Source organism: Eumetopias jubatus, unplaced genomic scaffold (assembly GCF_037043125.1).
Source record: "Eumetopias jubatus isolate StellerSeaLion01/CBP00866 unplaced genomic scaffold, mEumJub1_p1.0 scaffold_4, whole genome shotgun sequence".
Lineage (NCBI taxonomy): Eukaryota > Metazoa > Chordata > Mammalia > Carnivora > Otariidae > Eumetopias > Eumetopias jubatus.
The window spans coordinates 137,052,374-137,124,462 of record NW_028274810.1 but is presented as its reverse complement, the minus strand read 5'-3'; the positions used below and the strand labels follow the sequence as shown (position 1 = coordinate 137,124,462).

At 37.9% G+C, this 72,089-nt stretch overlaps 1 protein-coding gene across 1 annotated transcript; it reads right to left on the bottom strand.

The window, feature by feature from the left end:
* Positions 1-46,868: 46,868 nt before the first annotated feature.
* On the bottom strand, positions 46,869-47,786 carry TMEM74 (transmembrane protein 74). The gene has a single exon (XM_028122509.1). The coding sequence runs from the start codon at positions 47,784-47,786 to the stop codon at positions 46,869-46,871; it is 918 nt and encodes a 305-aa protein (XP_027978310.1).
* Positions 47,787-72,089: the final 24,303 nt, after the last annotated feature.

Sequence of the window (72,089 nt, the reverse complement as noted above, 5' to 3'; positions counted from 1 at the left end):
AGGATCAACGGACCATATAATTGTGGACTTATTTCTGGGTTTTCTGTTCTATTTCATTGATCTATGTGTCTTTTTTCATGCCAGTACCATACTGTTTTAATTATTACTGCTTTGTAATATAACTTGAAATCTGGAATTGTGATAACCCCCAGCTTTGATTTTCTCTTTCAAGATTGCTTTGTCTATTCAGGGTCTTTTGTGGTTCATACAAATTTTAAGATTTCTTGTTCTAGTTCTGTGAAAAATGCTGTTGGTATTTTGATAGGGATTGCATTAAATGTGTAGATTGCTTTGGGTAATATAGATATTTTAACAATATTTGTTCTTCCAACTCATGAGCATGGAATGTCTTTCCATTTCTTTGTGTCATCTTGAATTTCTTTCATCAATGTTTTATAGTTTTCAGAGTACAGGTCTTTTGTCTCTTTTGGTTAGGCTTATTTCTAGATATTTTATTGTTTTGGTGCAGTTGTAAATGAGGCTGTTTTCTTAATTCCACTTCCTGCTGCTTCATTATTAGTCTATAGGATGCAACAGATTTCTGTACATTGATTTTGCGTCCTGAGACCTTGCTAAATTCATTTATCAGTTCTAGCAGTTTTTTTTTTTTTTTGGTGGTATCTTTAGGATTTTTTCATTTGCCCTATTAGAATTCTGTGCCTTATACATTGTATTACCTATTTGAGAAAGCAATTTAAAGCAATAAAATTTATTTCCAATATAAGGTGAGCCATGCCATGATAGCTACCACCATACTAGCTAGCTTCCATTTTTACTGGGTTTTTTCTTTGTGCGAGGCTCAGTTCTAAATGGTGTACATACATTAGATTAATTCTCACATCAAACCTAAGAGGTAAGTAGCACTACTATCAGCTGTATGATTTGGAAGAGTTGCCTTGTTTTTTCTGTAAAACTATTTTTATTCTATCCTATTTATACTATTCTTATTTCTGCTCATTCTGTGATATCACATATGTTAAATGTTGAATGTTTGCTAAGTTAGTAGTATAGCAGAAAGTATTCTGGATTCGAAGTCCTGAGCTCTCTCTCTCTCTTTTTTTTTTTTTTTTGTCCAGCAACTTTCTACCTATGCAAACCTCAGCAAGCCATTTTTCCTCCCTGAGGGAGCCTTAGTTTTTCACTATAGAATGGAAACAAGGTGCCTTCTCATTTTACAGGCTTTCTATGAGGATCAAATGAAGGCATACAAGTGGAGGTAGGTTGGGAATCAGAATGCACCATACTGATATGAGTTACTATGATTATTAATGACATAATGTAACACTTCAGTTCGGAAAGCCGTAAGTCAATAAACATGTAACTGAAAACAATTGGAAGATCATTTCTTTCACTTTCAGCACGTGGCATTTCCTCCTAGCTTGTTGCTTTATATAGTCGATAGTTTTATGCATAGCAACAGCCTTGAAACAGATCAGCAAGTACATAATGAACATACTTCAAGCAGGAAATGTTAAATGATTTATATCTGTTGTTATGGGCTAAGCCTTGATTAATTCAGGAGGTGGTTTTTCTCAGCTGAAAAGAAAGCAAGTGACCTCATGTTGTTTACTGTACATGAATAAATTTAACATTTGGTGATAAAATGGTAAGCTAAGTTAAATTTGTAGCTTTTGTCTTAAGAAAACTCTGGAAATATTATACAGTATTTATTTAGCTTCACTCTCTTTTCTTTTGTATAATTTGAGAGCAACCTCCCCCTCCTCCTTCTTCTTCTTCTTTTCTTTTTTTTTTTTTCTTCTTCTCCTTCTCCAACTTCTCCCTTCTTAGTCTTCTTTTCAGGAACAGAACAACTATGTAAAATACTGCAAAATAACAACAAAAAAATCTACCAAAAATTAAACAAAAAGGTGAAAGAATTTGATTTTATTAAAAAAAATAGCATCTATGGAAATATATGCAGAGTGTCCTAGAGGATTTATCAAACTAAAAATCCTTCAGAATCCATATATATATATATATATATATACATACATATATATATATATATAATAAGAGAACCATTTGAGAAATGAGGGGAAAGGCAAAAATATATAGCTTTGTTATTTTTACAGCTTTATAAAGTTACCTGGCAGACTTGCCTATAGTTTGGTTTATTTTAGTTTTTCTTGGCTCTTATAATAGTTGAAACCCAGAAAAATCTTCTAGAGACCTTTATCTCATTGGTGATAAAAAAAATCATAATGCCAATAGTCTCAGACAGCTCAGTTTATTTTTGCACAGAAATTTTATTTTTTTCTCAATAATGTCCCATCCTCCCTGTCTCCTCCGTAGAGCCTTTCACCTCCCCGCAGTGGCACTCTGCTGAGCAGCTTTCCAAGGGGAGAAGGAATGTTTGAAAATGTGGGGGAAGATGTGAACTGCAACCCACATAAAAATCTTTATTTAGATAGTTTTTATCCAGAGATTAAAAAAATGTCAACCAAGGTACTCAATCCTATTTTCTTAACAGAAGCAAGAGAATAAAGCAAGAAGGTGGGCAATGCTTAGTACACCTGCACCCTGGTTGGAATTCAACATTTTCTCTTATTTAGTGTTTATTATTTTCCTGTTACCTCTGTACAGAGCTTACAGCATCAACAGGCAATAGCTTGCTGGGCAGCAAATTCTGAGTGTGGGTTTCAGAGTCAAGCTGACCTCCCTTCAGATTCCTTGAGTACTTTTAAACCAGATTTTAACCTCCTCAGCAGAAGAAACCAGAAATTTTACCCTAACCAAACAAACAAAACAATACCAGACCCAATTTCAAACAATCATCATAGCAACAATTACAGCAAAATGGCCAAAATGTATGTTTACTTTAATGGAAAGAGATCCATTGGAAGTCAGGAAATCTGCATATAATTGTCTAGAACAAGTACTCACAAGCGATCTGATCTTAAGCTCTTCAGCCTTTTCTTCATCTGTTCCAAAGGAATGACCACTGGCCTAACTCCTTTATAGTTTGTGTGAAGATCGAACAATGGAGTATCTCAGAGGATCAGTAAGTTTTTTCCAGTATGGGCTGGAGAGTAACTATTTTAGGTTCTGTGGGTCATTATGGTTTCTACTGCAACAACTCAACTCCAGTGTTGTAGGGCAAAAGCAGCCATAGACGATGCATACACTAATGAGTATGTCTGTGTAAAAACACAGCAACAACAAACCTTTATGTATGAACACCAAAATCTGCATTTTATATAGATTTCATATTTCAAAGAATTCTATTCTTCTTTTGATTTTTTTTCTCCAAACATTTAAAAATGTTAAAAATCACTCTTAGCTCCTGGACACACAAGTGCTGGGCTGGATTTGGCCCACAGGCTGTAATTTGCTAACCCTGGTGTATATTAAAGCACTTAATAAGCTTACATATGTGTAAATAGTTATTAAGATGTGTGTGTAAGATCACTGCGTAAGAATATCTGAGATACATTTTAATTCCAGATTGATTTCCCTCTGTCATCTCAAACTTGGTAAGATTCCTCCTTGCCATTTTGCAATATTTCAGTTTTATCTCAAGAAAAATCATTTAATTGGAGAGGTTCTTTTGACTGAAAAAGTTCCAGGATGCATTTCCCATCCAGAGAGAAATGGTTGTAGAGTTACTTAGCATTTGAAATTAGATGAACTCCTGAGTCATCTCTGAGTGAAGCATCCTAGATTTCCCTAGATGATATAGACACTCATTTTACACCTTGTGCATGCCCCAATATAGAACCACACACACACAATGTGTTATAATTATCTGCTTAGATGTTGGTCTCCCGATGAATTAGGAGCTTTGTAAGGGTAGGAACTGGGCCCCATTGCCTCCTAAAATGTGTGGCAATGTTATTCATTTATTTATGCCCCTGTGAAGGTAATAAGGAATCTAAAGAGCTTGCAAAAATACTTACAGGAAAAAAACCAAAAAACAAAAAACAGGTAAAATCAATGGGGGCATCAGGATAAAGGAGAAACATGGGAGTTAGATTTATAAAGGCAAGGTAAGAGTATCACAGGGAAGTATGTTCCACTTGATCCTGTACAGTTGCTACATGTGGCCAACTCACTGCTGGGATTTCCAGCAGCAGAAGCAATTGACCTCATTGACCTCATCTGTAGAGAGACTTAGAGTTCCATTATTGGTATCCAAATGTTACTAAGGGAGAAGGTGGTCACAGCATTTGGGAGCTGGTGCCAGATTCATAACCGCATATCTATATTCTCTGGTCATCAAGATTATGTTATGGATTCAGAAGTGAGAATTGAGCAAAATTTGAAGAGCAGGCAAAGTTTATCTTTAGAGCCTCCCTGTTTCTCCTTCCATTACGTCCTCTTTTGTGCAGGTTGCCACCCTCTGCCACAACCCACAGACCTTTGATCTTTGCTGTTAGCTTATTACTGTTGATAACTGTTGACTCATGATCCCTTTCAGCAACACACTCAAAGTTGTAAAATGTTCTGAGGAAAATGAAAAGGCTCCGTGAAAAATTAAGTTTGAAAACTTTAAAAATCTAGCTCCTGCTCTGAGAATTGCAATAGATACCTGCACATTTATAAATCCTTTGAGAATTCCACAATAAATTGACAGTGTGTAAACATTGTTTTACCTGATGTTGCTCAAGTGGATTTGATTATGGACATTTTTTCAGATAATCCCAATAACATCTTATGGATTAGTTTTCTATGTATTTCAGTTCATTTCAATTGAACAAATACATTTGGAGAACATATTTGGTGCACTGAAGTCTACTTAAGTGAGAGCAGTGATTCTTCCCTTCATGAAGTTTATAGCTGAGCAAGGAATGACCCACCTTGAAGAAAGATGCCTTACAATATTATTTCTTGTAGTATGTGAACTTCAACAAGATTGTTTTTGAGGGGGGGTGCCTGGGTGGCTCAGTTGGTTAAGCGACTGCCTTCAGCTCAGGTCATGATCCTGGAGTCCCGGGATCGAGTCCCACATCGGGCTCCCTGCTCAGCGGGGAGTCTGCTTCTCCCTCTGACCTTCTTCCCTCTCATGCTTCCTATCTCTCATTCTCTCTCTCTCTCAAATAAATAAATAAAATCTTTAAAAAAAAAAAAAGATTGTTTTTGAGGGTTAAACTTCTTTCAAGGCCCATAGGAGTGATTATTTAGGGTTGAAACATTTTAGCACCCATGACAAGCAATAAGGAAAAGAAGATATTTTTAAAGATGGGCCCAGGTTCCCTGTCTCTTAGACCATACCAGGCAATAAGCAGCCTATTCCATATACTCATAAATGCAATTTGCAGCATGATAAAAATGGCATTGAACTTGGAATCAGGAGATGTAAATTTGAATCCCAGCTCTGTCACACATTCTTTTTTGTCCTGGAGTAAAACAATGGCATGGTTATATATTTAGTATACTTAAAACTACTAGAAACCTAAAAGAACTCAGCATTGGTTACAAAACTTATATGTAAAAATCAATAGTTCTGCTATATATTGACAATAACTGGTTAGAAAATTTAATAGGAGAAAAAGTTCTCCTTTATTATAGCATCAAAAAACATAAAATAGGGGGTGCCTGGGTGGCTCAGTTGGTTAAGCATTTGCCTTTGGCTCAGGTCATGATCCCTGGATCCTGGGATCAAGCTCAGCCCTCAGGCTCCCTGCTTGGCGGGAAGTCTGTTTCTCCCTTCTCTCTGCCCTGCTCCTGTGCTTTCTTTCTCGCTCACTCTCTCGCTCTCAAATAAATAAATAAAATCTTTTAAAAAAAACATAAAATAGGGCTAAATGTAACAAGAAATGTTCAGAAACAAAATTCTTCTGTTGGAGAATAGATTTCAACTGAAAATTTCTTGTTCCAGAAATAGCTTGAACAAATTTGCTTCTGACGTCCAGTTATTGTGGTGTTAAATTAGAGTTCATTTATATCTTTGTTCTGCTTCATATAATGTGAGTCTCCCCCGCCCCCCGCAGCTGATTTTAAGAATATCTCCTTATCTTTGCTTTTCAAGAATTTGACCACGATATTTCAAGGGGTTTATATTTTTCACCAGGTTTAGGAAATTTTTCTCCATCCTTGTTTGAAATATTTTTCTTCCATTTCACTGTCTCCTCTCTTACTGGACATGTATGTTAGGCCACTGTGAGGCTCCTGTTCCACAAATCTTTAAGTTTTTCATAATTTTTTTCCAGTCTTTTTTTTTCCGTCTCCTATATTCTGTTTGGATAATGGTGGTTGATCTTCCCTAACCTTTCATCATGAACCTTTCTTCTTTAGAGTCACATCAACTATTAAGTCCATCCAGTGATTTCTTTTTCATTTAAAATGATATACTTTGTTTGTAATTTCCATTTGGTTCTTTTTTATACTTCAATTTTTCTGCTGAGGTTTCCTATCTATTTTCTCACTATAACTTTTTTTTTAGTTTAAATCTGCATTTAAATAAATAGATTTGTATTCTTTTTAAGCCGTTGGCTGCTAATTCCAGAATCTGGGCTAATTCCATAGCTGTTTCTATTGATTGTTCTCTAAATTATAGATCATGTTTTTCTGCTTCACCACATGTCCAGTAATTTTGGAGCATATGCCAGTCATAGTCAATGATATCTGGAAGGGGGTGCAGATTACGTTCTCCTACTTCAGAAGGGATGAAATTTTGTCGGGCTATGTAGCTAAATTAAATGGATCCTTTTGTTCACGTTAGGATTGTTTTATGCTTTGTCAGGTTAGAAATATTTCAGTTTTGTCCAATCTTACGACTCCTAAATTCTGGTGTTTCAAGGGTTTCAACCAAATGCCTAAAGTCCTCAGTGTAATCTCTCCACTTTGGGATTAAACCCCACTTTCTCCTAGCAGTTTGAAATCTCTAATTATATCCTCATCTAGCTGCATCTATCTCTCAGATCCACAACAACTGTCCTATTACTCTTCATAGAGTCTTACTCTGCATGTACTTATACCTCAGCTTTCAGCCAAGGTATCAAGGGGATCCCCGTGTAGAATTCTGGTGACCCTTTCTACATCTTTCTCTCCACTCTGCTAGCCTCAAATTTAAACCACCTCACCATCCCTGAACTCCAATTTCTGCCATTTCAGATCAGTGAGACTGATGCTTTGCTTACATTCCATCTTGTGTTGAAGTCAGGAAAGTATCCCCAGGCCAACTGCTGGGCAAATGTGAGTCTAACCTTGTGTATTTGCCTTCTACCAAAGATCACATTTCTGCTGTATCTATTATTCAGGGTCTGAAAAATAGTTACCTCATATTTGTTTCTGTTTATAATTGTAAAGAGAGATGGTAAGTCCTATGCCAGTTACTCCATCATGGCCAGAAGTAGAATCAGCACTTTTAAATATTTTTAAGTCTACTTTATCTTAATGTGTGCCAGCTTTGGTCATGAAACATTCAAATTGCCTGCAGTTATTTTAAAGGTACTGTAAGACTTTCATAACTGTAGCTTTGTGAGATGAGGAGTAAGCATTATTATAAAACAATTGTTTAATAGAGTGTAAGAAAATAGGGTTGAAGTCCCACTTAAAACTGTAATGTCTTTTGAACTTTAAGTCTAAAGAGGACATTTTATGCTGTAATAAAATGGTTATTTGGCATAATTGATTTTATTTCTCAAAAAGGCACAAGCTTAACTAAGATGTTTATATTAAACTAAACAATCCAAAAACAACCTAACTTTTAAGTTCAGAACCTTCATGGATTGCTTTTTTACTGAAGTTTAAGAAAAGAAGTCATTGTGAATTCTGCTAATGATTGGCTTAATTAGCAAATAAATGCCAATTTTCCCTTAAAATAGGAGACTCACAAAAACAATAAGTACTATATATTTATAAAAGTCATATTAGAAGATTAGATTGGAATTTCAATATTAATAACAACATACATTTATTACCAAATTATTACCAAAGATTTAGATGAGAGCGTGTGGGCAAACAAAAAGAGAAAAAAGGAAAAAAAGCATATTGAAAATTGGAGAATACAGTAATGAGAGGAGTATTTTTTTTCCTCTTTTTTTGGTATTTGTCACTCATTCAATACTTAAACGGGGTCCTGGATCAAGAGATTATAGTCTGATCCTTTGTTGAAAGCAACAACAAATACTGTGTAATAAGAAAGTAAAGTATAATTGAAAATTAGAGAGTTTGGAATGAATTTGTTTCTAAACTTTTGAAGTTATTGTTTTATTCTGTCATTAAATTTTCAAAATACTTGGTTTTCATCTACCTCCAACTAAATGGAAGGCAGCATTCCAGAATTTGTGAGTATAACTCTACCTGATGATACAGAAGTTAGGTTTTACTATGTTCATAAATCCAGGAACTCTTTTAACATATGATACAAAGTGTTTGATTCTACAGAATTCTTGGATTTCCCCTCACCTGTCTGTTTCAGTAAGTAGCACATGGGAAAATCACTTAATCTCTTTGTTTCCCTTTCTAACTTAGAAGTAGATGGAAGGGACTAAAAGTCTGAATGTTGCAGTATATTCTTGATATATTTAACATCAGTTTCTCTGTGGTACTCCTGAATCTTACCTCACCTTAGGCCAAATGAACAAGTTCATTCCCTGTGACCTAAGGTACATATCTATAAGGCACAGACTGAGATCACTGCATGAAATAAAATCAGTTTTCACCCATGAGAATAGACCTGCCATTTCCTAGTAGCTTTGTTCAAAATGTATGTACATGTTGCAGAACTCCAAGCATGATATATTTTTAAATGGGGGAAAGTTTCCTTTCACCTGATGATAGCATAAGTTCTGATCTTACGTTGCCAATACTGTTTATTATTCCCAGCAGACCTCTGCTTTGACCACAGACCTCAGTAATTACATTAATCATTTTGTTTCTTTCAAAGTTAGAAGGCTATACCCAAGGGAGCAATACTAGAAAGGGATAAGGTTATATACCATTCTTTCATTTCCTGATTTGGGGTCTACAGCTCAGCATTTAAGAGGTCAGCTATTTCTTCCCATTGGCAATAAGAGACAGTGATGCCTGGTTAGGAATATGCAGACTAAGTGATTGGAATCATCCTCTATGTCGATAATTTAAATAAGTATGTAGCCTTAATTTGGTGAAATCATTTTAAAAAGAGTATACAACATTCTGTTACTATTACTATATTCTATCAGAATGTATACAATGTATCAATATTTATCTCAGCACAGACTATTTGTAGTAATAAAATAAAATGATCAATTTTCAAATATAATATTCTGAAGATTTATTCTTTTGCCGTCTTTTATAGGATATTCATATGCTTACATATAGGCTGAGTTAATTAAAGCACCTTAACGAAGTTGATTTAAGTGCTTGCTGCCACAAAGAGCTTCTCCCATTTTTTAAAATAATAAATTGCTTTTAATGCCTCCAAGCAGCAGCCATATATGTATCTTTTAAATATATGTAGTTGTTACAGAGAAAATGAGCCTGAATGATACCAGAAAATACCAGAATTAACAAACACATTTACATGCTAAGTTTTCCTACGATTCTTGGTAAAATCTTTTATTTTTCCCTTATCAAATAAGGAGCAATTTCCACCTTAGTAATTGCTTTGCAAACTTCTCTCACCATTACTTGATGAGCACTGAATCATTTATGTACTGAACTTGGCATATTTCATTTTTTTGTTGAATTGTACATTTTTTTTCTCGAGCTGTCAAGAGAGGAGTTCAACTATTCTGTTGGAGCATTTAAAAATGACGTTTTTAAAAGCAGAACATCTTTCAGTTATACAGCTGCTTTCTTTGAGATCTCAGTAACTAGGCTATATTAATTATATACCATTCTATAAGAATTTTTTTAATTCTTAATTCTTTAATTCTTAATAACCTAAAAGTAACTTTAACAGAAAATTTCCAGTTCCTGGAACAGCTTGGACAAATTACCATAAAAATCCCTTTATAAAGCAAACACACACACAGAGGTGCCTGGGTGGCTCAGGCAGTTAAGTTTCTGACTCTTGATTTTGGCTCAGGTCATGATCTTAGGGTCATGAGATTGAGCCCCACTTGGGCTCCACCCTGGGCACGGAACCTGCTTAAGATTATCTTTCTCCCTCTCCCTCTGCCTCTCCCTTCCTCCTCCTCTCTCTCCCTCTCTAAAACAAACAACACACACACACACACACACACACACACACACACACACTGAAAGTAAGAATAGAATATACTTTCAAATGTGGTGTGGAAACAAAGGGAATGCTGAAAACCAGTAAGCGAGCTTGTGAACTGAGACTCCTGCGTATACCCAGGATCCCCAAAATTTATATCCTCCATGAAGGGAGGTATTAGAAAAACCCCACCCACCATGCTTAACTCTCTTGACCTGAGTAGGGGGAGGGACTGACACATGCCAAGAAAATTCACAAAACGGGAAACACAAATGCTCATTAAACATGAAAAGATGCACAATCACCCTAGTAACAGAAGAAAAACAAGTTAAGACATTAGGAAACACAATCCACCTCCATCAGATTAACAAAATTTTAAAGTTGGACAATATTAAGAGCTGTGGAGGTTATCCGCCTTTCTCATGGCTGAAAAATATTCCACTGTGTGTATGTACCACGTCTTTTTTATCCATTGCATTTGCAACAACATGGCTGGACCTTGGGCACATTATGCTAAACAAGATAAGTCAAACAGAAAGACAAGTACTGCAGGATATCACTTATATGTGGATTCCAAAAACGTTAAACCTACAAAAAATAGAGTAAAATGGTGCTTACCTGAGGATGGTAGAGGGGGTAAGAAGGATGGTGTTTAAGGGTACAAAGCTGTAAAAAATAGTAAATAAACCATGGAGATCTAACACACAGCATAATGAATATAGGCAATGCATTGTACTATAATTATGTAGTTTGATAAATATTGCTACATCAGCAGGTTACAGTATATAAATGTATCAAAGTAACATACCATACACCTTAAAATTACACAATCTATTCAATTGAAACAAAAGAGCTGTGGAGGATGTTGAGTAATGAAGATGCTAATACACTACTGGTAGGAGAATAAATGAACTCAAAGTGGTATTATTTAGTAAATCTGAAAATGCTCAACCCTCTAACCTAAAATTCCATACATTTTTACAGAAATTCTCAGACAAAAAGAAAAAAGACACGGACAAGATGTTCATTGCAGTATTGTTTGTAACAACAAAAATATTAGAAATAATACCAATTCCTATTAAGAGTATAATGAAACAATAAATAGTGCTATATATTCATACAATGGGTGCTCAGTACTATATAACAGTAAAAAATATGAAATATATCAAAACCTTATAGAAAACGTGGATATATTGGGGCGCCTGGGTGGCTCAGTTGGTTAAGCATCTGCCTTTGGTTCAGGTCATGATCCTGGGGTCCTGGGATTGAGCCTCTCCTTGACAGCAAGCTCCCTGCTTAGTGGGGAGCTTACTTCTCCCTCTCCCTCTGACCCTCCCCCCCACTCATGCTCTCTCTTTTGCTATCTCTGTCTCTCTCTCTCAAATAAATAAATAAAATCTTAAAAAAATGGATATATCCCAAGAATAAAATGATTTCAAAAAGCCATCTGACAAATGACAATGTTACCATCTTACACCACTTATATAAGCTTGAAAACATGTGCGTAAACAATATATACAGTATTTATAGTAAGTATATAAATATTTGTAACATATTTCAAAACATGCATAAAATCCACGTATGAGAAGTATTTTAAAAAATTGTGGGAATGATAAACACCAAGTTTAAGATAGTTGTTGTCTCAATGGAATAAAATAGGTCTTGGAGAGGTAAAAGGGAGCTGCAATTCTTTTTTTTTTTTTTAAAGATTTTATTTATGTATTTCAGAGAGAGAGATTGCATGCACAAGCGGTGGGGAGGGGGCAGAGGGCAGGGGAGAAGCAGACTTCCCGCTGAGCAGGGAGCTTGCTGGGACCCTGACTTGGGGCTTGATCCCAGGACCCTGAGATCATGACCTGAGCCAAAGGTAGATGCTTAACTGACTGAGCCACCCAGGCGCCCCAGGAGCTACAATTCTAATCTGTAGTATCTTGTTTACTAAAAAAAATTTGTATAAAAGTTGAGAGGGATGGATTAATTATCAGAAAAAGTAAATAGTTTCATACGCTATTGGTGGAAGTTTAAGTTGCAGTGTCTTTGGCGGGCACTTTGACAATATTATCAAAATTGAAAGTGCACATACCTATCATTTAGTAATTATATTTCGAGAGATTTATCCTCTGTATACATTTGACATATGTGAAAATTTGCATATGTAAAGATGTTTATTGCAGTAATGTTTGTAATAGCAAAAATTTTGAAACATCTGAAAGGTAACTGGTTAAATATATTTTTATATATCCATACTTAATATGTATGGATATGCTGTCTGTATGGATATGCTGATTACAGCATATCCATACAATGGAAAATATACAATCCCTGAAAGAGGTTAGCTCTCTAATTGCTGAAATGAAAAGATCCCTCATATAAGTTAAGTAGGAAAAGCAAGGCACAGGAGAGTAGAACCATAGACAGATGTAGGTTTTTTTTTTGTTGCTTTTTTGTTTTTGGGTTTTTTTTTAAGATTTTATTTATTTATTTGAGAGAGAAAGAATGAGACAGAGAGAGCATGAGGGGGGCAGGGTCAGAGGGAGACGCAGACTCCCCGTCAAGCCGGGAATCTGATGTGGGACTCGATCCCAGGACTCCAGGATCATGATCTGAGCTGAAGGCAGTTGCTTAACCAACTGAGCCACCCAGGCACCCTAGGCAGATGTGTTTTAACTGATTTTAAAAAACATATATGCTAAGAAATACTATTATGTAGTATATACATAAAAACAGGCTGAAATTTATATAAATTTTTGAAAACAGATACTTCTTTGAAAGAGAATAGGGAGACTAAGATTAAGTGAGATTTAATTTTCATTGTGCATGCTTTGAATTTTTTAACATGATATGTGTATTAAATGACTTCAACAGCTGGTTATATTTTTTAAGAGATAGGGGCACCTGCATGGCTCAGTGAGTTAAGTGTCCAACTCTTGGTTTCGGCTCAAGTCATGATCTCAGGGTAGCCAGATTGAGCCCCGAGTAGGGCTCCTTGCTCAGCATGGAGTCTGCTTGAGAGTCTCTCCCTTTTCCTCTCCCTCCACCTCGCCCCTCTCCCTTCTCTACGGCCCCCAAATAAATAAATAAAATCTTTAAAAAAAAAAAAAAGAGGGAGAAATCTACTGGTCACAGAAAGTGCTAGATGTTTTGTTTTTTTGTTTGTTTGTTTTTCTTTTAAAAAATCATGGAGACTCTGGACCCTAATGCTATGGAAGTTATTTTGTTTTTGATTTTTTTAATTTAAATTCAATTAGCCAACATATAGTACGTCATTAGTTTCAGATGTAGAGTTCAATAATTCATCAGTTGCATATAACTCCCAGTGCTCATCACAGCACGTGCCCTTCTTAATGCCCATCATCCAATTGCTGTGGAAGTTATTTTGATATTATCAACTATTATAATAAAAAGGCAAGGCAAGGATAATTTTCCCACTCTCATGAACTAAAGGATCAAATAAATAACTAGCGGTTCAAATCACCAGAACTGATTTGTTGTTGGCTCCCTAATCAGTATTATACTTGAGAATTATTAATTTCAGGGTCTTTTTATAATCTGTCAAGAAACATGAGAGGGCGCCTGGGTGGCTCAGTCATTAAGCGTCTGCCTTCGGCTCAGGTCATGGTCTCAGGGTCCTGGGATCGAGTACCACATCGGGCTTCCTGCTCAGTGGGAAGCCTGCCTCTCCCTCTCCCACTACCCCTGCTTGTGTTCCTGCTCTTGCTGTCTCTGTCTCTGTCAAATAAATAAATAAAATCTTTATTAAAAAAAGAAAGAAACATGAGAAAATAATTTGAAATATGCTTCTGAATGCTAATAGAATCTTTTGTTTCATATCTAATCCTTATTTGAATACAATTAAGTTCATATTTTCTACAAAGGTAGTGATGAATTTGCTGGTATTTATATGCTTAGTTTTAACAATTATTGTGAATTATTTTTACCAGTGTAATTTTGCTGATAGGGAAAAACACAACACTCTACTAAGTATCAAATGGAATATAAAGTTAGTCAATAATATTAAGGTTGCTATGGATGTTTGATGTTATATTAAGAAATAATTAAGTAACTTTTCCTCCCACTCCTACCACAAAACACACACATTCTCCAAAAGGGGGGGTGGAATTCAGGACCTAGATGGTAAGAGGTATCTTAAGGTCACACAGATTATTAGTGGCAGATCTAAAGCTGGCACTCACGTTTCCTGACTCCTGGTTTAGTGTTCACTTTATCTACATCTAAATGCCTCAAATGGTAAATCCAAACCATGTATAACAGAAGAAGGAGGGAAACAGAGATCAGACGAGAGCGGGCGTGTTCAAGGTGGGATGGCCGTAGACAGGAGGGAGACAGAGAAAGAGAAGAGGAAAAGAAAGGTAGAAGTGAGGGAGTCAGGAAGGGAGGGGGAGGGAGAAGAAACTCACATTTATTGAAAACCACTATATAGCAGGTACTTTTATACAGTTAAAATTCTTTTTATCCTTGTAAGTACTCTCTAAGGTGCTAGGTAGATTGCTATAGCTATTTTATATTTGTGGAAACCAAGGCTTGGTTGTCGTGCGGGTGGGCAAATGGCATTAAATAAATAGCTAAGGGATGAGCAAATACCCATGCCCATCTTACATTTACTTTGAGCTGTGCACTCAGTGGATAGAACTGTGAACAGACTGACAGATACTATTCCGAATATATACATATATTTATAAAGTCAAAACAAGGTAAGATAAATGTTAAGTTGAACCATTGTGCATTTTGACCTATAACAAGAGCAGTTTTATATGGCGTGAACATCCAAAATGCATGATGCAAAGCGCAGCTTAAACGGACTTACATACAGACCCCATAGTGGATTCCAAGTGGAATCTCCAAGCATCTTAGATAAAGCAGAATAAGAGTCAAGCAAGTCTCTGGGGATTGGCAACCTAGGTTGAAAAGCCAAGTGCGCCAAGGAAACAATACTGGGTCACAGATCCTATCTTAGGAGATGAGTTGCCAATAGAAGAGCTAGAGGATTATTGGCAAGCCCATTCTGAGTGCGGTTTTGACAGAATGCATCCACTGGCAGGAGTGTGAGAGGCAGCAAATGCTTGTGGCTTGTACTTGCTCTAACTGCAACATTAACTTGTCTCAACCTTTACTTGGCTGTGTGCCTGAAGCTACCCTTAGAAGAGATGCAATTATCCTCTTGCCCTTTCTCAAAGTTCTCTCCTTGTCAGCTTGTAGTCTGGCTTCAACAATGTCATACCTGATGACTGGTGTCTGATGTGAGGCTTAGCCAAGGGTGTCATTACCTGGAGAGGGTATATTGATGTAACTCTATACTATGATCTATAGCAAACTATCCTGTAAGTGCTACTACCCCAAAAGCTTCTACTGGCTCAACACTCAAGCCAAGCTGCAGAGCAGAAGGAAAAGGAGGTGGTTTGTTTGCTGAGGGATTGGGTCACAGCAGTCTGGACTATGTTAGTGAAAGGAGGCCCCTCTGGTTGTATTCTCCTCCTTGCAGCTCTGATACAACAGTTCAAGATTCCTGAATTAAAGTGAAAAGCCAGGGCTCGCTCTTCTCTCTCTTTCTCTCTCTCTCTTTCTTCCTCCCTCTGAATACTATGAGACCCTTCTTTGAGAAGAAATCCATCTACTTAGCAGCTTTCCTTAGAAGCTTTTTAACCACTGTTTACTTGTATAGGTCCTTTACGAGTGGCTTTGCTGTATGTGTGTGTTTAAAATTTACCACAACTGAAATCTTTTCCATTTTATTTTTTCCTTTGCAGGAGAATCTCACTGAATTCACTAAATTCTTATACCTTATTTTTGTTTCCATTCATCAACCTACTTCTCTAACAAACAATCCAATAAACATCTTCAGTATAGCTGATACAGTATTAGGCTCAGGATGCAAAGTGTCACTATTTGCAGGTGACATGATACCAAATATAGAAAACCCAAAAGACTCCACCAAACAACTGCTAGAACTGATAGGTGAATTCAGTAAAGTCACAAGATACAAAATCCATGTACAGAAATCTGTGGCGTTTCTATACAACAGTAATGAAAAAGCAGAAAGAGAAATTAAGAAAACAATCCCATTTACAAGTGCACCAAATAATAAGGTACCTGGGAATAAACCTAACCAAAGGGGTGAAAGACCTGTACTCCAAAAACTATAAAACACTGATGAAATAAATTCAAGATGACTCAAAGAAATGGAAAGACATTCCATGCTCATGGATTGGAAAAACAAATATTACTAAAATGTCTATATTACCCAAAGCAATCTGTACATTTAATGCAATCCCTATCAAAACACCATCAGCATTTTTCACAGAACTAGAGTAAACAATCCTAAAACTTGTATGGAACCACAAAAGATCCTGAATAGCCAAAGCCATCTTGAAAGAGAAAATCAAAGCTGGATGCATCACAATCCCGGACTTCAAGTTGTATTATGAAGCTGTAGTCACCAAAACAGTATGGTACTGGCACAAAAAAATAGACATATAGATCAATAGAACAGAATAGAAAATCCAGAAATAAACCCACAATTATATGGTCAATTAATCTTCAACAAGCAGGAAAGAATACCCAATAGGAAAAAGACAGTCTTTTCAACAAATGGTGTTGAAAAAACTGGACAGCAACATGCAAAAGAATAAAACTGGACCACTTTCTTACACTATACACAAAAATAAATTCCAAATGGATTAAAGACCTAATGTGAGACCTGAAACCGTAAAAATCCTAGAAGAGAGCATAGGCAGTAACTTCTTTGACATCAGCCATAGCAACTTTTTCTAGATAGGTCCCCTGAGGCAAGGGAAACAAAAGCAAAAGTAAACTATTGGAACTACATCAGAATAAAAATCTTTTGCACAGTGAAGGAAACAATCAATAAAACTAAAATGCAACCTACAGAATGGGGGAAGATATTTGCAAATGACATATCCAATAAAGGGTTTGTATCCAAAATATATAAAGAACTGATAGAACTCAACACCCAAATGCCAAATAATCCAATTTAAAAACGGGCAGAAGAGATGAATGGACATTTCTCCAAAGAAGACATCCAAATGGCCAACAGACATATGAAAAGATGCTCATCATCACTTACCATCAAGGAAATGCAAATCAAAACTACAATGAGATATTACTTCACACATGTCAGAAGAGCTAAAATCAGTAACACAAGAAACAACAGGTGCTGGTGAGGATGTGGAGAAAGGGGAACACTCTTGCACTGTTGGTGGCAATGCAAACTAGTGCAGCCACTCTAAAAAACAGTACAGAGATTCCTCAAAATGTTAAAAATAGAACTATCCTATAACCCAGTAATTGCGCTACTGGGTATTTACCCAAAGAACACAAAAACACTGATTTACAGGGATACATGCTGTATTGTTGTTTATTGATGTTTATTGCAGCATTATTTATGGCAGCCAAACCATGGAAGCAGCCCAAGTGTCCACTGCATCATATATGATATCACATCTTTATCCATATATATATATATATACACATATGGATTCAGGCATAAAAAAGAATAAAACCTTGCTATTTGCAATGACATGGATGGAACAGGAGAGTATTATGCTAAGGGAAATAAGTCCGTCAGAGAAAGACAAATACCATATGATTTCGCTCATATGTGGAATTTAAGAAACAAAACAAATGAGGAAAAGGAAAAAAAGAGAGAGAAAGAAAGATAAACCAAGAAACAGACTCTTAACTCTAGAGAACAAACCGATGATTACCAGAAGGGAGGTGGGTGGGGAGACGGGTGAAACAGATGATGGGGATTAAGGAGTGCACTTGTCAGGATTAGCACCGGGTGATGTATGGAATTGTTGAATCACTAAATTGTACACCTGAAACTAATATAATACAGTATGTTAACTGGAATTAAAATAAAACTTTAAAAAATAAATAGGTTAAAAGATAATGAGCTATGAAAATTTTTATCTTACGCTTTTATTTCCAGATTTTATTTATTTATTTGACAGAGAGAGAGACAGTGAGAGAGGGAACCCAAGCAGGGGGAGTGGCAGAGGGAGAAGCTGGCTTCCCGCGGAGCAGGGAGCCCGATGCGGGGCTCGATCCCAGGACCCTGAGCAGAAGGCAGACGCTTAGTGACTGAGCCACCCAGGCGCCCCTATCTTATACTTTTAAATGAGAGCCATTGGAATAGTTCTATAGCTGGGCCATGCCTAAAATAAAGATGCCTTTTCCATCTTATTGGAGGATGTTTTAACAGCTTCTAAACTGACCCTCATATTCTTCTCCAGGAAAATCACCTGGACCTGGAAACTGATAGTCTCACATTCAGCAGAAGCCTTTGCTCACAGAAGCCACAGGCAAAAGAACTTTTCCTATTTTCCTGTCTATCCAAATTTTATGCACCCCTAAAGTTCTTCCAGGTGGTATAACTGAGTTGTCTTTTCTGTAGCTAGTCTTTATATGAAGATTTTCATAACATCAACCAAACCTTCCAAAAGTTAGGCAATTCTTTCATGAAATATATTTCAAGGATTAATTCTAAAAACAATACAAACATTTGTTGCTTCCAAAGAAATTAGTCAACCACTACTTTGATCAAATTACAACACAAAATAAACATAGCCCAGAGGGCTTGGTGCCTTTCTGTACAGCTTTCTGGAAGAAAGGCCAATAAAGAATCCTTAGGCAATCCTTCCGGCATTTCTGAATGGATCAAAATTCAGTCCAGTAATGTTTGAAAATGATCTGTCAGTGTTTCATTCTTTTTGCTTTTGACACCAATGATGAAAGTTGATAGAATGGGCATCATCTTCAATAGGGTTTGAGTAAGGACCAGCTGTGCTTCGTGAAGAAAAGCCTCTTTGCACACAAATAAACCTGGCAGAGACTATCATCTTCAGCATCTCTCCAAGCACACCTGACTAAAATTTCAGAGACTCAAAGACTAAAAGTACATAATTTCACCATGACATGATGGGTTCCAGCCTCCATCATGCTGGGTTTCCTCCAACATAAAGGAAAATATCCCAAATTTTTTAATACCTTTTCCTAAGGATGAATAGCCAATTTTCATGAATAGGCTGAAAACCCTTCAAAGCAAATTTAGTAATATGCAAGCTCAGAGCTTAATGTAGGCTCCTCATTTCCCTTTGTTTTACTTATCATCAGTTGTAATTATTATCATATGTGATTGTTTGATTCATAGGAATCTCCTCCAAGAGGTTAAAACTCCTTGAGCATAGATAGCTTCTGGTTTGGTTCTCCTACATTTATATTCTATTTCCTAGCAAAATTTCTGGAATATAGTGGTCAATGAGTAGCAAAATTATAGAATGAATAAAAGAATCCATAATAATAAATTTCCTCCAAATTATTTGATTTTGCCTTACCACAGTCTTTCAGATACTTCCTCATCTTTACCTAATTCTTCACCTGTTTCTCATAGAATGAAACTGTTCCATGCATCTGGTTGAACACTAATTAAAACCTTCCTCTCCTGCCATTGATAAATCTAAGAAACCAAACCTTTCCCCCATTGTAACACTCCCATATGTTATGCCTGAAATCAGCCCAGATAAAGTAGGTGTTATGAGTCAGCCACAACAAAAACAAATCCCAAGCAGTTAAATGCAAAGAGCTGCACTTTAGATAATTCTGAAAAATGTTAACTGTGCTTCTAAAGTACTAAAAATCCTCTCCTGGAATTTAGCTATATAAACATGAATCTAGGCCTGAGTTGGTTTGTATAATATTAGAATGCTTTAAATAAAATAAACTCCAATGTTCATTGTTTTTGGAGATTTTAGAAATAATATAAAAGGAAGAATAAGCCATTGGCATTGGAATTTGGTATCTGTGACTGAGATTACTTGGGGATGACCAGAAAGGTCACCAGAAAGTATTCATTTATAACTTGGGCAAGAATGTCTACACTTAGGGGTTTTGAGAAATAAATGGATATATACCAACACCTTTCATTCAAAGCAGATATGCAAGGCCCTTCTCTGGTAAAAGACCTAATTCTCTGACTAATATCTTTATTTCAATTAATGAAATATGTATCTGAATTCTTGAATTCTTGAATTAGGAAATTATAATGATCTCCAGAATTATCCTACAGGCGGGTATAGGTCTACTGATGATTTGCATAGTCTCAGAATTAAACAATAATTCTTCCACCTGGTAACATTACAGGGTTTCTGATTAATTAAATATTCTTTCATGAACACAGTTTAATATGACAGTATTTAGGAAAAGAAAGTGGAAGAGTTACTGAAAATGTGCTTAAAGGGAAAATAACTGGTAAGACATGATTTTTATCTAATTTTTTCCTTTCCTTTATGCATTACCTCTGGTAAGTTGAAAATGTGAGAATAAGTGACCTTTATTTTTTTTTAAAGATTTTATTTATTTGACAGAGAGAGAAGAGAGCACACACAAGCGGGGGGTGGGGGGGCTGCCAGCAGAGGGAGAGGGAGAAGCAGACTCCCGGCTAAGCAGGGAGCCCGATGTAGGGCTTGATCCCAGGACCTCTGGGATCATGACCTGAGCCAAAGGCAGATGCTTAACCAACTGAGCCACCCAGCCATCCCTAAGTGAGCCTTTAGAAACTGCCATTTCTACACCTAAAGGGAAAACAAGATAGCATTGTATAGGATATCCCATGTCTCTCTTGTCCTCAGACACAACCAAGATAAACAAGATGTCTAAATGGCAAGTCTGAGTGACAACGTCATGGCAAACCTACTGCAATGAGGAGCTGACTGATGAGTGAGAGAATGGAGGTTGAATAAAAAAATGAATTCCTAGATGCTGTGTACATTTTTTTCTGTTCTGAAGTAGGGACTGCTTTGAATTTAAGATGAAGAAAATTCCTTATCTCTTCTGTATGCATGATAAAGTTGTTTAAGACAAAAGGTCATGTGGCTACCTCATCCTGCTGGTGCCATTCAAAGAGAACATTTCTCTATGGGGTGCTTGCTCTTTAGGCTTCGCTGGTGGACATCATGTCTGAGTGGTGACAGAGGGAATATGAGCTTGAACTGCCACCAGAGGGCTAGTGCCTCTTCTTCCAGCTCATCTCACTCTGCTTTGATCTCTGCTTCCATTTTACTGGCTGCTAAAAATGCTTGTAGCTGACCTTTAAGGACATTCTGCACTCTCCTAGGCACCTGTAAGATTAGTCCCAGTTTTGCCAGAGTTAAACTCACTCCCTTATATTTCCAGTTAAAGAAAATCCTTAAGAACATGATCAAGCTGAGTTTATCACTCTTCATCCACCTGCTATAATTTTAGGGCTCCAGTGTTTGGGGCTTTTCATCCTCTTCCTATTCAGTTTTTACCATATCAAGTCAATATGATTACTATTTCCAGATACACAACCTCAACATATTCTTTGATGCTTGATTTGCCTGTGGTCGGGATTAGGTGCAGGAATGGAAGCTTGTGCAGTGTCCATTTGCTTTTCCTACACTAATGTTGGCTTTGACTACTCAGCACCAGGTTTGAACTGGAGATCAGAGCTTGGCTAATCCTGGGAAGAGAGATTCGGTTCTGACAAATCTGCCTTTCTCAGAGTGCTCTTTTCTCTAGCTACCACTGCAATTTTAAATCAGTCTTCTCAAGGGCCTTTATTATGCACGGCTTTAAGAGGTGGTTATGAACTTAATGGTCCCTAGACAACACAACCTAGTTAAGGTCTTAGCAGTTTGGAATTACTTATTCATTTACTGTTTAGCAGACTAAGGCATGAAATATAGAAATCTAGCAGAGGGAACAGAGATGATAAAAGGGAAAGAATGGACCTACCTTTAGAAAGTCAATTTCTTCATATGTGTTTTTATGGGATTCTTTCTTAGTTAGTTTTCCAGTAAAAAATTTTTATATCACGTAGGTGGGCCAGCCAGAAAAATTTCATTTCACATTTACATTCAACTTTTAACCTGATATGGTATAAGAACATATTTCTTAGAAACCTTGTCCAGTTTTGGGTTAAGACCCAACTGGAAGCATTCTATTATTACAGGTATAGAATGCCTCAAGATGTTGCTCTTCAGTTTGACAGCCTTCTGAGCATCACTAGAATCCATCTACAGTACATCTCAAACAGGATTTGAGTACCATGGTTAGCAGTGGCTCTGTTATGGTTCCACTGTGAAACATCATTCATAGAAAACCTGAACTGGAAAATATAGTTTCCATGTAAGCCATTTCTTCATAGAAAATACCTTATCTTGCATCAAAACAGGAAATACCTTTTCAAACTCACTTATTCTTATAAATGATAATCTTTTATCACTAAGAGAAGCACATGATTTATTGAATACTTCATATCCCTAGAGGTAAAGCTTTTAAATATATTGACCTTCTATATTTCTGTCCCAAGTTTTGACATTTGACGTAGAATAATCGGAATGGGGTATCTCTTCTAAAGCTCTCCTAACATTCTGACCAAATTTTCTTTTGGGGGAGGATTTTTCTCTATAGAGTTTATTTTGCAAGAGTTTGTAAGAACTAGCCTGTTTGTTCCATATTGTAACTGAACCCAAATTTGTATGCCCAACACTCAGCAAAGCCAATCATTGAGACATCAAATATGCAGCAAGGAAAAGGTTTAATCGAGAGGCATCCAAACAAGGAGATAGCAGGCAGGCTTACATTTGTCTCACCCAGCTGAGATTAGAACAAATTTTTATAATCATGGGGATTGGGATTACATACATATTGATGAAAAGGGTGGGGAAACATGACTATTCATGAGGAAAGATGGAGCATGTGCACTGAGGAAACATATATGCAACATACATTCCATGTTTTCTTTGGGGTGGAGTCTTAACATTAAAATGAGGCAAAATTCAACCCCTGATGTCAAAAGGTCGTTAATAGGACAAGGAGAGGGTCTATCCACATGATCTGAGAGCCAGTATAAACTGGATGTGGTCTTGGGCTCATTATCTTGGATAAGGAATGTAGGGTTTTGCTTTGTTTGAAGTCTAGAACCGTATCAGTGACCTCCATCTGTGTCAGCCCAGGCCCCTGAGGAGACAGCTGGTGGATGTGTTAGTGGGGTCTGAAGAGAAACAATAGCTAATTAGGGAGAAGCAGGTCTCTGAAAAACAAACTTTAAGTATCCTGTTACTCTTAGCCTTATAGGGCAGTTTCCGTATCAGAACATTAGGAAAAGGAACAAGCACATTGGCGGAGTGTTTTCAGTAGAATTAACATAATCTAATATAATCTCATTAACAATGAAAATATTTGCACTTATTGGCATTCCCTAATATTTAAGTAGGCAACACTAAATGACCTTATCCAGCAGAATTTTATTTTTTTAAAAATTCTTAAAGTTTTTATTTAAATTCCAGTTAGTTAACATACAGTGTAATATTAGTTTCGAGTGTACAATATAATGATTCACTACTTCCATACATCACCCGGGGCTCTGGCACTCCTTAGTCCGCATCACCTATTTCACCCATCCCTCCCCCCACCTCCCCTCTGGTAGCCATCAGTTTGTTCTCTAGAGTTGAGTTTCTTGGTTTGTCTCTCTCTCTCTTTTTTTTCCTTTTCCTCTTTTGTTTTGTTTCTTAAATTCTACATATGAATGAGATCATATGGTATTTGTCTTTCTCTGATTGACTTACTTCACTTGGCATAATGCTCTCTAGCTCCATCCATGTGATTGAACACGACAAAATTTCATCCTTTTTATGGCTGAATAATATTCCATTGTATATAAATACCGCATCTTCTTTATCAATTCATCAATCGATGGACACTTGAGCTGTTTCCATAATTTGACTATTGTAGATAATGCTGCTATAAACATCAGGGTGCATGTATCCCTTTGAATTCATATTTCTGTATTCTTATACAGCAGAATTTAAAAAGAGATAATATTTGAAGGTGCCCAGTTGTTGTTGTTGTTAGTATTATTTATCCAGTTATTTCATGTGGATCTTGTTAGACTCATCAGGATGTTGTCTATATAGGCAATGAAGAGCTTATTTTTTAGCCAAGATAATATATTATCAACATAAATCTTCAAAGTTTTCAAACCAAATTATATTCTCCACCGTTTATGGTATGAAAATTCTCTGATTGGACAAATTCAAAACAATTTTTCCGAGTTAGAGGGACTTTTGCAAGTTCTCTAGTGGCTCCCATTCATGGAGACAGGATAAGAACTTCCATATGGGCCAACATAAAAAGGACCCTCTGAAATTTTCACAACAGAATCTCAACTCCTCCCCAAAAGTCTGACACCTGAAGGATTTGAAATTTACTCTTATACACAAACAGAATCTCAACAATGTGGGCACTCATCAGAGAATTCAAGAACAAAAGACCAGAGATTGAGCAATTTTGTTAAAAGCTTTGCTAGAAAAATCCAATATTTGAAAGCCAGTCAGAGAAGCATGTTAACTATCCAGTCCTCAAGAGAATTCTGGCTCCATTCCTTAATTATCATCAGATGGGAAGCTGGGCTATATCGTCATAGTTTTCTGAAAAAGTATCTTCCCTTAGGACTTAATAATATGTCCTGGCTTTTAATATATTGGGTGTAATATATATATTATTTATATAATTATATATGATATATTAATTACATTTATGTAACATATATTTATATAATATTAATATGACACAATAATATAATATATAATAATATATAACAATATGTGTAATATAATATAGTAATATACTAATATTAATATATTGGAAGCATCCATTTGAAGAACATTTCTGTAACTTCAGTAAAACCATTTTCCATTGTGTTACTCACTGTCCTTTATGTAAAGATCTACATGATATATTCCTCTCAGAATTTTGTGCCAGGGTGTGTTTCCTTCTATAAATTAATACCTAGACTTTCTTTTTATCAAGTACTTCATAATAATGATCCAAAATTCTTCACTCTCTTTTTATTTTGTTTAATAGAAACCTCAAGGTTAACAAACTTATTGTGGATTATTGACTAAATCACATATCTAGTTTATATTCTCTTTTCTTCCTTCTGATTGATTTTGAATTAATCTTTTTATTGTTAAGTTTTGGTTTAGCATCATTAATTGCATCAATCATCTTTGAAATAAATGAGCTACAATTATGCTTAACATGTATCCTAGATTTTCCAGGGACATTTTGATTTGAAGTGCCATTATTCTTTTACCTATAGATGATTAATTAAAATCTAATAATATACTTGCACATTCTTATGTTTGTAAAGTTTTTCATGAAAATAAATTCACTGACGATTAGAAATTGGAAAGACCCTGAGTCCCAATTTTGGGTTGACATAGCTTCATATCGTAAAATAAGCCCAGCCTCATTTCACTACTCCAGACCCATATTTCCACTGATCATTATCCATCTGCACTTGCATGTGCCCCACATACTCCAAACTCAACATACCTTTCCCACCAAACCTAGTACTTCTTCCTATGCTTTCCATACCTTGGTTATTGTCAAATTATCTAAGCAGTTTCTCTCGCTGCCTCCGCCCCATTCAAATTGATCATCAATTTTATCTGTTTGATCTTTGAAATGCCTAAGTTATTCCCTTCTCTCAGTTTCTTCATTTTTCTAGTTTCATCATTTCTCCTTGGCTCCTTCTTATTGCTTCCCACCTGTCCTCTACTCCATCACCTGAGTTTTCTTTCTAAAGCTGAATTCTGATAATGCCATTTTTGACAGAAAATGTCCATAGTTCCTCCATTATCTGTAGAATCTAGTTCAATTACATAACCATGACATTAGTTGTCTTCTACTCCAATTTCCACTATTTATTTCTGTAACACAAGTGTTCACGGCTTTCAGCCTTCATCTACCCCCACTTCCTTCCCCTGCCCACATCACAACTCTTTCCAAGGACCACCTTCTTCGTATATTTGGGAGAAATTATAGGTGAGTCAGTACATAGCCTGTTTTTTTGCTACTCCCAGCAACTACCTGATGCCGTTAGGTCTGGTTCAAACTTTCATTTGCTTTCCCTAAGATCATGGAATTCTGGAACAACCATCTGTCACAGCTACAGGTACCTCCAGTGTATGGGCTGCAGCAGAGGGGTAATGCCAAGGGGACTGCCCTTCTCTTCTGTGCCCCATCCTTAAATTCTACACAGCTCCACAAATATGAAGTTGTTATATATGGCTGTCTTGTATTAAAGGTTTGAAGACCTTGAAAGAGAGGTACAGAATAATTAGGAACAGGGAACATCTTAATATTAAATTTGTAACATCACTGATCTTCAAAATCCTTCAGCCATCTTTGCAATCAGGAATTTGTCAACAGGTAGACTTTTCACCCCTTGGAAGCCTCTGACTTTCTTGGGCCCTCTCCCTCAGGCCTTCTCTTTTCTCCCTAGATGGTTAGGCCCAACTTACAAGCTCCACATTATTTATTATATAGAGTAGTTTTACTTTCCACCCACTCTCCCCTTGGAGGAGGAAGTTCAATCTGTGAGTAAAAAGCTACAAAGTGGGCCCACTGTTATAAAAAGGAAAAATTCCTTTTTTAAAAACCAGTATGGCTTAACATAGTGAGAACATAAATAACTTTTCTACTGAACTGTTTTCTTACTGTAATTGGACAGAAGTCAGTAATAAAACCAACTTCTTGATGTATATTCTGACATAAAACCTAAACTCATAAAAACCTCATAAAAGGAAGGAAAACTGATGAAGTACAGTTCAGCAGAAATAATGCCATCTAGCTACCAAATAAATTATTCATGGTCGCTATTTATATGGTGTAATTCCTATACTTACCTGATAATATGCTGACAAGTTCTTTCTACTACATCTTCGTCAGTCGACTTATTCAAGTCTGAGGAGAAAGATAAGAGAACAATTCGCTCTCTCTCTTCTTCAAAGGTGTGTAGATTATGTTTATTATTCTAAGCTGTAGACAAAAATATTAAATTATTATACTTACAGAAAGGAGAGTCTTGTCTATGTGGCTCCTTTGAGGGATGAGAAAATAAATGTAATTAGGGAACAAACTGGGTCACCCTGGTTAATTATTTCATGAATCACTTCATCACAGGCCTGGCAGGGACCTTGAGAGACACCTACCTCCTCTCAGCAAGATCTTACTGTGCTGGGTGACCAGCAATCCCATTTTTACGGCCCGACGAAGAAGTTCTCACATTTTGTCTTATAAGTCATTCCAATGTAATAATCCTGGATATCAGAATAGTCTTTCTGATGGATAACTGATTTCTTCATGTTGCTTATATTAGCTCAGGGAAGTCAAGGTAATTAATTCATAATTTGTTATTTTCTCCAATTAAAAATTATTTTATTTTGTTTTCTGGTTTCAAAACTTTTTCATAATCATAGGTGCATGGACTCAAATCCTGTTTCCACAACTTACTAACTGTGTGGCCTTGGGGAAATTTTAAACCTCTCTGTGCCTCAACTTCATAATCAATAACTTGGAGGTAACAATGGTACCTACCTTACAGGGTCCTTTTGAGGATTAAATCAAGGGACTCAATAGTTGTAAATCTCTTGAATGAATATTGGCATATAGTAAGTATTATAAAAAAATGCTTGTTAAGAAATAAAAGCACATTTAGAAATAAAAAGGAAAAATTCAGAAAACACAACAAAAGAAACAAATTACTAGAAACCTTACTCGAGAGATAGCTATTTACATTTTAATGTTCCTTCTTGTCTTATGTACATATAAATCACAAATATAGCGCATAATTGGGATGATGCTATATTTGAGAAAAAGCTCTGTATCATGAACTTCTTCACTTAATGTTACTTTTGAGCACTTCTCCATATCCTTAAAAATCTTCCAAAATTATGTCTAGTGGTTTTACAGCAATCCATCTTATGGGCTTACCTCATCTCAGCAATCCATCTATTGTTGAGCTATGAGATTGTTTTCAGTATTTCACTTTTTAGCTAATGCACTATGAATATCTTTGTAAATAAAATTTTTCTTATTTAATTTTTTATTGTTATGTTAATCACCATATATTACATCATTAGTTTTTGATGTAGTGTTCCATGATTCATTGTTTGTGCATAACACCCAGTGCTCCACGCAGAATGTGCCCTCTTTAATACCCATCACCAGGCTAACCCATCCCCCCAGCCCCCTCCCCTCTAGAACCCTCAGTTTGTTTTTCAGAGTCCATCATCTCTCATGGTTCGTCTCCCCCTCCGATTTCCCCCCTTCATTCTTCCCCTCCTGCTATCTTTTTTTTTTCTTAACATATATTGCATTATTTGTTTCAGAGGTACAGATCTGTGATTCAAAAGTCTTGCACAAGTCACAGCGCTCACCATAGCACATACCCTACCCAATGTCTATCACCCAGCCACCCCATCCCTCCCACCCCCCACCATTCCAGCAACACTCAGTTTGTTTTCTGAGATTAAGAATTCCTCATATCAGTGAGGTCATATGATACATGTCTTTCTCTGAGGGACTTATTTCACTCAGCATAACACCCTCCAGTTCCATCCACGTCGTTGCAAATGGCAAGATCTCATTCCTTTTGATGGCTGCATAATATACCATTGTGTATATATACCACCTCTTCTTTATCCATTCATCTGTCGATGGACAGATGGCTCTTTCCACAGTTTGGCTATTGTGGACATAGCTGCTATAAACATTGGGGTGCACGTACCCCTTCGGATCCCTACATTTGTATCTTTGTGGAAAATACCCAGTACTGCAATTGCTGGATCATATGGTAGCTCTATTTTCAACTTTTTGAGGAACCTCCATACTGTTTTCCAGAGTGGCTGCACCAGCTTGCATTCCCACCAACAGTGTAGGAGGGTTCCCCTTTCTCCACATCCCCGCCAACATCTGTCTTTTCCTGACTTGTTAATTTTAGCCATTCTGACTGGTGTGAGGTGGTATCTCATTGAGGTTTTGATTTGGATTTCCCTGATGCCGAGCGATGTTGAGCACTTTTTCATGCGTCTGTTGGCCATTTGGATGTCTTCTTTGGAAAAATGTCCATGTCTTCTGCCCATTTCTTGATTGGATTATTTGTTCTTTGGGTGTTGAGTTTGATAAGTTCTTTATAGATTTTGGATACTAGCCCTTTATCTGATATGTCATTTGCAAATATTTTCTCCCATTCTGTCGGTTGTCTTTTGGTTTTGTGGACTGTTTCTTTTGCTGTGCAAAAGCTTTTTATCTTGATGAAATCCCAATAGTTCATTTTTGCCCTTGCTTCCCTTGCCTTTGGCGATGTTTCTAGGAAGAAGTTGCTGCGGCTGAGGTCGAAGAGGTTGCTACCTGTGTTCTCCTTTAGGATTTTGATGGACTCCTGTCTCACGTTTAGGTCTTTCAACCATTTGGAGTCTATTTTTGTGTGTGGTGTAAGGAAATGGTCCAGTTTCATTCTTCTGCATGTGGCTATCCAATTTACCCAACACCATTTGTTGAAGAGACTGTCTTTTTTCCATTGGACATTCTTTCCTGCTTTGTCAAAGATGAGTTGACCATAGAGTTGAGGGTCCATTTCTGGGCTCTCGATTCTGTTCCATTGATCTATGTGTCTGTTTTTGTGCCAGTACCATACTGTCTTGATGATGACAGCTTTGTAATAGAGCTGGAAGTCCGGAATTGTGATGCCGCCAGCTTTGCTTTTCTTTTTCAAGATTCCTCTGGCTGTTCGGGGTCTCTTCTGGTTCCACACAAATTTTAGGATTATTTGTTCCATTTCTTTGAAAAAAGTGGGTGGTATTTTGATGGGGATTGCATTGAATGTGTAGATTGCTCTGGGTAGCATTGACATCTTCCAATGTTTGTTCTTCCAATCCATGAGCATGGAACGTTTTTCCATTTCTTTGTGTCTTCTTCAATTTCTTTCATGAATATTTTATAGTTTTCTGAGTACAGATCCTTTGCCTCTTTGGTTAAATTTATTCCTAGGTATCTTATCGTTTTGTGTGCAATTGTAAATGGGATCAACTCCTTGATTTGTCTCTCTTCTGTCTTGTTTTTGGTGTATAGGAATGCCACTGATTTCTGTGCATTGATTTTATATTCTGCTACTTGACTGAATTCCTGTATGAGTTCTGGCAGCTCTGGGGTGGAGTCTTTTCGGTTTTCCACATACAGTATCATATCATCTGCAAAGAGTGAGAGTTTGACTTCCTCCTTGCTGATTTGGATGCCTTTGATTTCTTTTTGTTGTCTGATTGCTGTGGCTAGGACTTCTAATACTATGTTGAATAGCAGTGGTGATAGTGGACATCCCTGCCACGTTCCTGACCTTAGGGAAAAAGCTCTCAGCTTTTCCCCATTGAGAATGATATTCTCTGTAGGTTTTTCATAGATGGCTTTTATGATATTGAGGTATGTATCCTCTATCCCTATACTCTGAAGAGTTTTGATCAAGAAAGGATGCTGTACTTTGTCAAATGCTTTTTCTGCATCTATTGAGAGGATCCTATGATTCTTGTTCTTTCTTTTGTTAATGTATTGTATCACGTTGATTGATTTGCGGATGTTGAACCAACCTTGCAGCCCAGGGATAAATCCCACTTGGTCATGGTGAAGAATCCTTTTAATGTACTGTTGGATCCTATTGGCTAGTATTTTGGTGAGCATTTTTGCATCCATGTTCATCAAGGATATTGGTATGTAATTCTCCTTTTTGATGGGGTCTTTGTCTGGTTTTGGGATCAAGGTAATGGTGACCTCATAAAATGAGTTTGGAAGTCTTCCTTCCATTTCTATTTTTTGGAATAGTTTCAGGAGAATAGGTATTAATTCTTCTTTAAATGTCTGATAGAATTCCCCTGGGAAGCCACCTGGCCCTGGGCTTTTGTTTTTTGGGAGATTTTTGATGACTGCTTCAATTTCCTTAGTGGTTATAGGTCTGTTCAGGTTTTCTATTTCCTCCTGGCTCAATTTTAGTAGTTGATATATCTCTAGGAATGCACCCATTTCTTCCAGGTTATCTAATTTGCTGGCATAGAGTTGCTCATAATATGTTCTTATAATTGTTTGTATGTCTTTGGTGTTGGTTGTGATCTCTCCTCTTTCATTCATGATTTTGTTGATTTGGGTCATTTCTCTTTTCTTTTTGATCAGTCTGGCCAGGGGTTTATCAATCTTGTTAATTCTTTCAAAGAACCAGCTCCTAGTTTCGTGGATCTGTTCTACTGTTCTTTTGGTTTCTATTTCATTGATTTCTGCTCTGATCTTTATTATTTCTCTTTTCCTGCTGGGTTTAGGCTTTATTCGCTGTTCTTTCTCCAGCTCCTTTAGGTGTAGGGTTAGGTTGTGTATTTGAGACCTTTCTTGTTTCTTGAGAAAGGCTTGTATTGCTATATACTTTCCTCTCAGGACTGCCTTTGCTGTATCCCAAAGATTTTGAACAGTTGTGTTTTCATTTTCATTGGTTTCCATGAATTTTTTTAATTCTTCTTTAATTTCCTGGTGGACCCATTCATTCTTTAGTAGGATGCTCTTTAGCCTCCATGTATCTGAGTTCTTTCCGACTTTCCTCTTGTGATTGAGTTCTAGTTTCAAAGCATGGTGGTCTGAAAATAGGCAGGGAATGATCCCAATCTTTTGGTACCGGTTGAGACCTGATTTGTGACCCAGGATGTGATCAATTCTGGAGAATGTTCCATGGGCACTAGAGAAGAAGTGTATTCTGTTGCTTTGGGATGGAATGTTCTGAATATGTCTGTGAAGTCCATTTGGTCCACTGTGTCATTTCAAGTCTTTATTTCCTTGTTGATCTTTTGCTTAGATGATCTGTCCATTTCAGTTTAGGGGGTGTTAAAGTCCCTCACTATTATTGTATTCTTGTCAATGTGTTTCTTCGCTTTTGTTATTAATTGCCTTATATAATTGGCTGCTCCCATGTTCGGGGCATAGATATTTACAATTGTTAGATCTTCTTGTTGGATAGGCCCTTTAAGTAGGATATAGTGTCCTTCCTCACCTCTTATTACAGTCTTTGTTTTAAAATCTAATTTGTCTGATAGAAGGATTGCCACCCCAGCTTTCTTTTGGTGTTCATTAGCATGGTAAATGGTTTTCCACCCCCTCACTTTCAATCTGGGGGTGTCTTTGGATCTCAAATGAGTCTCTTGCAGACAGCATATCGATGGGTCTTGTTTTTTAATCCAATCTGATAGCCTGTGTCATTTGATTGGGGCATTTAGCCCATTTACATTCAGGGTAACTATTGAAAGGTATGAATTTAGTGCCATTGTATTGCCTGTAAGGTGACTGTTACTGTATATTGTCTCTGTTCCTTTCTGATCTATGCTGCTTTTAGACTCTCTCTTTGCTTAGAGGACCCCTTTCAAGATTTCTTGGAGGGCTGGTTTCATGTTTGCAAATTCCTTTAGTTTTTGTTTGTCCTGGAAGCTTTTTATCTCTCCTTCAATTTTCAATGACAGCCTAGCTGGATATGGTATTCTTGGCCGAATATTTTTCTCGTTTAGTGCTCTGAAGATATCATGCCAGTCCTTTCTGGCCTGTCAGGTCTCTGTGGATAGGTCTGTTGCCAATCTAATATTTCTACCATTGTAGGTTACATATCTCTTCTCCCGAGCTGCTTTCAGGATTTTCTCTTTGTCTCTGAGACTTGTAAGTTTTACTATTAGATGTCAGGGTGTTAACCTATTTTTATTGATTTTGAGAGGGGTTCTCTGTGCCTCCTGGATTTTGATGCCTGTTTCCTTCCTCACATTAGGGAAGGTCTCTGCTATTATTTGCTCCAATATACCTTCTGCCCCTCTCTGTCTTTCTTCTTCTTCTGGGATCCCAATTATTCTAATGTTGTTTCGTCTTATGGTATTGCTCATCTCTCGAATTCTGCCCTCATGATCCTGTAGTTGTTTTTCTCTCTTTTTCTCAGCCTCTTTATTTTCCATCATTTGGTCTTCTATATCGCTGATTCTCTCTTCTGCCTCATTTATCCTAGCCGTTAGTGCCCCCATTTTTGAATGCACCTCATAAATAGCCTTTTTGATTTCGACTTGGTTAGATTTTAGTTCTTTTATTTCTCCAGAAAGGGTTTCTCTAATAACTTCCATGCTTTTTTCAAGCCCAGCTAGTATCTTTAAAGTCATGATTCTGAACTCTAGGTCCGACATCGTACTAATGTCCGTATTGAGTAGGTCCCTGGCAGACGGTACTATCTCTTGTTCTTTTTGCTGAGGTGATTTTTTTCATCTTGTCATTTTGTCCAGTGGAGAACAGATGAATGAGAGAACAAAATGCTAACAGGTTAACAACGTCCCCAGCAAATATACTCTATACAAATCAGAAAAGACCTGAAACCAGGGGAAAAGAAAGGGAAAGAAAGAAAAAAGAAAGAGAAAAAAAATCAAAAAGAGAAAGATAAAAACAAAAACAGAACAGAAAAAAAAAACAGAATATGATCAAATATGATCAGGCTAGTGCATAGATCAGTGTCACACACTAGATTTGGGGCATATTTTGGTCTGTTAGAAAAAAGTGCCTCCTAAATTTTAAAGGCAGAAAGATTTATATATGGACAAAATAAGGGTTGATACAATGAAGGGATGGAAGATGACTGTAAAGATGAAAATTATAAAAGATTTTATAAAAGGAATTGATAAGATAAGAAGTTGTTTGAAAAAAGAAGATTTATTTAAAAAAAGAAAAAAAGGGAGAGAATGTGATCAGGCAGGAGACTAGAACAAAGCCATACACTAGTGATTTAGGGTATATTTTGATCTGTTAGAAGAAACTGTATCTCAAAATTTTAAAGAGAGAACAACTTATATATATATATGACAAAAATAAGGGTAACTCCCATGAAGGGATAAAATATGACTTTAAAAATGAAAAATAAAAAATGTTTTTTTAAAAAAGGGATTGATAAGATGTTGGTTGAAAAAGGGAAAAAGAAAAATTCAAAAAAAAACAGTTAAAAAAATTAACTTTGAAAAACTAATGAATCATGGTAAAAAAGCCATGAATTCTATGCGCAGTATTCCCCTAGGGCTGGAGTTCTCCCATTCTCCTTGATCAGTAAACTTGGTCTTGGCTTGCTGGCTGTTCGTGCTGATCTTCTGGGGGAGGGGCCTGTTGCCGCGGTTCCCAAATGTCTTTGCCGGAGGCGGAATTGCCCCACCCTTGTGAGTCCGGGCTAAGCAAGCTGCTCGGGTTTGCTCTCGGGAGCTTTTGTTCCCTGCAAGCTCTCGGTACAGCTTTGGAGGACCAGGGTAAAAATGGTGGCCTCTCAATCTCCACCCGGAGGAGCCGAGAACTTGGGGCCCCGCTCCTCAGTGCGCCCCCAGAGAAAAGCTGTCACTCCCGTCTTCCCGGTCTCCAGACGCACTCCGTGCTCACCCGGCCTGTGATCGAGCGTTTCTATGTCTGGCACCCGACCCCGTGTGGAGTCTCCAAACCCAGCAGATCCCTGCGGTGCGCTCCCGCGCCGCTCCTCCCCGGGAAGGAAGGGGAGTCTCCCCGGATCTGCCGCTTGTTGGGTCCCTGCTGGAGGAGCAGTGGCCCGACTGGGCCGCGGATCACAGTTTATGGCAACCCCAAGCTGAGAGCCCGCGCCTCGGCTCTGTCTCTGCAGCCGGCTTCCCCGCTCCGTTACCTGGGAGCTCTGCCGCATTCAGGCACCCCCGGTCATTCTGTGACCCCGAGGGTCCTGAGACCACACTGTCCCACGAGGGTTCCACCCCCCGCTTGGCCACTGGAGCGACGTCCCTCAGCGGAGCCGGCTTCTAAAATTTTCGGTTTTGTGCTCCGCGGCTCTAGCACTTGCCAGAAGCGGCCGACGGAGGCCCCCTCCCCCGCCGTCTATCCTCCCGAATATCGCCTCAGATTCACTTCTCCTCACGTCCTACGTTCCAGTAAATGGTCGCTTCTCTGTTCAGAGAGTTGTTGCTACTCTCCTCTTGGATCTCCTGTTGAGTTCGTAGGTGTTCAGAATGGTTTGATCCCTATCCAGCTGAATCCTGAGACCAGACGAAATCCAGGTCTCCTACTCCTCCTCCATCTTGCTCCACCCCCCAGAAATGTAAATAAACTTTTATCCATCTTCTTGAATATTTCTTCTTTTTAAAAAGATTTTATTTATTTGAGAGAGTGAGTGCATGTGGGGGGCTGGTGGGGGGAAGGGGACAGAAGAAGAGGGGGAAGCAGGCTCTCTGCTGAGCAGGGAACCAGACAGGGGGCTTGGTCCCAGGACCCCGAGATCATGACCTGAGTGGAAGGCAGACACTTAACCAACTGAGCCACCCAGGTGCCCCTCCTTAAATATTTCTATTCTAAGTTTTCTTGAAGTGGGATACTGGCAAAAAGGATATTTTAAGGTCTAGGTACATACTATTAATTTGTATTCCAGAAAGAAATGTACTGATGCCCCTGTGAAGCTATGTATGAGATAGCATATTTCAGGGCAACATTAAGCATTGCTTTTTAAAAAGGAAAAAATGTTCCCAATTTGATATAATAAAAATTATATCAGTTTAATATCTTAATTTAAATGTGTTGGTTCCTGGTGAATGTGAATGTTTCTGCATATCAACTATTAAAAACTAGCGAATTTTTACTGAGGCATGCCTTAGCCTTCGGTTCTGCAAGTAGAAGTCATTGTTCTCTTACATTTTCCCTTGTGTCGTGGTTTCTAACTTTAATCCACTTCGTGGCTCTCCTCTAAAGGGTTTTTCCTTTTTTGGGTTCTTCTCTTATCCTGGAAACCAGGATAAGAGGCTACTTTAGTATTGGGGCCAGACTGCTCGTTTTTGGCATAATGAGAGAATTCATCATGTTCCTATTTCAGCAAGTCATGAGCAATCAAGTGGTTGGTACGAGTTAGTATTGATCTAGGTACTACAGAGGTAAGAGAGGGTCCTTCCTTGCCCTCCCAGAGTTTAATGTCTAATTGGAAAGAGAAGACTAATGCATGAAACAATTAGTGATCAATACAAGGCATCCTACACTGAGCGAATTTTAGAATACAGATACTAAGTGCTATGGTCATTTAAAGAAGAGGGAGATCAATGATGATGTAAGTAATCATCAATGAGCTTGGCCTTGGCAGAGGGAAGGACAGGCAGTCAGGTGGAATGACAGCCTATTATAGATAGGAAGAGCGTGGATTTTTGTACCAGACCTGGGTAAGAAGTCTTAGCTCCACCATTGCCTAGCTTTAAACTTAAGCACGGGTATTAACCAGTCAAACTCTGGGTTTGAGTCCCAACACTGTCACTTAAGAACTCTGTGTCAAAGCTAATATTTTGGGCAAGCTAATAATTTCAATGGTAAATCTAACTTTGTTCATGAATGACATTACGGTAATCAGAGTACCAGCCTTATAGGATTGTTGTGGGAATTAAATGAGCAAATGTGAAAACTGGGGCCTGACACATAAGCACTCGGTAGTGTTAGTTTTCATCATTAACTGCTTTAGACATCAATATAGTAAATTTAGTAAATCACTTGTTAATATGATATACTAATGATTCTCTACCATAACAAATAACTGTAGGTGTTTTGATTGAGAATTAAACAAATTTGTCATTGCAAAGCAGAGAAAGAGATTGGAACTGGAGGTTTTCCCCCAAATTATGATGAACATCTTATATTTTAAAGTGAAGTGCTTGGCTCTTCCCTCAAGGTCAGTTTATTGTTCATTATATCTCATATGCACAGACCTTTATCTCCCTCCATTTGGGCTTAAAAAGGCTTTTTCTCTGTAAGGCCCAAAGTCAACTCTGAGGAAGGAAGTAAATAAAGGTATGCAACTTCCTTAACTACTTCAGCCAGGAAGTGACACACATCACTTTGCTTACATTCCATTGGTGCAAATTAGTCATTTGGCCCCACCTAAGTCAAAAGGGAACGGGAAACTGTGTAGTCCCTGGTTGGGTCACTGCTCTCTAGCAATAACTGTACACAAAGGAAATAGGGCAGGCATAGTCATTGGTGGATCTGCCACAATTTTTCCCTTCTCCTTACACGCAGGACACTAAACTCCCAAGGCGGATGACTCAAAGACTCATCCCAATGTTGTCTCCAGCTCCACATCCGAGACCTCCAGGATGTGCATACTCTTTTTCATAACGTATGGATGTCTCCCCTTGGGATCTGGAAAACTATAAACTAAAAAAACAAATGATACCTCATATACACTAAAGAATGATGGAACAGGGACATGATAACTGCAACACATCATTGATTCATAGAAATTATGAAACTCTGTCAGGCAGGCATTATGCAGTCCTTCATGCTGAGGTGGATTCCTTGAACAAGACCCTGTTCTGCTTTCTGGAAGACACTTGTCCACTGCTCCCCAAGACCCCTACTCAAGCCTCCAGAAGTTTCTTCTTTGTCTTTTATTCTCCATGGCCATATTCAAAATGGATCTTCAGAGTATGTCCTTCTTGAGGCTTGTACACATTTTTCAGGTGTCCTTCCTACTAGTATAATTTTGGGGGCCCAAGTGTTGTTTTTTAAGGATCAAATAGTCAAGGGTTTCTTTGGCAATGAAATTCCTTCAGAAACTTAGGCTTCTGTGTTTCTTCCATCAGTTTCATGTGCCAATAACACAGTCAAAATTTTCCAGCATCCACCCTGCATTGTTTCTTTGCTTCTTGACCTCTGGCTTCTCTTTCTCAACTCAGTGATGGATCTTTTGCGATTATCCAAAATACCTATGCCCTTAATATGATCTTTGGCAGCATAAAGCTGTGCCGTTAATGAAACTTTCTGTCTCAGGGTGTCTCTCAGCTTCATCTATTACTGTTTAGGATCTAGCATCAGTCTCTCCCAATCCTCTTTAATTTTGCTTGCAGCTCGAGAATTCCTCCCTGAGCTTCACTTGTTTAAGCTCTGATTTAATGCAGGTGCTGGCTTTGCCCTCTTCCTTCTCTGGTGCCCCAGGTTTCCCTGCTACGGATCCACTCTGCAGCAGGGGGCAGTGCTGACTATGCCATTTAAGTATCAAGGCAAAAGGAGTTCAATTTTTAGCAATTGTTCTTCATGTCATCTGTATTCCAGAGTAGTTAATTTTGCTACTTTGGCAGAATATGGACAGGAAGGAAGAATATGGAAGGAAGTAAATAAAGGTATGCAACTTGCACAGATAAAATTAAAAGATAAATTCAACATAAATAAAATTAAAATTCAAAGATAAATTCAACATAAGCACACAAACTCTCTGGTCTGGATAAATGGCAGTGAAGAACAGCCTTTTGCCAGACTGCTCACTGAATAGGATCTTTTAAGTTTTAACACTAAAAATGTTTAAAAATTTTTTTCAAACAAATAAAAGGATTTTGTTGGACTTTTCTATGGCAAAACTGTTCTATTCAAAAGACAGAGTTTTCTGCCACATAACCTTGGAGCTAATGATTGGAGCTATGGCTATTCAAGGTCTGGAGGATTATGGTACAGGATATTAGCACATCATACCTTATAATTAAGCAAGACAGTTTTCAGATTGATTTTCTGTCTCATGAAGGGAAATATAATTTCTTTCTTGCCGGTAGAAATAAGAGACCTCCAAACATACAGTTTCCACATAGATGCTTGATAATGATGAAGGAGGGGAGAAGAGAAAGGAGGAGGAGGTGGACGTGAAAAAGAAGATGAAGGAGAAGATTACTTTTTATCATGATGATGGCCCGATTCAGTTGTTTGTCAACCAGCACTTAACATGAACATAGCTCCCAAGTACTTCCAAAACCCCAGGTTCTGCTCTAACAAAGCAGCCCACTTCAGATAATGGTGGATCTAATTATGCAATTCACCAGATAGGATTCCCTCCCAGGCTTCATCTTATCTATCATATTTAAATTTCATTAGAGTCCTGCACAGCAAACAGTATTGTCCCTATGAAGAAACTATGTCTCAGATGACTTGACAAGAGGAGAGGAGCCGGCATTCAAACTTCAAGTCATTTGTTTCCCTGATTAGGAAGTCCTTTATTATACCATGTGTGGTGAAGATTAAGCAAGACACTCAATAGAATGCCTGACATCTAGTAAACACTCAAATATAACTCTCTTTCCATCACTGAGTTCCTTACAGAAGAGTACAGAAATCCTATGAGAACTGCTATGCACGTAGGAAGAATAACTACATTTTCTTTCCAGCTCCAAGGAAAGTGTCAGCATAAACTTATCTGAACCTCAGTGGGGGCAATGAGTAGGATGGCGGTGAGTTTTGATAGGTTTAATTTGGTTTTATATTTTGAGAAATGGCTATATTATCTAAAAGCAAAATATTGGTATCAATGCCTTATAAAGTTTCTTATTTTTCAAATTCCATGACTATTACTTTAGTTTATAAAATGATGAATACAGAATGAAATAGCTAGTATAGATTTTTTTTTTTGCAAGAAGGGTAATATTCCCTCTAATCTGGAATAAATAATGACTTTTTAGTGAAGTCTTAGGTTTTGATCTTTTCTCTACTGACTATTAGTTGTGTAACTTCGGCTAGTCAAAAATTCTTGAGCTTCAGTTTTTTAATTTTTATTTATTTTAAAGATTTTATTTATTTATTAGAGAGAGAACGAGAGAGAGAGAGCACATGAGGGGGGAAGGGACAGAGGGAGAAGCAGACTCCCTGCTGAGCAGGGAGCCCAATGCAGGACTCAATCCCAGGACTCCAGGATCATGACCTGAGCCGAAGGCAGTCAGTTAACCAACTGAGCCACCCAGACCCCCAGTTTTTTTATTTTTAAAATGCAGATGATAATACTTGTCTTGCAGGAATGTTGTGAGAATTTAATGAGTAAGGTATAAATTCCGTAACATATAGTAAGGACTTAAGATAAGTGCTTCCTCTTGCTCATGAGCTGAAAGCATTGGGATTGATATTTTAATCTCTTAATTTTTATGATAAAATAATACAACAAAATCATATGGGTAATCTTAAGGTAAATTGTGATCATTTTCCTCTTTAAAAAACACTACTGGGGGCACCTGGGTGGCTCAGTTGTTGAGCGTCTGCCTTCGGCTCAGGTCGTGATCCCAGGGTCCCGGGATTGAGCCCCTGCATCAGGCTCCCTGCTCCGCAGGAAGCCTGCTTCTCCCTCTCCCACTCCCCCTGCTTGTGTTCCCTCTCTCGCTGTCTCTCTCTGTCAAATAAATAAATAAAATCTTTAAAAAATATATAAATAAAAAGCACTACTAAATTGTGTGTTTCTGGGAGTTTTTAGTATAATTATTTTTGCCCTCAGTATAAAAATATTAAAAATAAATGCATCAAGTGGTCATCAGAGAATGTAGGAATTTTTATATTCATTGATACAATGTACTTTAACAACACAAAGACGTTAGAAATTGTGGTTGTTATTAGTCTCATCTGTCAAACTTTCTAGACCTAACTCTCCCCATTTCCGGTCACATGATGGAACTGCATTTCCTGGCTTGAATGGAACTATGGAACTAGTCCTGGCTAGCAAGTTACCAGGAGGTGCAATGCCTGTTCCAGACCTTTCAGACTCTTTTTCCTTATTGCTTGACAATAAGCAACAATTGAAAAGGTAGCTACATCAGACTGGGTCTCTAACAGCCTCCCTGCTGTCATGTAGCAAGAGACTATGGAATTGTAGCAGCTTTATGTAGTTCATTCTAAATGATCAGAGGTGGTTAACCAAAAAAAAAGGTCTTTGAACAAAAGCTATATTATATATATATATATATATCTCTCAATATATGGGGCCTCACTTCAGATTGTCCCTTTCCAGTTCTCAACCATAATAAGGATAAAATTTCACTTAATATAAATTATTATGCATCCTTCAAATGAAAATAGAGATCAAAACTAGATTAAGAGAAGTTTAAGAGCAGGAACATAAGTTAATTTGATATTTTTTTCTCATATAAAATCTTTCTAAATATTTAGATAAGTACTTTTTAAAATATCAATAAATACCAATTCATGTATTTTTTTTTTCCACATCATGCAATTCACACTCTAAGTTCAATACTGAGTAAATCTAAATAGCTTTGACTTTTTCATAGAAAGTAAAATAATAAGGTATGTTTTACATTGTTCAATGATATGGTAGCAAGAAGAATGTTATATTTGAATCAGGGTAAATATTACTTTTAATTTTTGTGGACAAATAATTTCAAATATAATTTTAAAAGACCAAATCAACATCACAGATTCAGATTTAAATAAACAAAAACAAACACAATGAAACATCTAATAAATAGTTTTATTTTAAAATGATATGACACACTTGCTATTAACATATAAGACATCACATGCCCTAAGAAAAAGCCCATAACCTTAATAACTGCCCTTTTTTGCATATTAAAACACATAATCAACATCAAATTATTTTTCTTATTTGGCAAGAAAAATAAAAAGCACGATGAGGACCGCAAAATAGAAACTCTCAATGTACTATATAGTAATAATCCATCTTTGCTTTCTTGTATAACATTTGTTCGGAGCCTGGCTAGGAAACATGAAGATGGCAGTGGGAAAATAAGGCTGTTTATTCCCAAAACACAGGAGAATTACTAAAACTTGGAGCAAAGGAAAATACTGTCTGCTGCCCATATTTCCTTGAAATAAAATAATAATTCATGGTAAAATAATTTCTAAATAGGCCACACTCTTATGTGCCTGAAATTGCATGGTTAAAAAAATAAATCAAACATCTGTGAGATGCTGAACAGCCAAAAGAGACCTATGTAATTATGGCATCTCATTCTGAGGTTGATTCTAAATTCTTCATTCATGACCTGTGAAAGACTTCTCTTGTCCTTAAAGTCAACATTAAGGCATGCCAAATTTCCTATAAGAAAAATTATTCTAACAATAGCTTTGGATAATACAGTTCTATAATTATAAAACATTCTCCTAATACATATACAGACCTGAGTGGACATAAACTTACACACTAACAAATGTAAACCACAGGAATACTCTTAAGTATAAGCCACAGATTTTTGAAATCAATTTTACATATTTAAAATAACATCTTACTTTTTACAGTGTCAGTGCACAAATCAGGCAAATTATTTCCCAAGGCTTCTGCCATAAAAGTTGGAAGGAGAGAATATTCTAGAATACTATGAACCATAAATTGATATAGCTGAAAATCAGCTGAAAGATAATGACATGTTAATTCTCTTATGAACCCTTTATACTGGGAAAAGCCAGTGAGAGTTCATTATAATTCTTTTCATTGTAATCATTCTTTATGCCCAATTCTGGGAAAGGTCAAACCCCATTACAGAGAAGTATAAGGATCTGTCTTATTCCTTTGTCACAGTGGAACCTAGCTGGTGGTATTAAATCTTGCTGAATAGGTGAACCACTGGTGAAGGTTGTGAATCTCTTTTGTCAGACCACATTTTTGTGGTAGCAGTAATTGCTGCAATGGAATCTGACCTTCAGATTGAAAAACCTGCTCCTAATAAATATATAGAACATTTTTTTCTTTAACTTTAGATGATTAATCCAGGTAAGGTTTTTGCATATGCCTGTCATTGCACATATTAAAGATGAAGGCTGAAATGTTCAAATGCTCTTGCCTAGAATTTCTGCCAGTCACAAAGAAGTAACAAAAAGTAGAGCCACTTGGGTTCAGACCCTAATTCCTGATATTCAGCTGGCATAGAGCTCACTCGATCACTATCCTTACATTGGGGAGCAAAGGGAAGGCACAATTAGTAGGGCAGTCTCTTTGTCTACATTTGCACCCCAAAGGACATGTGCCAGCATTGGTCCAACTGGGTCCCCGAAACAAGTAAGTATCAGAGGGATGGACTCAGATATATTAAGCAGACAGCAAAGCATATGATTCTGATATCAGGCAAGTCTCTAGTAAGTATAGAACCAAGGGGCATAGTAGTCATATGGATAAAAGCACCACGGCCACCAAGAATTCCATGGTTCCAAGCAGTCCTGTACTCCTCTAAACTATAAATCAGTTATTAAATGGGGAGCCTAGAGAAAAGACATTCTTCCTACAAGGGGGTCAGTAGGTGGTCTGTTTCAGGAGCTCTAAATGGCTAGAAAGGACCCTCAGCTTTGCACAGCTCTATCACAGTTTAAGGTGCTCTAAGAAGGAACTGTTTATTAAAGTCATTAGGAGGATTAAACTGTCCAAAAGCAGCATGTAGATCCCAGTAGTAATGGAGAAAGTCAGCTTTCTTTCTGGTACTCACCCCTCTGGACCACACTGCTGAACAATGAGCTGCTTTCTTTTAAGACTAGGAAAGTGACTCAGTTTAGTTTTTTGAAACCTGATAAAAAGTTAATTAGCATGGACCTCTGAAAAAAGTTGTTGTTCCAGGTCTAGCAATAAAAACCCTCATAAACAACAACCAGCACCATGTTCAAGAAGATAGATGTAAGGTCATAATCTCCATGAAGGATCCAAGACCAACAACACCACAGCCTATCATCGGTTCAATGTCTACAACATTTATCACCTGATCTTGCGTAAGTACTTCTAAATAAAGACATTTAGAGACAAAAACCTCTTTATCAGGTTGGAAACGATAGAGTCTAAAGTTCAGGGTTTTTTTGTTGCCGTGACTTTAAATTCAAGTAATCCTCATCTTGAATTCAGGCACTGATAGGATGGACTAGAGCTACACACCTGAATACTGGAGGAAAGCTGATTAAGGCAGTTAGCTGAACTGGGGCAACACAGCACTAAAGGAGACACCCAGATGATTTTCTGAATTGGTTCTTCTTGGAGTAATGGTCTGCCACCACATAAGTAGAACCTTAAAAGAGATGTGTCCTATATATGAACAGATGTGCCCTATATATGAACAGATTTAAATAAGTAAGCATTAATTATATTTCAATTTTAAAATTTTAAGGAAGGAAAGGAAGAAATATATTCTGACTTGTTAGGTCTTTCCTCATGCATATCTTTTCCTAATTGGGATATATAGATAGATATAATAGATAGGAAATATATGTATCCCTATCTATATGTGTGTGTGTGTATATATACATAAGAGAGAGAGATCCTTTAGATCACATCAGAACTATTTGTAATTTGGTAGTGCTGTAAGATTCATTAAATGTTTCCCAATGAAAAGCTTTGGTTTTTTTTCTCCTTTATCCAGTTTTCCAGAATTGAAAAACTTCCTAACAGTTGATTCTCAAATTTGTCTTCCTTCATGAACCGAAAATCGGGCTGCACATTAATTTAGTTTAGTCTGCAATTTAGCTAATTAATCATGTTTCACCAATAAATAAAACAAAACTCAGCTGATCCCACTTAGCTTCTAAGAACAAGCATGAATTTTTTTTTTTTAACGTATTTTTTAAAAAGACACACAACTCGGGCGCTTGGTTAGGCGACTGCCTTTGGCTCAGGTCATGATCCCGGGGTCCTGAGATTGAGTCCCACATCGGACTCCCCTGCTCTGCAGGGAGCCTGCTTCTCCCTCTTCCTCTGCCTGCTACTCCCCCTGCTTGTGCTCTCTCTCCCCCTCTGTCAAGTGAATAAAATCTTAAAAAAAAAAAGACACACAGCTCAGACCTACTCGCCCAGTCAAGGGTATCATTAACTTATTGCCTCAACTTCATGTAAAGTGGGTCCCTAAGGAGGCTAGAATCTGACAATTCATAAACCTTCAGAAAATGAAATTTATACTGCTGGTAAGTCAGCTTCAGCACAAACCATGACAGGAGAGTCACAGTAAAACAAAAACTTTATTCAAAAAGCAAAAAGAACTAGCAACAGATAACAAAAATCATCTTTATATTCTCCCAATTATTTCCAAATTGAGCTATATCTAGCTTCCTCTGATGTCCATATAATTTCTCATTTTTACCTAATAATTCTTTCATATGCCTGCCGTCTCTATTTTTACTATCCTCTGATCCTGCCTTTTTGCATTTCAACTTAACCCTTAGTAACATAGTGTACCTAACTCATCAGATGAATCTCTGACAGCCACAAGAACTCATCCACATAAATATCCTGACTCACACACACTGCCAGCCAAAGTCATCCACGTTTTCCACAATCCTCAAAAACTACAAAAACTTTAGACATTGGAATTAGGCTTTAGAATCTATAAAGAAATTTGTTCTCACTTCCCATCTCTGCCCTTCCACCCCAAATTCTGAGTTCCAGCCCTCTTTAAGAATGACCCCACTGATGAAAGTTAAAACAACTCTTACCATGGGAGGACGGAAATACCTCAAAGATTAATTGCAAAATGCAAGCTATTTCTGAGGCTGCATTTCCTACCCCTTTCTGAACCATAACCGTATAGAGACAGGGTGTTAGCATGGACTCTGGGTTTGTGTTTTGCAAAGCTGTGACCACTTTGCTCATCATGCCTCTCATCAAGCAAGTTTAAATGTCATGAGGCAAGATTTCACGGTTACTGAGGGCATGGATGAGGAACTCAGAATGATACTTATGGGGCGCCTGGGTGGCTCAGTTGGTTAAGCATCTGCCTTCGGCTCAGGCCATCTCAAGGTCCTGGGATGGAGTCCCCCCCATAAATAAATAAAACCTTTTAAAATTTTTAAGAATTTAAAAAAAAAAGAATGATACTTAGACCACTGTTAACCAACTGAGCCACCCAAGCGCCGAGTTGTGTGTCTTTTTAAAAAATACATTAAAAAAAAATTCATGCTTGTTCTTAGAAGCTAAGTGGGATCAGCTGAGTTTTGTTTTATTTATTGGTGAAACATGGTGTTTTGGTGAGGACACAGTTCCCACTGAATCACTGCGTTTACTCTCTCTCTGTCACTCTTCTAATTTTTTGGCTATGGGCTTAAGGACTGCTGCCATCCTGGGGCAATGGCTTGTTGCTTGGCCTAGAGAAGTGAAACCAACTTCTAGGCACAGTCTCTAAGAGTCTAGCTGCAATTCTATTGCAATTGTATTTCTCCAAACAACAAAACATCACCTGGGTGTGTGAGCCAGTCATGACTCAGACCTGCCTAGAGGTTTATATGTCTGGAAACATATTAAAAATGTCTTATGCTTTGCCTCTCTGGTGTCAGAACCAGGAAAGACTTCTAGAGCCTAGGTAGCCAGTCTGATGGCTAAAGCACAAATGGAAAATGAAATTTATATAAGCAACTAATTTTACTTCATCTAGAGAATGGGCATGCAACACTGGCTAATACCTGGCACTACCATTCTGGGTTAAATTCAGATTGGTCTTACAATGATTTATATTATTTTTCTTTTACTAGAAAGTTTATTCTAATGACTTAGTTACCACTTCTGAGCACAGGAATAATTTTAAATATAACAGATGTGTTTTTGCATTTTTTTAAATAATCAACATCCTCAAGCTTCAAAATATTCAAATTCAAAACCCTATAATGTTCAGCCAAATCAGAAGAAGAAAAAATTTAGCAAGAGAATGGATAAGCACCTTTGAGAATTAAAGGTAAGCCTTAATATGTGATTAGTGCTTAAGTTCCTTTTCACAAAATAGGTACCTAATTGATCCTACTGTGTGTAGGACCTACTAATGTCCACAGAATAATTCCCCATACCATGTAAAAGAAATCATTTGTACACTGGTTGTTAGAAATATTTTGCTATAGAAGTGAAACAGAAGCTGATGGCCATTATAGATGAATTAATCTCAGTTCTTTAGAAGGACAGATGTAGCTGGTTGTAGTTTCTTAATGCATCTTACATAGCTTTTCTTCTAAATAAATAAAAAATACATCTAGAACAAAAACACTCACTGGCTGTTGGTTTGGGAAATAAGCCTTTCTTGCCAAGCAAATAAACTGTACTGTTAATTTTAAGAAATGTGGGTTGTTTGTTTGTTTTCATATAAAATGCTAATGCAGACTCTCAGTAGGCTCACAACCAGAATTAACTCTGTCCATCAAGAGCATCTTCCTCTACCAAGGACAGTTCCAGGGTATTTTCATTAGCGCAGGTCTTCATCCTAAAGTTGAAAGAACCATAGAGTTTTGCGGACTCTTTGGAAGAGGCAAACCTGTTGCGACGATATAGCTCCCCTTTCCACATAGACATCATTAGCAAACAGGACAAAACGACCCCCCCAAGTGTGAGCAGGCAGAGTCCTGCAATCACACAGCGGTCCAGGTGAGCCCCCAGCTTTGCACTCTCCCTCTCCAAGCGTTCCATCTCCCGGGCCGCCACGGTGTTGGGATCCACAGTCACTTCCCGTGGGACAATGTAGGAGATGATCACCAGCAAGATGCCAGTGACCAAGAACAAGATGGCACTGATGAACCCATAGTCTACTGACTTCCCTGAAGACGTGGCTTCTGAACTTAGATCATCTTCATCTTCAGATATCAAGGATATGGCAGCCTCATGAGACCACTCATTTGGATTTCCCCAGCCAAGGTCTCCCAGATGATTGCTCCCTTTTGCTGAAGGGGAGCACTGGTTCCTTTGCTCTAAGTTGACATTCTCATCCACACAGGTGAAAGAAGTTTCTAATTCCTGGCTGCAGCAGTTGCAGACTTTCCGTCCTGCCAGTATTTGGTTGTTCCCTGAGTTGAGAGGCCCTGGTGGCAAGGAGTCTGTCTGAATAACAGTGTCTTGCAGAGAGGAGGAGGGGGATGCTGGAGAAGGGCTAAGATTAGACCCTTCCATCTCAGCTGCTCTTGGCATCGACACACAGTGTCTCTGGCAGCAGAGAGCAGCTTTGACGGCTGCTGCATCTGCCTGGTCACCAGGAAGCCCTCCTGAATGCCAGTCCACAGCATCACACAGGACTGCCTGGCTGCTCCTCTTCTCAAGGTAGTGGAGCTCCATCGGAGTTAGTCAGACATCCCCCATCGGCTTCCGAAAATTCTGCCAAAAACCACACAGGTAAGAACCCAACGGGACCTAAGGCTGCACTACCAGGAGTATCGCTCCTGGGGTCCCCATCTCCTGTTCAGCCACAGTTGTTACACTTCCAGCCCCAGTTCCTCCTAAAAGGGGTACAAGAAACGAGAGGAGACCTAGTGGCAAGAAAGTGTGAAAAGGGCAAATCCTCTGACTTAGCAGAGGGACTGACACTGAGGAACTTAGGTCAGGGCAGAAAAGGAGCACAGAGGAAGTAGCAGTGTCTCTGAAGGAAGCATTGCCGTCACCAAGCCAAATTTATCCAAGGACTCGCACATTTCTGTGACAGGATCCCTCAAATAAGAAGGCAAGTTTCCTGTAGAGAGACACAAATGAGAAAGGCAGGGACCTTTTTTAGCAGAGCTGAGATTTTCTGGAAAACCTGGGGAAGCACACACCTCTCAACAATTCAGTTAAATTATGTTTACACTATCTTTAGTTCAGAACTGATTCTAATACAGATTAGCTTTAGAGCATTACCAGGGATGAACAAATATGTCACCGTCAGCTGGACTCTACTGGCACTAGAGCTCAGCATTTTGACTGAGTAGCTCGGAAATGGGTAAAAGACGGCTGGCCACCTACATCCAATAACCTTAGTCACACAGCCCTGTATGTACAAGACCCCATGCTTGTTCATTGTACTTTCATTTTCAGCCCTTGCAGCTACATGATGCTGGCTTGTTCTGGACCCAGAAGTATGTAGACAATGCGCCTTACTCTGTGATCCCTGCCAAATACCATGGGCCAGCCCACTCCACTCCCCCTCCCCCAAACACACTTGGTCTAGGTGCAGACCTGCTGCTCTTGCTCATTGTGTCTGAATGGGTCTGAGTTCCTCTCCTTCTGTCCACTTGGCTAACAAACATGCATGGGAAATTGACCATCCAGGAGAACTGACAGGGTGGCTCAGTCGTTAAGCGTCTGCCTTCGGCTCAGGTCACGATCCCAAGGTCCTGGGATCGAGCCCCGCATCGGGCTCCCTGCTCAGCGGGAAGCCTGCTTCTCCCTCTCCCTCTCCCCCTGCTTGTGTTCCCTCTCTCGCCGTGTCTCTCCCTGTCAAATAAATAAATAAAATCTTAAAAAAAAAATAAAAGACACAAACTGACAGTAAAAGACAAATTATAAACCCACAGAGTCACAGTTCTGTTGAGGTAAATGGGTGAGAAGCTATTAACAGAGTTCCAAAATTACCTTTGGAACTTTTCATCCAGACATGCCCTTACCCCCATGGCAGCATGGGACCTTTCTGTGATAGAACTTTGGGTTGAACAGAACACTGTCTGCCTGCCTCTCTCTGCCTCTGCCATCCTACCAAGGAATAACAACTCACTTTTCACTATCACCAAGTACCGCAGTTTCAAGCAAGGGCCCTTTTTATTTTGCTTCCAAATTCCCAGCAATAGTTGATTTAGCCCATGGTTCGGGGGCTTATTATGCTCAAAATCCACAGCTCCAGCAGCTGGTAACCCACACAGACCCATGAGTAAGGCTTACCTAAGGTCTACCTAGCAACTCAAAATATGGGAGAGGGAATCCACACGTTTTCTGCTCTACGTTAAAGTTTGTTTTGTTATTTCTCTCCTGTTACCGAAGTTTCTCTGTAGCTAAAACAGAAAAAAACAAGTGCAAAGAACATACAACTGAACCAGAACTTTCCTTTAGCAAGTGGACACAGATCCCTACAGCCGGATCCCTCCATGAAGGAAGTGGTGATACGGATTTGATCAATTCCTGAAATGAAAAATCGTCTCGCAGTTTCCTCAGACATGAGGTGCTCTGATTAACTTTTGGCACAATTAACTCATCACGTTGGACTACTCTGGATAAAATCGGCAGGGTCCCTTATGGGACTTCCAATTTATAACAAAGAGGGAAATAAATCTCCACTTAATTCTCTTCGCCTGCTTCTCTCTCTCTTTAAAGACAGACTCCGCTCGTTCCATCGGCGATATACTCGCTACACAGTCGATTCCCTTTGCAGCTCCATAATCCGGGGCTTCCACCCTCAGTAGAGAATGAATAATCCCATGGGACCAGCTAAAGGCTCTTTCCTTCCGTCTCCTGCCTCTCATCTCTCTGGTTAAGAGGGAGGTTAATGAAATTGCACCTCAAAGCAAGGGGACAGCACTATACCTCCTCCGTCTGCCATTGACTAAGAGCCTTAATATCTGCACTGGAACTAACTAATACGGGCGAGGCTGGTCTGGCGGAGGCGACCTCGGGATCCGTCCAGCGCGCCCTGTGCAGGGAGGGCGCGCAGCAAGCGCCGGGCAGCGGTGCCTCCTGCGAGATCAATTCATCCATTCCGGGTGAACCTCAAGGCACCCGAAGTCGGGCTGCGTTCGTCAAATACCCCGAGGCAGGGCAAGCACCTGGGGCAGGGAGTGGGGACGCGCTCCGCCGCTCCGCCAGGCTCCCGGGGTCTCTCCCTCGCCCCAGCGCCTCCTCCCGGTCCCGCTCTCCGGCACTCACCCCTGCCTTGACCACCACGTGCGGCTCGAGCACCGCGCTCGTTCCTGCGCCGCTCCTCAGGAAAGTCCCCCGATTCCCAGCCGTGGCACTTGTAGCCTCAGCGCGCCGCTGGGCACCACCGGGTGGGCAGCGCCTGCTGTGCCGGTTGGGAGGGGCCGGGTGGGGCGTGGCGCTCCTTCTTGCTGAGCATCCCGGGAGATGTAGTCCAGGGGCGGTCTCCCTGCCTCCCCCACCTTGTTTTTTCTCTCTTCCACGCTTTGCCCTTCCTGAAGACGTTGCGCTATATGTCCATACTCCTGATTGGCACGTTAGAAGAAATCGCTGGATCCTAAACTCAGGGTTGGGTCTTCCAGTCTCAGGTATGGCCACAGGATTGTGGGGGAAGGAGTGTATATTTAGTTCCAACACTGTGCCAGGCAATATGCATATTTTGTCTTATTTAATAAAACAGATCTTCGAAGTAGATTTTATTAATCTTCATCCTACAGATAAGGAAAGAGGCTCAGAGGAATTAAGTGTTTCATCCAAGGTTACAAAGACAATAAGTGGTAGCTAATAAAGTTTATTCAGAAATATGCTCCCAAAGTCATTGCCTTGCCCGCAAAATCAGGAGAAATATGACCGTTGAGGGATTGTCCTGTTTGCCTATGCATCCCCTGTGCCTAGCCAAGTGTTTAGTATCTGTTGAATTATGAATAGTAATGACGCAAAATAACAACAGTTAACATAAATAACACATTATTGCCAGGTTCTCTTCTAATCACTTTAGATACATTAACTCATTTAATGTTCACAATTAATTTTTAAATCCTATAAAAATTCTCGTTTTTATAGGTGAGGAAACTGAGATACAAAGAAGCTGAGTAATCTGTTCAAAGTTGTACACCTAGTACTCAGCAGAGGTGGGTCATGAACTCCACAATGTTCTAAGCATTATGTAAATTGAGTGAATGCAAGAAAGACCAGAAAGCAAGAAAATAACGGGTTGGGAATAAAAGGAAGGCTGTAGGTGAAGCTACTGAGTTATGACTCCCAGGATAGAACAAAGTAACTTCTTTGGGTCACTGACCTTTCTAACCATAGTGGATTGCAGCAGCCAACAGCCAAAAGGAATGTGTGGTTTGTGTATCATCTCCAAGTTTTCAGCATCGCCTTTGGGACTATTGTGGGGTTATTGATTGTTTTCATCTAAGGGAAGCAAAAGAAGGGCTATAATATTTATAACTTTTTGCTACTTGTGAGTAGCTCACATAAATTCTGTGGTTGCTGGCTTTCAAGTGATAAATAAATCTCCTATAATGACGACTTTGTTGGTTTTCCTTTATATTGATAGAATCCATAGTATCGTAGTTCCAGAGACTTCACGATCCAACCCCTTTAAGATCTTTTTTCCCACGACTCCCTTTTAGCCAGTTAGGCCCACTTGTTGATAAGCATGCCATGTGTATTGTGCTTTCTTCTCCTTTGCTTATTACTCTGTTCTCCAGTGAGAATATCCTTCCTTCCATCCCCTATTCCTTCCACCCTTTGAGGACTGTCTCATCAGTCCATACCTGCAGGGGTGCCTTCTGTTTTTAGTACTTTATGTTTAAAAGGGAACACAAAGACACCATAGGGTATCTAGAAGAGAGCAACTGAGAAGTTGAAGAAACTTAAACTCACGTTGGACAGGAAGACACTGAAGGAACTCGGGATATTTAGTCAGAGGAGACTTAGTGGAAACAAAAACTAGCTTTAAATAATTTAAGGTTTATAAAAAAGAAGAGGAATTATATATCATGGTTAAAAGTGGTAAAAGCAGAACCAGTGACAATAATAGCATTTATTATTCCTGATGCATTCTTATCTTTAATTCTTACATCAATTCTATAAGGGAGCATGTATTATTGTACCCATTTTGCAATGTAGAAATTGAAGATCAAAAAAGTGGAGTCTCTATCCCAAGGTATGAGAACTAATAACTGTCAGAGCCAAGATTCTAACTTGGGCTGTCTGATTCCAGAACCTGGATCTTTTCACCACCACGCTATACTGAGCAATGCTTCACAGCAGAGCCTACATAGGAGGCGATAATATTTATTGCACTGGGATAAACATAAGAGGTTTCTCACGACCCTAGTTCTGGTGCTGTGACTACTTCAGGCCCTGCAGGACAGCTAGAAGGGTCAAGGGAATAAATAAGGCAGTACGTCATAATACAATGGAGCACCTGAGGATGATGGACACAGGGACTGGGAAGCTTTGGATAGCACTATCCCACTTAATAAGGAGATGGATTTGGGGCTGATTATAAGGAATAACATTCTAAGAACTTGAAATAGGATAATCTCATGAACGTGAATTTGGTATTACTGGAGAAGATAAAGAAAGAGCCATTTATTAGTGATGTCATGGAAAGGGTTCATCCAGTTGGATTAGAGGACCTCTACGGTTTCCCTGCTGAAGTGATTCTAAGTTACATCTCTTCCATGGATCCCTTTTCCTCAAAACCAGACCCCCAAAGATTCTGCTTCCTATGAACTCTACTAAGACCTGTCAGCCCTGGTATTTTTTATATTCATCAGCCACTGCCTTGTGACATTTCTTGTATGTCTAGATAACTACTGCATATTATTCAACTCCTCACTTCGGTGCCTAAACCTCTAGCAGCAATTGTAAGCTCCTTCAGGTCAGTATTCATATATTAAATGTCTTATTACCTTCTGCAGAAAGTGCAATATTTCTGTTGGATAGAGTGAGGGAAAATGAACTGATTCTGGAGATGATTATCTGTCTACATGATTGTCTCTCATGTCCTATTTCTATACATAGTACATTTGACTGTCTACATATTAGTGACCATTAAAAAATATCAACTCTGTGCCACACACTACAAAATCTCATTCAAAATTCTGCAGAAAAAGAATAAATGTAGACTGACTGAGCTCCTGTAAAGAAAAGCTCTGCAAAAACTATCAGTTGCAGGAATAACTTCATCTCTCTCTCCCCTAAGTCCATGTCTAAAACTTTCCTCAAAATCTGACCCAAGAATCTTTTTCAAGAGCCCTTCTTGTTCAGCATCACCAATTTCTTATTACCCTTCTAATTGGCATTCTAGTGGCATAATACATTTCCTTTTATATAGCCGTTTTACATATATAGAATTATTTAATTTATATTTTATACTGTTTTCTATGTGGTACCTCTTCCCAGATAAAATTTAAGTTCCTTTAGAACCAATATATTCTTTCTATAATTTTGAAGCAACACATGAGCATGAAACAGCAAAATATATAGGCAACAGAGGTTCCTCAATATGTGCTTATAAAACAGTTGACACTATGATATTAAAGTTTAAGTAATGATTCTGATCTTGCATAGTTTGTAAAATGTCACCTTTTTTTTTGTTTGCTTATACTCTGTGAGGTATGGGAGGAGCAATCATGATTACACTAAGTTGATCAATGAAAAAATAGATTCTGAGAAGTAATTTTACCAACTGAATCAAGTGAAGAGACTTGGAACAATCAGTCTCTTATAATGATGACTGCAGAGAGGATGGCTTCCAGTTTTCTCTCTTCAGCAATAACAATAAGAACTGATTGTAAGTAAATATCCTTCATGCATTCAGAGTTATTAGAAGAGGGTAGGCTGTAAGAAGGTAAGAAAGACATTTTTAAAATTGGCTATGTAGAGACTCAGTCATTTAATAACAATAATACAAGAAATATGATTTACTTTGTGCTCCAAAGCTGGGACTTCTGAATGATGGAAGAGAAGAGTAAAAATGACCAAAATTTAGAGTAATGATCTCATTTACCAACAAAATTCTAGGAACAAAAAAAGTAATATTAAATTTGAAAGTTTCCTTTAAATAAGAATGCTTACAGTGGCCAGGCAGGCATGTTACTTAAATTAATAAAGCACTGGATACAGACAGTTGGGGTCAGGGAAGACTGCAGCCAAATTGAGAGCAAGTGCTTCTTCCTAAAGGGAGCAGTATCCCCTAACTGCGTTACCTGATTTTTGTCTTGAGTGAATTCCGGTATCAATAAAAGTCAGGTATTCCAATTTGTATTCAAAAATTCAAAATATTTTAAATTTTAAATTTAAATTTAAAACAAATTTAAACCTGCATGGGTCAAAGAAAACATAACTACAGGAAACATTCGTTTCCAGTAATAGGAAACTAGGTGATTTAGATCCATCCTCAGCAGTCTAGAAAAGCTAGACAAAATGTATAAAAGTCATGGGCTTGAAGACATGCAAATTTAACAAGACAGAGAAAAATTACTGGGCCAGAATCTAGAGAAGGAGAGAGGCTCAGAGAGGCAAGTCAGGAGCTTGGAGCTTCCTTTTACTTGGAGATGTTAGATAATTACAGAGGGAAGAGTTGAGAGGCTAAGGAGCTAAGGAGAGGGGGGAGTTGAGGTCCTGGGCCTACCAAAGAAAAGAATTGTAGTGAATCTGTTCCATTCCTTAAACTCTGGATTGGAATCCTGAAAGGTTGCATGCTGGCTAGCAGTATGAGCCAGAAGTTAGATAGACCCTCACAGGGAGCACACATCAGTTTGTTAAGATGTCAATCCCTAAAATTTAACCAAAGTGATTTCAAAGTGTTAGGACACCAGTTACTTGGCAGAGGCAGCATTCCCTGAAACAAAAACAAAAACAAAAACAAAACAAAACAAAAAAAACTAAGCATTATCTCAGACCAATTCTACAAATAATTATGCAAATATACAGACTCAGTAAAAAATAACCATGAAAAAAGGTCACATACTGTATAATTTTATATGTATATATAAAAAACATTTTCAAAATGACAAAATTATAGAGATGGAAAACAGATTAGTGGTTGCTGTGGGTTAAGGATGGTGGGGGGTGAGGGCGTGGGTGTGACTATAACTATAAGGGGTAGCATGAAGATCTTCATGGTGATGGAATAGTTCTGTATCTTGATCATGGTTCTGGTTACATGAACCTATGCATGTGGTAAACTGACAATTTTTTGGTTTGATATTCCATATAGTTACATAAAATGTAACCATTTGGAGGAAACTGAAGTGTACACAGATCTTTCTGTAGTATCTTTGCAACTTTCCAAAAATCTATATTTTTAAGATAAAAAGCACAAGAAACAAAAAACCGAGCACATCAGAAGATTAGATCACATGCATGAAAGCAAACAGAAACATAAAGCAATAGAAATGACCAATGGGAAGCCTCAGATATTGGAGAATTATAAATAGCGATGCTTACTGTGGTCAATGAAATAAGACAAAATTTAGAATTTTGCCAGGGATCTGGAAGTGAAAAATAAAAAACAACATAATCAAAATGAAGAACTCAAAAGATAAGAGATTAGACACAGTGAAGAGAAATGAGTGAATTGGAGACAGATCAAAGTAAAACATCTCAAAGCACAAAGAGACAAAGGATGAAAAATAAAAAAGTGAAGGTAAAAGACATAGAAGCTTAGCAGTCAGGTTTCAAGCAGAAATTCTTGTGTCCAAGGAGTAAAGTTTTCTCTCTCTCCTTCTGGAAGGAGAGGAGAAGGAAGCTTTCTCTTGCTCCTGTAGATAAGCAGACAAAATCAATTTTTCTGATTCTCCCCTGTGATACAGATTTTGAAGTTCATATACATAGGACATTTGATTTTGCTGTCATGATATTGTCCCAGGAGTAAAAGTTGCAGTGTTGGGAACCACATGGTCATTACTTTCTTTTTAAGTGAAAAATGATACTCTGTCTCTAATCCAAATACCATGTGCACATTCAGGATAAAATTAATAAATATGATTTAAAAAATAGTAAGGATGGAGAAAAGAAGCTAGCCACTAAAAAATTCTAATTGTAACTGCATTATTCCATTGATATTAAGTTAGTAATGAGGCAAAACTATACCAGAATATTTTGGGATATTGGCAAAACAATGAAGAAAAGCAAGAATGTGGTTATGATAAATGTCAAGATAGAGACTATTTTGCAAGGGATGGAGGAAATAGTGATTTGGAGAAGGCAAAAGAAGAGGCTTGTGAGGCATAGCACTGTTCTATTCTTGACCCAGATGTGCTTACTATGGGTATTCTCCTTGAGCTAAATTATTGGAGGTGACTCTTTATTTCATGCACTGTTCTGTGTGTAGCAGATCATAATAAAAAAATAAATGTGCCTTTGGAGAGGATTCAGGTTTCAAGTGCCTGCAATTCTTTGCATTAAGAATTTATATCAATCTAAGGATTTGTTCTATCTTAAGAAGAGCTTGAAGATGGTTTCTTCTAGCTTAGTTTCACCTGGCATATTGTTATGCTTGGAGGGTGGGCGAGTATGCAATCCTACGGTACCCGTGGTACGGTACTACCACGATCTTTTCCGTGGGGGAGGGGGAGGGGCAGATGGAGAGGGAGAGAGAGCCTTAGGCAGACTCCATGCTCAACAGAGAGCTCGGTGCAGGGCTGGATCTCATGACCCTGAAATCATGACCTGAGCCAAAATCAAGAGTCCACCGCTTAACTGACAGAGCCACCCAGGCGCCCCCTACAATGGTCTTTATTGTTGTTTATTCAAGAAATGTTTCAAATTCCTTTCACTCTCTCCTTGTCCTTTATCATATTCCTTTCTAGAGACAGGATCCAGTTTATTAGCCTATCACTCCACTGAAATTCTTTGCTCAAGTCGTTAATAACATTCAATAATTCAGCCACTCGCTCAAGTATTAATTGAATGTCAAAAGTTCTATGCTAAGTGCCTGATGTAGAGTAGTGAACTGCATGGATACATCCCACCTTTCAAGGAGTTTACAATCTGGTGGGGGATGTGTCAATTTAACAGACAAGTATAATGCCATTTCATCAGTGTTCTGATTGAGGAATAGATAATACAATGGGGACATACCTAACTCAGAATTGGCAGGTCAGAGTGGACCCCTGTATGATACAATATCTAGGTGAGACACATACAAAAAGAAATTAGCCCTTTGAAAAATGAGGTAGCATGTTGAAGAGTGGGTGACAATTGAGAAGTGAATTACTGCAACTGAAGAAAATTAAATATGTATACAATATGAAGTGTGAGGGGAAGAATGTCAAGTAATGATATTGGAAGTGTCAGTAGAGGAAAAATCACCTTTGGACTGTCAAGTAAGAATAAGGTGTGTACAGGACTTAATTCTAAAAACAGCAAAATGCCAATGGTGGCTTTTAAGTAGGAGAAAAATAAGATCATATGTGAATTTTAAAAAGTTCATTTTGGGGAATAGATTGAAGAGGAGTTAGCCTAGTGTAATCAAATAGTTTATAATAATCATGCAAGCAAGAGATAATGACAGTGAAATATAAATATAAAGATATAGATAAGTTACAAGAAAAAGATATATCATGCAATCATTGATCAGAAGGAGGCTGAAGCAGCTATAGTAAAGTGGGCTCCAGAACAATGAATGTGACCAGGGATAAGAGAAATAATGATGAAAGTTCCAATTCATCAAGAAGACACAACAACCACAAGTGTGGATGTACTCCCTACATCTCTGTGGGGCCACAGTTGCAGTTGTGCTGAATGGAATGTATGTGGAAATGATATGTATTAATCTCTGGGAGGAGGTAGTTAAGAATCTGCTGTTTCTGTCCATTTTACTCTTCATGCTATCTGCAATCTCTGTAATGCTAAAATGACCTTGAAGCCACAATGTGACAGCAGCCTGGACTGCTGAATCACAGCTTAGAGGAGAGCCACTTGATCCATATCAGACTCAGACGTGAGCACAACACAAACTTCTATCGTGGCAGTGAGGTTTTGAGCTCATTTGGCACAAGTTAGCCTTCTCTCCTTAATTTCTGTGGGCCAGAAAGGAGCTCAGAAAGTGGACAGAAAGGGTATGGTTATCTACCTATGTAGATTGTGGTTTAAGCAATTATTGTGTTTTGCTTTCCTTTACTATCAAGGAGAATAAAAGTTTTATTTTAGATTTTTCATATCATCCTTATTATTATTGCTAATCTTTTAAGTGATATTATTTCAGTCCTTAAACTGAGTTACCTTTCTACCTGAGTTTCCTTCCCTCATTTTCACTTTTTTTCTTATAAAATAAACATGCTTGAAAAGCATAATAACATTCTATAACTGTATTTCATACTTTTGAATATATGTCAGAGGAATAACCAAGTTGGATTCCTGTAAATATATAAACATGGATCTAGAGTATTACTTGCTTCAGTGTGTTTTATATATATAATATTAGTTTTTATATATTAATTTAAACATAATAAGTATATGTTGTATGTAGTATTAATATTTATATTAGCATAACTAAATATCCCTGGAAGAAAGGAGATTCTACTTTTTAAAAATTCAACAAGTGTTACTATTTTAGTGCTTCTGAGACCCTTTAACTGGCTAATGTATGATTTGACTCTAAGGGTAAGATATGTTTTCAGTTTTCCTAACTTTATAGGATCATGAGTCTTATTTTTCACAAAGCATCTTTTAGGACTATTGTTTTATAAAATAAACTTTGAGATACACTGCTTTTATAATTTTTATAGTCCTATCAAATAAGAATATTTCCTATTTTGATTCACATTTTTCAAGGCCCTTTATGGTTCAACTCTGTTATGCTACTGTTGGAGACCCTACTTTAATAAGTGTCTTAGGTGGTGGTTGTGCTTCATTATTTTTTTCTTATGTTGTTAAACTTTATGGTATATGGTTTGATTTTTTGGTATTTTATTATTATTGTTGTTAGTATCAGTATCAATTTTCTGACTCTGTTTGGTTCTTCTTCTATATATCTCCTTAGCCCAGTCTCTCATCATCTCTTGCTTGGACTACTGCAATTATCTGATGCATAGTACCTGAAAGGAACATAATAGTACTGCTAATTTGACTATTGTGAGGAAGAATTAAATAAAATGTATGCAAAGTACTTAGTGTTTGACACGTAAATGATCCCATAAATGTTAAAATATTATTATTTTTAGCTATTAATTTGCTTTTCAGCTGTTTCCATTATGTTGTTGAGTCCATCTCTTAATTTTTAAATTTCAACAATTATGTTTTTCACTTCCTCGACATTTAATTGTTTTCTTTTTTGTAACTATTTGTGCTATTTCTTATTTTATAAATCTAATGTCCTACCTTAAATCTTCAGGGATGTTAATTATATATGTTTTCACATTTATAGCCAATATCAATTTTGATTGCTCTTTTAAGTACTTTTTAGGTATAAGGTCTTCAATTTTGTCTGTCTTTCATGGGATGTCTTTCCTTGGATATTTATGGCCATTTGTGTTGTGTTTACCTTCACAGTAGAGATTGTATGCTGGATTTGCTGCTCTGTCTCTTTTGGTAGGTTCCTTGTAGTGGCTTCATGCTTCTTCAGTCATGTCTTACCTGCTTTTCATATTTAGAAATATCTCCTGATTTCTGCCCCACTGACAGTCCTACACATTTTTTAGGGACGCTTATTTGTGAGAAAGTTCTTCATGACTTGGCCTTTGCTAACTCTTCTTCCTCACCTCCCAGCATACATTCCAGCTTCATAAACTATCTGTAATTCACTGACTATTTCCAGCTGTACTCATAGCATTCCTTTTCCAAAGCTGCCTTTTCTACTTAGACTTGCTGCTTCTGAATTTCACTCCCTCAACTTGTCAATAGAGGTCAACTCCGCTAGAGCATGGTTTTCTCTGTAAAATTCTTTAACAACGCTTCCCCACCCTGGGTAGAATTGACCACTATTTTCTTTGTATCTCATTCTAACTCAGCTCTTACACACCCACCAGAGCACCAGTAATAAATATCTTTATTTGTCTATATGTGTGACAAGGAAGAACATTAGTCATAACTTAACCCCATAGTCTCCAACTTTTGCTTCCTTTCTAACGAGGGCAAATGTCAAGGAATGTCTTTCAATTTGCTGAGCTGGGTGATATATGAAAGTGCAATCTGGGAAGCTGAGAAAGATTAAATAGTGCTATATAAGGAAAGAGGTGGGAGAGGCAAATCCCAGAGTGAGAAGGAGGCTGAAATCAAACACTGAGAGGCTGGAAGACAGGGACTTTTGAGGAGGAGGGATAAAAAAAAAATCACACACAGTGAAAGGAGATTAGGGAAGATTTTTTTGTGAGTAGGATAGGAAGAGGAAAAAGAAAAAGGTTGGGTAAAAAGTTTTCTGTGCAAGTGGATTTTCAGGTCCTCAAATTCTTGAGCCCAATATATTTCAAGAGTTAGGTGTTTTATTTGTTTTGGTTTGATTTGGGTTTTCTTTCTTTTTTTTTTTTTTGTAGTTTAAAAAGCTAAAACTTTGCATATACAATATATTTTGTAACCCCAGTGGGATCTGGGGCAGCACCCTATGGTCAAACACATTAATATATTTTTCAGCAAAAAGTATAGATATTCACACTAGTTTGGATAAAGAAAGAATGTAAATAGCCTTTCATAAGTACACATTTGGTTTTGCTGCCACATGAATTGACTACAAATTAGTAAAAAAAAAATAAAAACAAAAAGAAAAAAAACACCCTTTTTGTTTTGAGTTTATTGGATTTCAGAATCATGACTAAGCAATTGTTGCCCTATATAAGCCTTGCCTTCACCTCCCTACCAGATCCTCCTGTTCTTACCTGGGCTCATCCATGTGTCCATGGTTAAATGCTGGGTCACGGATTGGGCTAGGATGACCTGAGCTGCGGTTAGCTTGTCTCTGTTCTGCCTGGTCTCCCGTGATTCAGCCAACGAGACCAGGCTAATTCACAGGGTGGCAGCAGGGTTCCAAGAGAATGAGTAGAAGAACACAAAGCCTCTTGGAGGCTAAGCTCAACACTGTCATGTGGCCATTTCCAACGCATTTTTTTTTTTAAATCAAATCATCAGCTTAGCTCAGATACAAGGGATAGGAAACCAGACTCTACCTCTTAAAGTGAGGATCTACAGAGTCACATTGCTAGAGTTGTAGAACAATTAGGATCATTTTTTTGCAATCAAGCTGCCATAACAATAAAATGCTGAGTCTGAACCTCAAGTGGGAATGGGTGAGAATTGATGTTATCTAGATCCAGTCACATAGTCACTGGTTGCCTTACCAATTTCAATTTCCCACCATTCTATTTAAAACAGTATTTGGATTTCCCTCTGAGTAGCCATCTTTCTCTTTTGTGTAGAAGCTTTGTGGTTTGGGGAAATTGACTCTACCCTCTGCTCAAGGGTACAAATCAATAAATTTATTCACATTCCCTCAGTTTACAGTGATTGGCTAGGGAATCAGTCCTAAGCAAACACGGGACTTCCTTAGCCACAACTGGCCAGCAATAGTCCAATCAAGGTAAAGTGCAGGATTTTGATCAATGATTGAGAATAGAGGGAGTATGTAGTCCCTATTTCTGCTTGGAATCACTGATAAGTTAGCCTATGGATAAAGCTGACACACAGGAAGAGGGAAGAAGCTAAAGAATCACAAAGATATGGAATGAAAGTCAAGGTTAAACTTCTAAATTTCTTTTAGCCTTTGATCTTCTTAGTAACTTGAGCCAACAAATCGCCACCTTGAGTTGGTTTTTCTAATACCTATGAAAGCATCCAAATGTGACATATTTTCATAACTTTTTCTATCTCATTAGACTTCTTGAGGTAGGTACCAGGTTGAATTTATCTCCTGTTTGAGCATAGCGCCTATCTCATGAGTGTTCTAAAATAAGTGTGTGGTTAAGAGCCCTATATTATCTAAAGTCTGTGGAAACATAGTTCTCCAGTATGAATAAAGTGGAAGCAATATCTATAAATAAAAGACAAAAGGCAGTAAGCAGAGCCCAACTCATAGGGCTCAGTTCATATTTATAAATGAATGTATAAATCAATTGATAAATGAAAAACTTTAACCTGAAATCTAACATTTTGTATAGTTCTATTTTGCTACAACAATATATATAAAAAAAAGTTACAAATAAATGCCTTTGGTTAGAAAAAAAGAAACCTAAATACACACACACACACACACACACACACACACACACACACACACACAAGCCTCCTCTAACCAAAAGAAAGGAAATGTTCCAGAAAGGGTAATCCAGTCATATTTTTATAGATAATGGGTTTCAGGATAAGAATAAGAAAAGGAAAAATAAACAACAGAAGAATTAAAGAACAAGTTCAAAGTGAAATATCATGAACATGTCAGTTCCACAAATAGTAGTCTAATTTTGTAATATATATAAGCACACTAAGCCTAATTCTTTAAGTCCTTATTAACATTTGATTTCAGTGCTCCTAGGAAAAGGGAATTTGGTTATTTGGCAAGGAGTGTTGTGAAAATTAACTAGCATGGATGCTTGACTAAAATGAAAACCAAATAGCAGTGCAAAATGTTAGTTCTGTGAGACAGAGCCAGAGATCTTACATGGTAAGAATTCTGTCTTCCTTTGATCTTAGTGAGAATTAGAACGTAATGTATGTCTCAGCCTGCAAGATAAAACCCATCCTTTATAAAATCAAGACAAAGTAACTTTAAGCAGCAATAGAAATGAAGGGTAAATATTGGGGGAAAAACACTATAATGAACTGTGAAATGTGTAACGACAGAGTCTGTCCCTGTGCAGAATCAGTGTCACATTCACATTTGTTAAGCTATGACATCCGTCTATCAAAAATACTTTACAAATAATTAAGTGGATCATTATAGTATTATTCTATCTTCCTCTCACTGTGGGAGCAGACTAACTCATTACCAAATTCTCTTAACTCAACAGAGTCCTCATTTCTATGTTTATGCATCTATTAAAGTCTTACACATTCCTCACAGTCATATCAAATAAGAGTATTGCATAAATTTCTTCAAGACTTATGATTAGGATAATAAAAACAGATGCTATCTTCAAATAATACCAAAGAAGATGAAATTACAAATTTCAAGTACAGGACTCTTTGCTCATCTATAATTGGTGACTTTTTTTAAATTATGTTATGATCTGTACATCACATTTATTGCTTGACACATTAATGAAGTTTATAGAGCACACACACTCCAGTTAAGTACTATGCTAGATTCTGGGAATTAAAAAATAGAGATTACATATGATCAATATCTTTACTTTCAAGTTTTTCCCATGTAGTACAGGCTAGCTTGTAGAAGGAACATTTCCTTATTTTTTTCAAAAAAAAAAAAAAAAGCCAGAGAAGCCCCAGTGTTTTAGTCTACAATTGTTCCTGTGCAGTAAAAGTCTTACAGCCCATTTGCCTACTCACAAGATGCCTTAAATATCTCTGGAACTTAACCCAGTTGCTCAACTGAATCACTTCAGGTACCTGGCATTCTCTTAAGTAGAAGGGGTTGGTGATCTCTCTTAAACTAAATTCCTCTCCCTCTGTCTTCTCTCAACAACAGTGAAAATCTAAGTTCTCTTTGGGGAAAGATGGGAAGAAACTACCTTAAAATAATCAGTAACTTAAGCATTCATTTTATTCTCAAGCTAAACCAAAAGGGAAATAATTGGTACATTTTGTCATAGAAATTATAATGAAGTAAAAGACTCCAAAGTAATTCTCCTTCCATCTAACCGTGAACTAATAGTGAAAGACATTGTTACAGGCTTTTTATCCTCATAAATATTTTAAACTTCATGACCGGATGTGCTTGCTGTTTCTCTTAATTGAGCTATGAGAATCCAATCACTGGAGTGGGTTAGCACTTCTGACAATCTCGAGGGGTTTTCCTGCTATCTCTGCTGCCCCTAAAGAAACTGACTTTCAGTGGTTTGACCATTTGGAGGAGGGGTATGTTGATTTCAAATTAATGCATATTTTCAGACATTTGTGTAAATGTGGATAATATTTTTTTAATCTTACTTTCAGGAGATAAAATGATTTATATTTGGAAATGCATGATCCATCCAGAAATGTGTGGGTGTCATAGCCCTGTATCTCAGACCATAAATCTGTTCTCTCTCACTCTTAAAAAATAAATTGAATATGAACTTTTACTGCTTTCTCTTGAGTAACTTAGATGTTGAGGAGCTTTAGTCTTACTTCAATGCTCTCATAATCCTCTGCACCTATCCCTGAAATCACATTTACTACACTATTTGTCAATTCAGTTCCTAACTTCCCCACCAAAATGCAAGCCTCCTGTACAGCAGAGAATATAGCTTATTCATTTCAGTATCCTCAGTGCCTAGCAGAGTGTAAAACAAAAAAGTCAAAGCATATTAAGGAAAGAAGGAACAAACTATAGAGGAGGGGAATATGAAGATCATATTTTAGTTACATGGTAGGAGATGGTTAGAAATGTTTTAGTTAATGTGGTAGGAGATGGTTAAAAATTCTCTATTGTAACATCTACTTGGGAAAATCATGATATTTGTTAAAGCTTAACATGGTAGATTTGTCCAGGAGAAAAAAAAAACACTCAGGAATAGAAAATAATTTCAAACATGTAACAGGGCAGGACTAATTTTAGTAAACTTTTTAAAAGCACAGGGTCTCAAAAAGGCTATTTATTATCATGTCTCTAAAATACTACAAAAATGACAATATGAGCTGGAGTTGTAACAATTTGACCTTAACATTTATACTTCTTGTGGCTGGTTAAGACAAACAGTCACAAATTTTTTGACTCAACCAAAAAGTGGGATCTATGACCCCTCTCCTTGAATCTGAATGGAGTTCTGTCTTGTTACTATCCAATAGAATGCAGGAGAAGTGACACTGAGTGACTCTCAAAGCTAGGTCAAAAATGGCTCTGTACCTACCATCTTGTTTACTGTAACACTTGGAGCTCTGAGCCTCCAGGTAAGAGATCTGACTACTCTGCAAACAATAAGCAGGAAGCCTATGGAAGTGCTCAGTGGGCATCCCAGCTGACTTAGCAAACCATTTTCATCATCTGCCTTCCCTGTGAGTGAGCCATCTGGGACATTCAATCCCATTGAGCATTTATATACCTGTAGCCCAGCCATTATTTGACTGCATCTGCATAGAAGACCCCAAGAAATGTCCAGCTGAGCCCTTCCTGAATTTCTGACCACAAGATTGTGAGCAAAATAAAATAGTTGTTTTTATCTACTAACTTTTTATTTTTTATTTATTTTTTTAAAAGATTTTATTTATTTATTTGAGAGAGAGAATGAGATAGAGAGAGAGAGAGAGAGAGAGAGCATGAGGGGGGGAGGGTCCGAGGGAGAAGCAGACTCACTGCTGAGCAGGGAGCCCGATGCGGGACTCGCTCCCGGGACTCCAGGATCATAACCTGAGCCTAAGGCAGTCGCTTAACCAACTGAGCCACCCAGGCGCCCCATCTGCTAACTTTTTAGAGTAATTTGTTACATAACACTATTAGCCAGAACACTCTAATTATGGAACCTCTAATCAAGACCTACATAAAGCAGTTGGCAGGTCAGGTAAGACTATGTTTAATAATATTTTTCAGACATAAGCAAAATTAAAACAATTTTGCTTTAAAATTTTTGAAGGAACTGAATCTAAATAGTTTATATTAGTGAAGGAGAATAGCTAAGTAAATAAGAATATTGGTCACATATACATCATTTAATGAGTTAGAAATAGTTGAGTATTTGTCACAGTTTATTGATTTAGAAAGCAAAGTTAGATAAACTTTTGGTTAGTCCATTGAAGAGCACACCTCATCTTTAAACATTTGTAAGATTCATCATCGCAGTTACAGTTGAGATATATATGATGGACAACTAAGAAGAAAAACAGGGAAAACTGTCAGAAAAAAAACAGGTAATATTTTAGACAAAAGTCAGGGAAAAATGCTATTTCATCCATTAAGCAGAGATTATATAAGTAACATAAAACAAGGACTCCTGACAATGGTCCTTATGTCACAATTCTGGGACAGATATTCTAAAAGAGATCTCATATGGCCCAAAAGGAAGAAAAAAAAGAATTAATTCTCAAAAGGAGAATCCAGTGAATTTTTTTAAAGCCCCACAAAGTCTTTTAAACAGTTTTAAGAATGGCTGAGGCTTTTTCTTTTTATAAACGGCAGTTTAATGTAGAGTTTGTGGTAATCAACAGGTATTGAAAAAACCTCCCCTTGGCAATCTTGGATCTTAAACGTCTTTTGAAGTTTGAGTAGCTCACAATATGGCAGTCTAGAAATGAATGTAGCGCGGATCTTTCCTTCTGGGGGGACATTAATTCTGGGAATGAAAGTTCAGGACATTTAGTTTATGTGAATTGGCAGAAAGCTAATGTTCTCTGGGGAAATTTTAGTATATTGGCAATAATTATAATTGTCATAGCTCAGGTTTTATTCATAGCATGTGAGAAGAAATGACATTGCAAAGATATTTAAAGCACTCTCAGGCTTTTGACTTGCTTCAGTCTTTCTTACTATCTATTCTCACTATCTCTCTCTTCCTCTTAACTCTTTTCAATTTCCTTCCCTGATTCTTTGAAAATAAAATTTTATTTTTATCAAAATATTTTATGCAAAGAAATATTGACAAAATTTAAATGCAAATAGTGTTGAAAGACATAAATACGACATTCACTTTTCCCCTTGTCCCGCTCACTAGAGACAACTGCTTTCAACACAGTGAGCTTATTATCAAGATATTTATCACCATAATTTAAAAAATAAACATATACTGGGGCACCTGGGTGGGTCAGTCAGTTAAGCATCTGATCTTGATTTCAGCTCAGGTCATGATCTCAGGGTTGTGAGATTAAGCCCCACGTCAGCCTCCACACTCAGCTTGGGATTCTGTCTCTTCCTCTGCCCCACCCCCCTTAAAATAAATAAAAAATAGCATATACAGCATTTTCTTCTTTATCAACAAAATGTTCTATTATGGTATATGAGCATTTAACTCACAATTCCTCTTCTCCCCCCCAACCCCTCACATCATGTCAGTATATTTCAGTCTTTAGTTAAAAGAATATGCGGTGCTTTTTGCCATTATGACTACATAAATATTGTTCATGCTGAACCAGGTAGAATACTATAATATTTCTGATTTCTTAGACAATTTATTTCCCCCGTAGTTACTGAAGTCCTCATTTTGTTTGTTTTTCATTTAATTTTCTTTGAACACCTGAGTTCTCTATAACTTTCCAATAGCTCTTTAAAATGCCTCTCAGTACAATTTACTTGGCCATCAAACATGTCAGATGAGCTTTAGTTCCAGGTATTTTTCCTGGAAACAGCTTTCAGGCTCTGATCTGAACAGGTTGCTCTCAAGGCCAGATAAACATGTTTTATTTCCTCCTGGAATGGTTGTTTACTTTCATCTTGGGAACTGCTTTTGCTTCTACACTTTGTTTCTTCCCCTTCTCCCCCACTTCTCTGGTGTATAATTTTAGTTTAAATCCAGCTGTAAGTAAAACAAACAAACCCCCCCGTAAAACCAACGCCCCAAAAAGTTGCTTAAATATGGAAGTTTATTTGCTTTTATGTAAAAAGAATCTAGTGGTAGACAGTCTGGCCTGGTGATGTAGCTTTCCAAGTATCAGATACTCAGGCTCCTTATTTTGCTCCTTGGCCATACTTCCTGTGTTGCCTCCTGGTCAGAGAGAGTTGCTTAGTCTTAGCCATCATGTTTTCATTCCAACTACTATCAAGAAGGAAGGGTGATAAAAAGGTACATCTTCTCCCTTAAAAGCACTTTTCTTACATTTTCTGGGCCAAAACATAGTTCCTTGGCTATATCAACTTCAAGGGAGTTTGGGAAATAAATTCTTTTATCTGAGCTGCAATATTTCCATCTAATATTTGGAATTGTATTATTGAGTACAACGTGTATAATGGATGTTGGGAGGTAACTACTACAATCTGCCATAATCGGCCTCATTGGATGGGAGTGGGAGGAATCAGGAGTGGGCAGAGGGAGAAGTCACAGGGTGAGGTAGGCTGGGTGACATCCTCAGCACTGGAAGCTCAAGAGCTAGAGATGTCCCTTTGGGGTCATAATACCTGAATCTTTATATCCCTGCCTCTATCAATTATTAGATGAGGGTGCCTCTGAGAAGCATATGATTTTGGGTGAAGCAGCTCTTTTTAACTAAGGCAATCTCTGAAGAGACTAATAGCTCTGTTTGACAGCCCTACCTATCTACTTTTTTTTTTTACCTACCAGGGTAAAAAGTACTCCTCTGAAGAGAAATCTAGAGAGCTCAGTCCCATTGTTACCATCAACCACAAGAGACTAGTTTCTACAAAATATTTTTCAAAGTCTCCTTAGCTAAGGGCAGTATGGATAGGAATGCTTGAGTGCAAGTTGAAAACAGGATCATTGAGTGAATACAAATTACTACTACTGAGGTCTATCTCAGAGTATCACGAAGCTCTTTGAGTATGGTAGAAAATGTAAAAGATCTTAGTCACTGTTTTGCAAATAAGTATATTTGAGAATCCATGCTTCCAATACCATTACTTAGAACCTATTTCCTGTTCTGAAAACTGGACGTTCCTCCCTGGGAATGAGGAGACAAATCTAATTCTAATTTTAGTGTCTCCCCTAACAATGTCCCATCCTAGGCAAATCCTTTCTTAATATGTTGCTCATGTGGTGCCCCTTTGACTCCTTTATACACCTGCATGTACACAGCCATGTACACAGTTTATATGAAGTGTCTTTGCCATGTGCTCTCATGAAACCTGCCCATATACCCAAGCCCTTCACATAATCTGAAGATATTTCCAGGGGTCATCCTAATGTCATCATCACAGTAGCCTGGACATGTGGCCCTGGTTGCTACAGAAGAGATAAATAAATAAGCATAAGGATGAAGGACCCTTTTCTTTCAAAGTTCAAGCCTGCTCTGATGGATGGAGATGGTTTCACTAATGTTTTATGGCTGGAAAGGAAATTAAGGCCCTGAAAGGAAACTCATGAGGTAAGGAAAAGCCTGGACTGGTAACCCAGGTTCAAAATCTAGACATAGGTGTTGATAGCAAGGGCTGTTTTCAGTTCCACATTCTAGTGGTTGAACTGTCATTTTGGAACCCAGATCACAGGTACCACTGTGACCTGTTCCGAACTGGGCCAATTAAGGAATTACTGAAGCACGGGACTCTATGGGACCAGTGTTCAACTCCATCATTGTGGTAAAGACAGAAGCAATATAGACAGAAACCTGGGTTCCACTGGCAAGCCAATCGGATTTTTCTGTTTTCTATGCCTAAGCAGAACAGACTCTTTTGTACGGATTAAGGCACAAGAGTTCTTAAATAATTTAGGAACGGAAATGGCCTCAAGAAGATTCTTAGCTTCCTGCTTATTTGACTATATGGAGACTGGATTAATTCATTTAAAAATAAAATAAAAGTGACTGTTATAAACTGAATGTTTGTGGCCACCCCCACCCCCCAACATGTATATGTTGTAGCTTTAACTCCTGGTGTGACTGTATTAGGAGCATTTTAAAGGTAATTAAGGTTAAATGAGGTCATAAGTGTTGGGCCCTGATCTGATAGGGTTAGTGTTCTTAAAAGACACCAAAGGGTTTCCCACCCCAGTCTCTCTCTCTCTCTCTCTCTCTCTCTCTCTCTGTCTATCTCTCTGTATGTGTGTCTCTCTCTCCACCATGTGAGAACATAGCAAGAATGTGGCTGTCTGCAAGTCAGGAAGGGAGCTGTCAGGAAGGGAACTCTCATCAGGAAGCAGATTGGCCAGAATCTTTATCTTGGACTTCTAGCCTTCCTGATCATGAGACAATAAATTTCTGTTACTTAAGCCACCCACTCAGTGATATTTGTTACAGCAGCCTGAGCCAACTAATACAGTGACCACTTTTGTACTCCAAGCTAATGAAATAGGTCATAATAGTCACATCAAAATAATGAAGAACTTTTTTCCTGGTTAGAGGTATAGGGTCAAGTTGAGAGGGAGCAAATGTATACAGTATCACAAGCATAAAAATGGAAAGTTACTTCTAATGCTCTCAAACACTCACATGGAAGCCACACAGAAGTAAGAATTTAAAGAAAAATTCTGAGTCCTGGTGACCTTGTTACTCAGAGTCACTTTCAAATTGTATTCAGGTGGCCATCTGTTACCCCAGGCTAACTAATATGGCTTTTTTTTTTATTTTAAAGATTTTATTTATTTATTTGACAGAGAGAGTGGGAGAGCACAAGCAGGGGGAGCAGTAGAAGGAGAGGGAGAAGCAGGCTCCCTTCCAAGCAGCCGTGCTTGGAAGGGAGCCCAATGCAGGGCTTGATCCCAGGATCCTGGGATCATGACCCAAGCCAAAGGCAGATGCTTAACCAACTGAGCCACCCCAGCACCCCTTAATATGGCATTTTAAAAGACCAAGCAAAGAAGGGATTTTCTCTGTGGTCTGAATATTGCCAATACAAAGTCCTGGAGTGATTTTTAAGAATCTTCATCTCTCTGTGATGATGTTCATACATGATAACTTTTGTAAATGTCTTTTTTTCTTTATTCTTAAAGGAATAGAAAGTGGAATAAAAAAATCTATTAAAATCAATGATCTTTAATTCAATTCTGGGATGATTAAGTAACTAAAGCACATTACCTATGACCATTTAATGTGATATAATACCTCTGCTGTGGGAAGTCATAAATAAAATTCTGTTACATTTCAATGTTTCTTTTTTTCTTTATAAACTAAGATGGACTCTGTCTTTATTTATTAGTTAAAAAGGACACTGATGGTGATGAGGTGGCTACATAAAGTGACATGGGAATAACCTTTCCAGGATCAATACAGTGATTCTGATGTCTGAGCAATATTACTAATTCTCTCTTACCTGAGTGACAGACTGAAAGCATAGAAACATCATGAAAAAATTTACTGAGCTTAAGACCCAAGCAATTTATTATTAATTTCCAGTTAGTATTGAAAGAAGGCAACTGTGACTCAAGCTTGAGTTCTTGGTCATCTGGAAATTTAAGCACTGGAATGTATCTTTTGAGGGAGATTTTGAAAATCAGGCTTTTTTAAGAAAAAGAAAAGCACCAAAGAAAAATTCATTTCTATGGATAAGTTGTAACCTGCTCAGTTCTCTCTCCCATGTCAGTCATGGATTTTTAAGTCACCCAGGTATGGGCTTGATCCCGGGTTCCACTATATGACTTTGAATATTCTTCTTTTTCCTTTTCTGTAAAGTATGATAGGATGATAGTGAGGATTATAGGAGAACATACATAGGATACATTTAGTACAGGACCTGGCACACAGCAGCCACTCAATATATCATAGCTACTGCTATTTTGAAGATCCTGCTGATGCTGCTAATGGTGATAAGTATGCTAAGGCAAGAGTAGAAAGAGCTTCCTTCCTATGTTTGTTATATTCACTCAACACTGATTCTGTAGATATTCATGAAGCATCTACCATGAGTCCGACTCTGGGTTAGACATATGGTATAAAGAAGAAAACAAAATAGATATGACTCTTGTGTTTATTTGCTTATATGCTGGTCATGAGGCAGATTTAAACTGAGAATCATAAATGTAAATATAGAAATGCAAATAAAGATAAACATTCTAAAGAAAAACTCACTATGGGCTATGGGAGAATACAAAAGGGGATGGGAGACGGAGGGGTGAAGAAGGGCCTCTTTGGGGAAGGATTGCTAAGACCTGGAGAAGTAGAATGTGATAATAGGCAAATAGTTTAATGAAGAGCACTCCAAGTAGAGGGATAGTCTGTGCAAAGGCCCTTGGGTGGGGAAAAAATACACGTACCTGAAGAACTGCAAGAAGACTAAGGGGGCTGAAAGTGAGTTGAATGGGAATGAAGGGAAGTGGTAGGACATGGAGAGGGAGAAGTAGACAGGGG

What these genes read in the sequence shown, in the direction of transcription:
- TMEM74 (XM_028122509.1), bottom strand. Translation starts at nt 47,786, where the DNA reads ATGGAGCTCCACTACCTTGAGAAGAGGAGCAGCCAGGCAGTCCTGTGT.